This window comes from Lithobates pipiens, unplaced genomic scaffold (genome assembly GCF_037356315.1).
Source record: "Lithobates pipiens isolate NorthernLeopardFrog02 unplaced genomic scaffold, aLitPip1_a1.2 Scaffold_8, whole genome shotgun sequence".
Taxonomy (NCBI): Eukaryota; Metazoa; Chordata; class Amphibia; order Anura; family Ranidae; genus Lithobates; species Lithobates pipiens.
Window position 1 is genome coordinate 256,803,656 of NW_027507903.1, and position 72,089 is coordinate 256,875,744.

General features: G+C 40.9%; 1 protein-coding gene across 1 annotated transcript; it reads left to right on the plus strand.

The window, feature by feature from the left end:
- Positions 1–12,650: 12,650 nt before the first annotated feature.
- On the plus strand, positions 12,651–39,045 carry LUM (lumican). The gene is made up of 3 exons (XM_077470889.1): positions 12,651–12,804; positions 24,406–25,317; positions 36,497–39,045. Exons 2-3 carry the CDS (start codon positions 24,426–24,428, stop codon positions 36,646–36,648), a joined length of 1,044 nt encoding a protein of 347 aa, XP_077327015.1. The 5' UTR covers positions 12,651–12,804; positions 24,406–24,425; the 3' UTR covers positions 36,649–39,045.
- Positions 39,046–72,089: the final 33,044 nt, after the last annotated feature.

Genomic DNA, 72,089 nt, shown 5'->3' on the forward strand with positions numbered 1-72,089 from the left:
CATCTCCACCAGGATCTCTGGTGGCAGCTGCAAGAAAGGGGGGCTTCGTCACCCTGGCCTCATCCTCCATGGGGCCATCCACTGGCACAACTGGCCCCATCCACCCCGCACAGCCCAGCACACACTGGTACCTGCCTCGAGCTTGTATGCACAAAAGAGGGAGGCTCCTCCACCCGACCTCCTCCTCCATGGGTCCCTCCGACCTGCACACAAAAGAGCGGAAAGGGGCTCCTCCCCCGGATGTGCTTCTCCATGAGGCCCTCCAACCTGGCAGCTGACATCACCCCACCCCACACAGCGTCTGTCAGCGGGCCCCGACCTGCACACACGTGGGATCTGCCCACCTCTCCACCCTACCCTGCATCCTGGCAGCCGGTCCGCTCTCACGGCAGCAGCCTCTTTTAAGGATAGTCTGGCTTGTGACCTATGGTCCGGCCCGGGCCCCTTGGATGGACGGGTCCTTTACATGTGTACCGGCTGTACCCCCCCTGATGGCGGCCCTGGTTGTATGTCTGGGGTAATGATCCTGCTGCAAAATATCTTTAGGAGCAATCACATGCCTACCTGATGGTATGGCAAGATGGATAAGTATCTGCCTGTATTTTTCAGCATTGAGGACACCATTGATCAGACAACATTAAGGGCCGTAGATGCAGTGGTTGGCCAAGGAAACTTAATGCAGCAGATGAAAGACATGACATGCTTACTCTTTTTTTACATCAGAAGTTGTCCTACATTGCCACCAGCACAGAACTGGTGAAAACCAAGTACACCCATTTACTGTCCATAGAAGTCTGGCCAGAAGTGGTCTTAATGGAAGAATTGCAGCCAAAAAGCCATACCTCCAATGTGGAAACAAGGCTAAGTGGCTCAACTATACATAAAAACATAGGAACTGAGGTGCAGAAAAAATGGCAGCAGGTGCTTTGGACTGATGAGTCAAAATGTGAAATATTTGGCTGTAGCAGGAGGCAGTTTGTTTGCCAAAGGGCTGAAGAACTGTACAATAATGATAATAATAAAAAAATACAGAATAATGCTTACAGCCGTAAAACTAAAAATTTATTTTTCTTGGAATTATGGTTTTACTCATAACTCATCAATTCATGTTTCCTTCGTGGACAGACTCCCATGATTTGGCATCTGTTTTTTTTTGCTCTATTACCTCTGTACAACCTTGGAGATAGGGAGCCCTATTTGGAAACTAATGCCTAACCAATGGGCACAGCTTTACATCTCTGTGTATGTTAAAATCTGTGTGTCAATACAGATATAATGTAAATTGTTTGGCATGATTGATTTATGTTTTCTCTGTTTAATCACCAGTTATTTCACCACGCTTTTTCCTGAAGAAGCAGGAATGGCGAAACATGTTGATTTATAAGCGTGATGAAAGAAAATGTTTCCTATATTTGATGCATGACAAAATATGGTTGTACAAATGTTTTTAATCTATTTTCTGTAACCAAATAAACATTTCTGTTTTAAAGAACGTTTAGTATAAATTATCTGTCTATGCACCTAAAAAGACCCTCATCTCCTACTTTTGTTTTCACTGTACATTATTGAGTGTCTACAGGCCACAGTGAAGCAAGATGGATGTTCCTTTCAAGTTTGGGGCAGTATTTCTGCAAATAGATTTAGAGATTTGGTAAGGATCAGTGGCTCGTGAAGGGCTGGAAAGAGGTACAATAATGAGTATCTGCAGAAAGCAGTGGAGCACAGTGGAGGTTACTTGCAAGTTTGTAGCTGCTTTTCTACAAATAGAAATGGAGATTGGTGTCTCTCTGTCGGGGGGCGGAGCTATGATGTAGGAGACAGGCGTCTGCCCGAGCCGCCTGAGGGCCTCGCTCTGTCCCCCCTCCTCCATGCACCTCTGCACACCCGAGGCTGTGTTGCGTGCCATCTGAGCGGCTCGCCGTGTGGCTCTGCGACGCTGTACTGATCCGGGCTGGTCCTTCCGGCCAGCGCGGCTCCGGCGTACGGTAGCCGGCTTCCCACTCCAGCCTCAGCATACGTCAGCGGCGCACCGCCTTGGAAAACAGCGGTAGATTACTTCGGGACGCTGCCACACGCCAGGACGAGACCCGGGCTGCATCCCCCTATCAGAAGCGAAGATCCCTGCTTGAGCATACCGGAGCACAGAGAGCAGCTTGCAGATTCGGGGAGCTACGAAAGCGGTAAGGCAAGCAGCCTGACGGGGGTGCAGGGGGGTTTTGGCTGATTGGAGGGAGGCATGGACATTACGCTAGATAAGGGGATATACCCCTAGGTAAACTGGAGCCCACCCCACCTCCTCTCTTCCCTAATGAGTAAACTGATTTGAATGATGCCATCCTAAGGACAGTATCTCATTTGAAAATGCTGTTAGAACTGTTGCTATATTCTATGCTATCAGAGGAGAAGAAAAGGGAATAAAGGAAAATAAACAGAGAAGGAAAAAGGAACTGATAATTGAAGTTTGTTTCACCTTCCCCCCCCCCCCCCCCCCGGCTTTAAGGGACAGTCTCATATACACACATATATCCAAATAAAAACTGCAGGAGGAAATCTGCCATGCTTTTAATAGCAGGTGCTGGAGGAACCTATATGCTGTTGTAAGAGCCCCGGTTGCTGGCAAGTGGACTTACGCTCTCCTGATATTTGGAGGTTATTGGGGATCATATTTAACGGCCTAAAGAGTGTACATAACGGACATATCTTACAGATATTAGTAATTAACATTTGACCAACATAGAAAGGTGGATGTAATGTAACAGATAAAAAAATTTCATCAAACGCACTTTTTAATCAATATAATCTGTGGTTATTTGGAAGTGAATAACGCCTGAGGAGCCAAGACAGAGGACTTATCTGTTATTGAATAACAACTCCCCTCTCCCCCTCCCCCCTACCCCCCCTTTTTTTTTGGGGACATCTGTGTCTATGAAATTTAATTGGTCGGTATTGGCCACCACTAATCAAATGTAATAACATTGTGGTTGACGCTTTAGGGGCAGGCGGTCCTATGAAAGGGGGTTCTATAAAGTTTCATAAAGATTTATAGTGATATCTGAGTAGAGGGAAGGGAGATTAGTTCTGTCAGGATGAGAGGAAAAGCAGGTAAAACAAATAAACCAATAACCCCTGCTGCAAGTCCGGTTGGAATTCAAAAGTATATGGCCGCGAACACTAGTATAAGGATAGAAGAAGAGGTTGGTAGCCCCAGGATAGAAAAACCACTTTGCTCGGGACCAAGTAGACAGAAGGGGGAAGAGAGTAGGGGGGCAAAAAACCCCGTTATCAAGCCAACTGAGTTTAAAAAAAAAAATGGTGTAAATTTACAAAATAGTGATTTAAGCCAGAATGAACTTCAAGGAAAGGTGGGGTCAGCACATCTGGAGGCAGGAGAATGGGGTCTGGATGGACAAGGGGAAACCTCACAGCCCCCACAAATCAGAGAGATGCTCTCGGAGATGTTCACGAGAATGGAGGTCTCTCTAAGGGCAGATATCGCAACTATAAGGGGGGACATAGGCTTGGTCTTGGGGAGAGTGGAGGAGATAAAAAACAGAGTAGTGCAGGTAATGAGAAAAGTTAGAACACAGCCAGGGGTGATCTACGGGGACGTGGAACTGCAGATTTACTCCGATTTAGCGGGAGAGACGCTTGGAAGAAGGAGACGTTTGAAACTGCTAACGGAACTATTGAGAGCAGCCGATATCCCATATCAATGGGGATTTCTGGCATGCCTCATAGGGAAGAAAGAGGGACGATCTGCGGTTCTACATTTCCCGGAAGATCTTCAAGAGTTCTGTGAGCAGTTAGGAATACAACCTGCCCCACAGATAGAATGGGATAGTGAAGATGAGCTAGGGGGTGTGAGGAGCACGACTCAAAATAGTATGAGGCAGAAGGGGTCAAGCTCTTGGAGACGAAAGAATCCAATTACTTGAAGCTGAGATGATTTAGAATGATATGCCAGGAGGTGGGGGGTGTGGGGGGGGGGAGGAGGGAGGGTCGAGGGAGTTTCGGACGGACATGGGGGTGAGCCCCAGGGATACTATGGGGGAGAGGAGACCACAAATATTGGCCTACCAGACCCATAGGCTTAACAGGAAAGGGGGAGTCCTACCCAGTCTCACGAGACGTTTTGTTATAGGACAAGTGGGGAGGGGGGGCTTGTCTTTTTGGTGTTTTTTTTTGGGCTCTCACTCGGTCCTCCCATAGGGTTAGCAAGGATAGTTACCATTGGGTTCACTAGACGCTCCAAAAAGAGAGTGAGAATGGTCATTGGAAGAGAGGTATGGTGATAGTTAATGTTAATACCTATAATGTAAGGGGCTTAAATACAAAAAGGAAAAGATACAGGATAAAGGACGAGTTGCAACATATGGAAGCAAATATAGTATGCCTCCAAGAGACGCATATAACATGCACTTCTGGGGTTAGACTAAATTCGGTTAATTTCCCGGTATGGATTTATGGGGATTCCCCATCCTCGTAGTCTAGAGGGGTTGCAATAGGCTTTAGCAAAACAACGAGGTTTAACTTAGAGGAGCGACTAGTGGACCTGGAGGGACGATACCTGTGCTTAAAAGGAATGTTGTTTAACCTTAAATGTACAATTGTAAATATTTATGCCCCAAATGAGAATGCTGGTATATTTTTGAAGAAAGTATTGAACAAAATAGAAGATTTCAAAGAGGGGAAATTAATCCTTGCTGGGGATCTTAACTGGAGTGTGAACCCTAAAATGGATACCACAGCGGGAGGGCTCAGGGCATCTGAATACAAGCAGAGAATGTTTTTAAGGGCTTTAGCCTCATACCAGCTACAGGATACCTGGAGAGTACTTCATCCAAAGGATAGGGATTATACATGCTTCTCCTCGGTTCATGGTTCCTTCTCTCGAATAGATTACATTTTTTTGGAACACTCATTTCTGATGGCACTTAAGAAGGCGGAAATAAAAATAAGAACAGTGTCAGATCACGCGCCAGTTATGATCCAGCTGGAGATAGGGGAGGATCATGGACCAAGGATGAATTGGAGATTGAATGAATCACTGTTACAGGATAAGGACTCTGTAAGTAGGATTGAGAGGGAGATGGAACAATTTTTTAGATTAATAGGGATTGGAGCGGGGAAAAAGAGAGAGAGAGAGAGGAGGAAAACCCTATTGTACGAAGAAATCCAGAGATTGGAGCTGAGTAGTAGACCAAGGGGGCTCCATGATACTCAGCATTTAGTAATAAAAAAAAGAGAACTAGAAGACTGCCTAGAGCAGGACAGGAAGGCCGCCCACCATATCCTGGGAACAGAGCAGTATCAATGGGGAAATAAATCAGGTAAATGGTTGGCCAGGAGGGTGAAGGAAAAGAAAAGTAGAACCTTTATTCCAAAAGTGAGAAATGATATTATAGGGCCCTTTATAATATTCAACAACAGGACAGCATAGTGAATAGAGGACGGGAAGCAATAAAGGATTATTTGAAAGGGATAGATATTCCCAGGGCTAAACAAATAGAAATGGAAGCATTAGAAGCCCCAATAACAAAGGTGGAAGTTGAGTGGGCGATTAAAAATACAGCTAAGGGAGGTTGCCCTGGGCCAGATGGTTTCCCGATCTCATACTATAAGCAATTTCAAAAACAGCTGGTCCCAAAATTATGCGATTATTTCAATGCAGTGGGGAGAGGTGGAAAATTTCGAGAAGAGACATTGCTGGCACATGTGGTCCTGATCCTGAAAGAGGCAAAGGATCCGCTTGCAGTGGAAAGCTATAGGCCAATTTCCTTGCTAAATTCAGATATTAAACTCTTTGCAAAAATTATATCTGAACGATTAGGACCTCACGTGCCAGAGTGGATACAGCAGGATCAGGTTGGATTTATTCAAGGGAGAGAAGGGCGAGATAACGTAAATTAAAGACCATTACGTTAAGCCAGGAATATCATAAGGCAGGGGGCCCCCACGATACTCATGTCTATAGATGCTGAAAAGGCATTTGACAGGGTTAGCTGGGGGTTCCTATTTTAAGTGTTGGAACGATATGGATTAAGGGAGAGGATGAGAGGCTGGATAGAAGCTTTATATACCCACCCTAAAGCTAAAATAAGAATAAACAGGGCCCTGTCCTGCCCCCTTGAATTATGCAACGGGACAAGACAGGGCTGCCCGCTCTCCCCATTATTATTCATATTGTCACTAGAACCCCTCCTGACGGCTATTAGGAAGAATCAAAACATTCAGGGAATACGGGTTGAAGGGAGGGAGTATAGGGTTGCTGGTTTTGCAGACGATCTTCTGCTCTACATCTCTAGCCCTGAGACCTCTATACCGGCGACCATGGAAGAACTGTTAAAATTTGGGAAAGTTTCCAATTTTAAGGTTAACGCAACTAAATCTGAAATTTTCAATTTAAATATACCAGCAGAAGAGCAGAGAATCCTCCAAACTAAATTCCCTTTTAGGTGGTGTGGGAGGGAGCTAGTCTATTTGGGAATAAAGCTGACGGCAGAGATGGGTGACTTGTTTGAGGTCAACTACATCCCCCTACTAAATAAAATCAAACAGCATCTGGATAGGATCCAATATAAAGCTTTATCATGGATAGGGAGAATAAACGTAGTTAAAATGTTCATCGTACCAATGTTTACTTACACATGTCAAATGGTCCCCATACTATTACCACAGGGTTATTTAAATAAATTAAAAACTATGATTAAAAGATTCATATGGAAAAAAAAAGCGGCGAGGGTGGCTCTTAATACTCTGACAAGAAGTAAAGACAGAGGAGGATTAGCAATGCCCGATTTTAAAAGATACTATGAGGCTATAGTAATTTCACGAATCACAGATTGGACACATAATAAAAAGGAAACCCGACCCTCCCTCGATGAAGGAGTGGGTAGAGAGATTAGAAAAGATACGAAATATTGAAGAGACAATGTATAAATTGGATAATCTAGAAGGGAGATACCAGAATAAATGGCGACCCTGGATACAATTTGGAAAAACCGAAAGCTATTTGAAGATGCTCGAATGTTAGTAAAAAAGGAAGGAAAAAAAAAGGAAGGAAAAAAAGAATTCCCTGGGTAAGGATCGAGTGAGGGGGGGGGGGGATGAGGGATAAGGAAGACTATCTTTAAAGAAATGTTGTTGTATTTATTATTACGCTGAACGCTTACGCTGATATTTGTATACTTTGAAAAATTTGGAAAAAAAAGAAAAAAAAAAAAAAAGAAATGGAGATTGGTCAGGATCAATGGCATCATCAATGCTGAGAAATACAGGCAGATACTTATCCATCATACCATACCATCAAGGAGGTGTCTGATTGGCCCCAAATTTATTCTGCAGCAGGAGAACAACCCCAAACATGCAGCCAAAGTTATTAAGAACTATCTTCAGCATAAAGAAGAGCAATGAGTCCTCGAAATGATGATCTGCATTGATCTTCATTGAGTCTGTCTGGGATTACATGAAGAGACAGCAGGATTTAAGGCAGCCTACATCCACAGAAGACCTGTGGTTAGTTCCCCAAGATGTTTGGAACAACCTTCCTGCCGAGTTCCTTCAAAAACTGGGTGCAAGTGCACCAAGAAGAATTAAAGAATTGATATTGTTTTGAAAGCAAAGGGTTGTCACGCCAAATATTGATTTGATTTGGATCTCTTTTCTGTACATTTACTTTCTATTTTAAAAATACACTATTAACACTTCTATTTCTGAAAACATTCTTTGCAACTTTTTGCACAGTACTGTATATTTCATGTATTACAATAGTATATCTGAGCATGTCAGTGCAGCTGGTGGAGGAAGGGTTAGGTCCTCTGTTAAAATCTTGCTGTTGCCTGTGTCCTTGTAAGAGATTCTCATGAGAAACCTATAACTTTTGAATCCACACAGAAACAAAAGTTGAAGGTTAATCATTCAATGGGAGCAATGTTTCAGTGACAACTATCTACAGTAATATGGGAACTACTCTTATGCCGCGTACACACGGTTGGATTTTCCGACGGAAAATGTTCGATGGGAGCTTTTTGGCGATACTGACCGTGTGCAGGCTCCATCGGACATTTTCCATCGCAGTTTCCGACACACAAAATTTGAGATCTGGATCTCAAATTTTCCGACAACAAAAGCCGTCAGAAATTCCAATCGTGTGTATGCAATTCCGATGCACAAAGTTCCACGCATGCTCATAATCAAGCAAAAGAGCTGCACTGGCTATTGAACTTAAATTTTATCATCGTACATCGCCGCATATGTCTCATTGCACGCCGCTGCATTCTTGATGCTCGGAATTTCTGACAACATTGTGTGACCGTGTGTATGCAAGACATCCGTTGGAAAAAATCCCATGCATTTTGTTTTCGCAATGTCCAATCGTGTGTAGGGGCATAACTTTGGGGAGGAAGTGAAGGGAAATCCTCTCTGTGGAACTGTGGGTTAGCCTTTTTTTTACTATATCCAAAAGTAAATAAAGACTACTTCACATTTGGCCATGCTTATTCTTTGAAGCTCCTTATACAAACCAAAATTTTTAATGTCAATAGTGCCCCATTTTTTAATTTTTTTTTCTACCCTAAAGACAGCCCTGCTTAATTTTCTTTTTAGTAACATCCAGACATATAGGTAGCACTCTTGTATACTGATTTTGTTATGATGCTGCCATGCTTTTTAGTGATATTTTAATTGAATTTGGCAGCTGGAAACATAAAGCAAATTGGCTTTAAATACTATAAAACAGATTCTCGAATACCCAGGGAATTAATATGCCGGAAATGCTTGTATAATAGTAGGAGGAGAGTTATCAGATATTTATCTATGTTGCAATTTGCTATTGCAGTTGTTGCTAAATATGTAATGGACCGAAAAGCAACACTTACTTTTGTACTGATAAAGTAATGTCAAGTATGAGAATTGCCATACAAGTATCAACTTGCACGCAATGTCAGCTTGCCCCAGAAAGCTTCTAGTGCAATTCCTTGTAGCATGCAATTGCATGTTTTAGTTGTACAAATCATCTGTCTCTTTAACTATTATGCCTCCAGTATCAAAACAAGAAGTCGTCTTCATTCTGGGAAAAAAATAATGCTTTAAAATCTATTTCAAATTCAGCTATAGCTTATATCCAAAAGAACTCTTCCCACCATAACATATCATTATCATCAACAAAACAATGTAATTTAAGGCGTTTGGTTCTACACAATCGTTTGTTGATCACTTCTAAGTTATTTTATTTGGTTAACTTGTATGCTTGTAGGCTTTAGGCTTTGCTGGGGGCCATCATTTCTCTTAGTAGTGAATCTCACACTTCATCTTCCCTTGATGCTGTCTAGTACTTTGACCTAATACAGAGCTTAGCGGTCAGGAGCATTATCTGCAATGGAAATCAGCTTAAAATCAAAGTGTAGCCACACATTCTTGACAAGTTTCCATGGAAAGAACAGCAATCAGTACAAAAACTTATTAAAGTCAGACATTTGGAAGATGCAACATGTTAAGTGAAGGCACATGTATTGTATAGTAAAAAAAAAAAAAAATATATAGAACGTGTAAATAATTTTAAACAGCTATAAACAATATTTATTTAGCAATTATAGATTCACAAGTGCTGTAAGCAATTAATCATAAATGTTAAGTGTGCTTGGTGTCTGTAAGTGCATATTTAATGTATTTTTACAACAGCATACCTATTTTAGAACGTCTGCTTCATATTATCTGGCACTAATACAGTGGAGAAACAAATAATCTCCTCTCACTCCTTTTTCCAGGCAGTCTTTGCCTATAAAAAAAAAGTTTTAGCCATGCATATTGGCTCCTGCTGTTGGTGTAAACTAAGGAATGTGTATATAAAAAAGGTACAGTATTTGTTATGTGAAACTGCATGTACATTTGTTCTGCGGGATTGGGGGCAAAAAAATGTTGCCTTGCTTTTTTCTCTTTAGTTCAAATGTTCTTCAATAATACAGAACGGAATGAATCAGGAAAATACCACAATAGGCCACTAGATGGAGCTGATGATCATATAAATATAAATACTAATTTACTATAATTATCACCTCCATCTTGTGGCCATAAGGTGGTATTTTCCAGATTCACATTATTCTGTATGAATGAAAAACATTCAACCTGGAGAGAAAAAAAAACAAAAAAACATTTGATTTAGCCTAGAATTGCCCATTTGCACACAACACGCATGTACATGCAGGTTCATTGTATAAGTAATTCTACAAATTGTTTACAAATACACCAAGTGTACTAGAAAAAAGCCCTACTCTGTTCAGCATATACAAATGGTAGGAAGCGACTATAGAAACTATAAAAGTTTTTTTGCCTCTTCTCATCTTTTTGACTCCCCTTGTTATCTCCACCATAGGAGAGATGCAGGGTTTTTTTCTCAGATGATATGTGCAGAAACTCCCCCTTTTAAGTCACCCCATGTCTCAACCCCCCACCTCTGACTACCATCCCCCTGGTTCCACCCCCTACCCACCTCCCAGTATCACCGCCTTTAGGGAATACAGAACCAAGTTTTGTGTTTTTAAGTAATTTGTATGCAATTTGTTGATGATAAAATAAAGCAATAAAATAAATCCCCTGAAGTCAGCAACAATAGACTCCATCCCCGCAACAATAGACTCCATCCCTGCAACCATAGACCCCATCCCAGCCACATTAGATTACCCCAGCAATAACAGATGCACCCATCAACAATAGACCCCCCCCCTGAACAATAGATCCCCCCAGCAATGAGAGATCCCTCAGCAAAAATAGACCCCTCATACAACATTATACCCCCCCAGTAACAATGCCCCCCCTGTTATAGAATACCACCTTAGCAACAATAGATCCACCCCAGCAACAATATACCTAGCACCTAGCAATAACAACAGATCTTCCAGCAGCATGCAACAATATACCTCTACCTCAACAGTAGATCCCTCCTAGTAACAATTTATCCCTCAACAATATAAGACGCCCACTAACAACAATAGACCCCCAAGCAAAAATACAGCACCACCAGTTAAATAGATCCCCCAGCAGCCAGCATAATAGACCATCTAGCATCCCTTACCATTACATGCACTCAGTGCTGGAAGTGCCGGAACTGCTTTCCCCCCTTATTCCTGCTGAAAAAAAGCCTCGGAGAGATGTAGTGACTTTCTGTTGCAACATAAATACATAGCTATATAAGCATTCATGAGATCAAAACCTGAGTAATCAAAATTCAACACTAGTATAAAAAAATATTTTGGAAAGACTGTATAAAGCAAAACCCTTTTCATACTTGTTTGACTTGTCCTGCGACTTGGGACTGCATGAAAAGTCGTACCCCATGATTTCCAATGAGTACCATTCAAATCTGTGCGAGTTCAAGTTACAGTGACTTCAAAGTAGACCCTGCACTACTTTGGTCTGACTTTAATGCGACTTGAGGTCCAAAGATGCTTGCACAGCCATTGGTTTAAGTCGCGTCAAAGTCATGCGGCAAAGTCGTACCACTTTCAGGTCGTGTAAGTTTGAAAGGGGCCTTAGTGTGTGTGTGTGAACATGTGACCATAATGCATAATTCCACTAAATTGTGCCACTCATTTGTGATAAATGTTCTATTAGTTCAGCTTTTCAAAGCTATGACATCACCCTGCAATTCAATAGCATAAAGAAACTATGGATTTAATGTTTCTTATAATAATCAGTGATCAATTTATGCAATTTGTCAAATTAAGTAATAGTAGCTTTAGTTTGAGTAGGTCCTTATGTCATTTATGAAATGATGCACTCTTTGATCAGTAAGAATAGAAAGGAGCTACAGCTTGATAACCACACGATATTTTGCTTATACTCATTCCTTAGCGTTAATACTGAATCTTCCCTATATGTTTCCTAAAAATGACAAGCTCAGTAAATAATGGAACCAATCCTACCCTCATTTGTCATTCAGAAAGAATCTGTCACAAAAAGTGGTCTCAAATGAATCTGATGGAAGATAATATCCTCTGACTCCGCAGAAGTTCTAGGGCAGTAAAACTGAAACTACTCCGTATCACTGCAAGTGACGTCACTGCCCTTCAACTACTACATGGCTCATGAGTCAGGCAATGGCACCTTCCAAAGAAGAATTGGAGACACAAAAGATTTCCATTAGAAGAGAACTGTAGGAAACCAGAAAGTGATAATGACACAGAGCACGTGAAGGCTACATTAATGTCCCTTTCATACATAAGGAACCCATTATGTCAACAATATAATATTTCGGTTTATAGCATGCTTGAAGTGGATTATGCTTTACCAAAGAATGCAAAAGAAAAAAGATCTAAAATACATCAACGTTTCTTAGCTGAGAGTATTGCTAGACTGAGTTAAGGAGTGCTTCAAATGCCAGGTTCCTTAAATGTATTTTTACAGAGAAAACAGATAGTATCTTTCTTTGTTCTCTGTCTTTCATTGCTTTGCAATCCTTTGGATAGTAGATTACTATATACTTTATAAAACTCTCAGAAGTCTTTTTTTTTTAACTGTTTATTTCTTTGTTTGAAACGTGCAACAGATGGGCTGTACTTTGATAGCCTTCCACCTGCACTTACTCAGAGTAATAATTTTGCATGCCACACCACAAACTCACCATGATGACATAAGAGCTATGTGACTAGTTTTTTTTTTTTTTTTCTTCTCTCCTTTTCTTTTTGCTGTTCTGTATTACAGTGGTCCTGGCAGGCAGTTCTCTCCTGACACTGTTTACAGCACATGATATTTGATTCAGTCTCTCTTTTAATCTGCGTAGGGAATTAAAGAGAGCAGCATCAAACAGAGGTAAGCAACATTGTGGATCATGTTTACATTTGCATTGTAATGATAACAATATTTTTTTTTATAAATCTCTGCCAGTTCTTAAGGAATTCATACTGAGTTTATGTTCTGATGTTGTACTTTTTTTTTTCATTAATACTAAAGGTTTTGATAGGAATTTTAGAGACAGTGAGCACATTGTGGTTTAGTTTTACTACCATTACTTTTTTAATGAACATTCTATTTTTTTTTTCCAGTAATGTTTCCTTTCTATTAGCAGACTTTGGAAAATAAATTGAGTTTGATACAAATAACTGTGGATGTTCATTCCAGTACAGCAAGCATTTAAAAAGTCTGTGCATAAAAGAAATTGCAGGATTAAATACCCTGCTATAAAGACAAGCAAATACTTCAAATAGAATTCTTTAAAATCTGTTTTCTTAATTTTCCATCCACTGATTTATTTTTATTTTTTAAAGATCATTGGGCAGATACAGTTTTATTATATTTTAGAGGTTTTATATACTTGTATTATTACATTTCTTGCAGAAAGAATGTGCAAATATAATGTGCATTTTATTGCAGATAATAGAAAAACATGCCAACACCTAGTTTTCTCCATGTGGTTAACACTTGATTGTCTCAGTATTGTTATTCTGAGCCTTTAGAAATTAAAACACACAGTTTAGCACTAGTTTTAGAAACATATTTAAAGAGTTAAATTCCATAATATCAGTAACAATTTGAAAAAAGCACTTTTGAATCCTGCCTTTCAAACTGTTATATACCCTCATTTAAATTTGATTATACGCATGTTTTTTTTTATGCAATATTTTTTTAAATGTGAAAAAGTCATGTTTATTGAGATTTTTGTGGAACACACATATATGTGTGCCCTGTATGTACACAGGTGAATCACTTATTGGCTTACTCTTAAATCTATCTTAGCTTTGAGTATTTATTAATTCAATTGATCAGTTATACAATTGCAAAACAAACATTTTATGAATCAGCTTCTAGACTAAAGTAGAAAATTCAGACAAAGGAATATACAACTAGAACATTTATTGATTGACCATGCATTAAATACACAGATACTTTAGAAACAAACTCCCCATTTTAATTTTGAGTAAACTTTGCTAGTGTGTCACAAAAGTTGATGCTCCCCGTTATTTTCAAGACAGTAAGTCACCTGCAAAAGAATTCTTCTTCTTGGAGTACCAACCCTTGAAAATCTCCAAGGACTACACCCACAAAGTGGGATGTCTTAGACTACAGCTGCTTTCAATTTGCTACGTGACACATCATTCAGCAACGTATTTTTTTATATTTTATACAGGGTTTTTCAACCTATGCAATGTTTTTTCTGTATATAAAATGGACCTTAAATCAACAGCATTTCCACAATATGATCTTAGCTGTCTTATTTGCCATACTAATTGAAAAAATATAGCTGTACTTCTGAAAGCTTTGTTTAGCGAATGTGTCATAAGATTTTGTTTTTATTTTAGAAAAAACTACAAAGACTCCATGATTCTCAATGTTTGTTGTTGGCTAGTACCAGTGTACTTATACAAATTCTACAAAGGGGTTTATTTACTAAAGGCAAATAGACTGTGCACTTTACAAAGTGCAGTTGCACTCTGCAAGTGCAGCTGCTCCAGAGCTTAGTAAATGAGGTAAAGCTTCACTTTGTAATGAATATCCAATCACGTTAAAGGAAAATTTAAAAAACAGCATTTTTACTATCACATAATTGAATGAGGAAAGTCAGCAGAGCTTCTGCTTATTTACTAAGCTCTGATGAAATTGCTCTTGCAGAATGCAAATGCACTTTGTAAAGTGCACAGTCTATTTGTCTTTAGTAAATCAACGCCAAAGAGTAAAGGGACATCTTTCTTGTTAGAGATTACAGTATAAAGAGAACCTTTGGTGAATAAAACAGCAAAATGAATAATAATTGTATCTGTTGGTGTGACAAACGTTTCCTTTTGAACTATGCAATTACATTTTTTGCCAATAGATAGGTGCATGTACAGACCTCTCTTTTCACTATTTGAAATCATGTCATCAATCTAAAGGCCAGTTAAGCTATTTGCATATCAACACTTTGTAGATTGGTGTGTTCATAGTCTAGATAATTAGTATTTTCCTTGCTTTTTTGTATCAAGTAGATATTTTTAGATTCAGATTTTATTTTAAGATTAAGATTTTAATTTAAAAATACCACCCCCCAATCCACACACACACACACGCCAAGTCCAATTCACTGCAGTACCTCCAATGGAACAAACGTTGAAGGCCTTTAAAAGTCAAGTTGCTGTTTTAATTCTCATCAGGAGAACTATCATAAGGGTTAGTAAACCAAAGAAAGAGCTGAGACCTCTGCTTTTAGTATCTCAAGTCTGTACACCTTATACAGTCACTATGATGGGCCTTATTTTACCCAATGCATTTTATTCATTAATTATTATCAAATTGTGACAAAGTGGAGTGCATAAACCTCTACATGAGCAGAAATTGGATCAGGAGATATGGCAGGGAGATCTCCCTGATGGAATCCTCAAGAGATATAGGCAGTTATCAAGTTCCCCTGGACCAGCAGATTACAGGTATAACTGAAAAATCCCTTTTAGTTGTCCATTTAACAAAAAAGTAAACAGTTTCTTTTTAATACCATTATAATATTTGGTATGAACATATTATACCTTACAGTATGTTTTAGCTTAATCACTTGTACAATAAAGAACCCTTTGTGCTTTGGACAGACCTTGGGACAAAAAGTTAAATTATACTGGCCAGTATCTGCCAAAATCATGGCAACATTTTATTGTTTTCCAAATTGAGCATACCTAATTTTACAAAAAAATTTCATCATAGGTTAACTTCTTAACAGTCTCCAAAGTCTACAAATGACTACTATGATGCCAAAATCTGGACATTTGGAAATTTTGGTTGTTGCGATACAAGTAGTTTACCTTGAGTCTATACTATGTATTAGAACATGGCCTTTCTTCCGAAGATGTTGCTTTTGCAGCTGCCACTGGACATTGAATAGTACTACTTAGTATGCTAAGTTTTGATGGATTTCTTTGAGTTACTTGCCTTTGCACATATTTATTATATTGTGCACTGCCTTACTAAATAGGAATTAGGTGTGATGGTCAGTGAACTAATAATTAGAGCTGTCTATGTTCAGGCAGCAACTTGTACAAAATAGAAGTGCAAGTGCAGTTGCTTCAGAGCTTACTAAATGAGGTAAAGTTGAATTTGCAAAGAATACCCAATCACGTGGATGGAAAAAAAGGGCATTTTGCTTGAACATGATTGGATGATGAAAGCCAGCAGAGCTTCTGCTCATTTACTAAGCTCCTGGAACAACTGATCTTTGCAAAGTGTACAGTCTGTGTGCCTTTAGTAAATCAACCCCATAGTGCCATGTAACCACATAGGTCACCATTAGAGGTGAACATTTCTGAAAAACAAATCTTAACAATTCTCCCATTCTGCTTTCTTGCCCATTCCATCCAAAAGTAGAGAAGGGTTGTCTTCAACTCACACATTTTCCAATTATGAGAGATCATTGGAAGTTTTGTTAGTGTGATATTCTAGAAATATTCTCCTCTTTTGAGCTTCCATGCTTATCCTAACCCTAAGACACCAATAGAAAGGTGTTAAGATTAAAAAATTAGGAAAAAGTATGTATAGCAAAGCAGTGTGGCAAATTATAATGAATTTATTTTATATTTTTTAATTGGGTGCCAAGTACACAACAAGGTATTATGGGCCTTAAAATATAAAATATGGAGGACTATCAGCCCCGTGGACCAGTCAGAGAAGGGCAAAAAGAGAAATATATTTTTTAGAGGTTTTTTTGACAACCACATTACCTGTAAAGCATCTAAATGTTGGGCACTACCAACTTGGCAGAGATGTCAGTAACCAGAGGAGAAGTGATTTTCTTAAAACAAAATAAAACAGGGTGCAACTATACCTCAATACATTTAATTCATTTAGACAAAACAGAGGAGCTCACTAATTTTTAAAAAGGGTAAATTTAATGATTTTTTTCTCAACAGATGTATTACTTTGTTACAGAATAATGTTCAGGGAAAAAAAAGAAAAGTTATAAAATTATTATTTCTTTTCCAGCAGCACAAAGTATTTTTCTATTTTAGCAAAAAATATATTTTCCCTGCAGGCTAAAGTGAATGCTTTTTATTTTTAAAATGTTTCTTTTTTTGGGTGGAAACAGTAATGTGCAAAACCTTGTAGCCCATTAGTTGCCCAGTAGCCATTGGGCATTTTTTTCTGTTGCTTTTTTTACTTAGCAGTAAAATGTTGTGCCTTGGAGGTGGCATGTCCAAAATTGACTGAGACACTGCCAAAATGCATTTTTTTTTACTGTATTTTATATAGGTTCATGGATCTTTAGAAGTATTCTCTGTTTTTTTTTTCACTTGCAACTTAATTTCCATCTCTTCTTTTGACCTTAGCTAACAGGTCCTAAAATTGACCTTGCCTCACACTTGCTGCGACTGTGTATGGCCATCAGTATATCGAAATGAGAAGTTAAAACGTGGAAGAAATCATAGTAGGAATTAATGACAGCTAGCAGCATTGGTTACTTAGCAGTAAATATAATCAATACAATATTGCAATAGATTGTAGCTGCACTGAAGATGATGCTGAAGAAAAAAAAATCACTGTATCCCATAGTAGTAATGACTCCAAGCAGCACCGTTGATCTTTGGAGGTCCAGGAACAGTGAATAACTAGATGCATTTTAATGCAGGGAACTATGTGTACAGCAGAACCTTTTTCTATGGGGTTGTGTCTGATGACACACCCATTTTTCACTGAAAGAAAACCACTGGAAGCTCTTCATGGCAGCATGGGAGAGTTCACTTAAAGTTTGCAAAACTCCACCTACAGAACATAAGCTCAATTTGGGGTAATTCTTGAACCTGGAAAAAATTACCTCAACTATAGTTCTCAGTATGAAAGAAGTTGTGTATGCTTCTAATCTGATCCCAATAACTGTTTTCTGTGCCTGTTTGAAATAAATAACAGGACCTGATCAGCTCCTCATGTACATCTATAAATGAGGCTAAGAAAGCTCTGGTAAACTTTGGATTGGTGATATGTAAATCAGCTCTGCATGATTATATTTTATAAGCTATTTTACACTTTATTCTTGGTTCTTTAGACTTAACAGGAGGTGTATTTAAATTTTTCGAATGTGAAGGAAATCCCCTTATACAGCTGGGAACAAGCATTCCCATTTCAATTTGTTTTCTATACCTGTTCTGGTATGGAAACTCAACATGTTGGTTTTACCTTCACTTTCATTCCTTGTGACACTCTTGATCAGGACGGTTAGAGAGCATATCTCTCCCTGATGAGAACACAGAAACCATAAAGGGGAGTTAAGTTCTTACTACTCTGTCCAGATCTGAAAAAGTTGTGCCTTTTATTACACTTGAGTGTTTTAATTACACTGATATGCTGCTAAAAGACTCATGTGTCATCTAAAAAGATTATAAATATTTTACAGATAAAGAGTGTTGGAGAGGGGTGTGACAAACCAGCCATTCCATGATCACTGTGGTCTTGAGCAAGACTGTTGAGCTCAGTTCATTACAACCCTTAAGTTATTATTATTATTAATATTATACAGAATTTATATACTGCCAACATTCTGTGCAAAGCTTTACAATATAAAGGGAGATAAGCAGAGCCCTGCTCTTGCGAGCTTAAAATCTAATAGGGAAGGGCTGGTGGAAACAAGAGGTAGTAACTGTGAGTGATGAACTGATAAGGGAAGTAGAAGATTTGTTTGTTAGTTGAAGGCAGGAGAGGCCTCAATGAAGAGATGAGATTACAGAGAACGCCTAAAAGTGTACAGAGTAGGGAATAACCAGACAGATTGGAGTAGTGAGTTCCAGAGGATGGGAGAGGCTCTGAGAAGTCCCGGAGATGAGCATGGGAGGAGGAGACAAGGGAGCTAGAGAGCAGGAGGTCTTGGGAGGAGCAGAGAAGCTGGTTTGGGTGATATTTGAAGACAAGATTGGTGATGTAGCTTGGGGCAAACGGCTTTTATGTTATTGTAATGCTTTTAATTTCATTTGTTGGGCAATGGGAAGCCAGTGGAGCGACTGGCAGAGAGAGATGTCGGACAAAGAATGGTTGGTAAGGTGGATGAGTCTGGCAGCAGAATTCATGATAGACTGAAGAGGGGATAGCTTGCAGAGAAGTCAGCCAATGAGGAGGGAGTTACAATAGTGAGCGATATATAGGGAGGGAATAAGTTGCTTACTGGTTTCAACGGGTAAAAGGGGATGTATTTTGGACATGTTATGGAAGTGAAGTCTAGCAACCTGGCATGAGGGGAAGGACTCATGGTTTTTTATTGATCTTGGGGAAGTCAGGGGAGGGGACATGGGCCAGAGGAAAAATTATGAGCTTAGTTTTAGAAAGATTAAGTTTGAGGAAGTGGTGTGACATCCATGCTGATAAGTCATTTAACAAGTTAGTAATGCAGTAATGCAATAGAGATGGAAGCCATGTGAGTTTATCAATTGACCAAGGGGGAGGTGTAAATGGAGGAGAGCATGGGCCCAAGGACAGAAGAAGTGGAAAGGAGGAAACAGAGTTATAGTTAACATTGGGGGAGTGTTGTGATAGGTAGGAGGAGAGCCAGGAGAGAGCAGAGTCTTGAAGGCCAAGAGAGTGGAGTTTTTTGAGGGATGGTCAACAGTATCAAAGGCTGCAGAGAAGTCTAGAAGTATTAGTAAGTAGTAGTGGCTATTGGTTTTAGTAGATAGTAGATCATTAGTGAATTTCAGTAGGGCAGTTTCAGTGGAGTATAGTAAGCGAAAGCAGGACTGTAAGGGATCAAGAAGTTTATCGGTGAGGAAGGAGCTCAGACAATTGTAGACTAAGCATTCTAAACGTTTTGATGCAAACGGGAGCAAGGAGATGGGTCATAAAGCGTTTGTTAACCCGAACAAAATTTATCCTATTCCCTTAAAGCATGAATAGCAGCACAGTGCTTGTGCTGTGTATTTCTACCCCCTGTATCACCTGAAATACCTGGCTGATCCTGCCAGTTTTTCCCCTCTCCTCTGTACACTGACCATTATATATCAGGGCTGCTGAGCCACACAGTGATCAGAGTGCATGCCTCCATAATACGCTGCTATCTGCAGCTCTCTTCTGTCTCCCTCTGTCCTGCTCCCCCCTCCCTGCCTGTCATCTCTCACTAGCACTGCTCTGCTTCTCTCCCCATTGCCTCAAAACAAACTGATCATTATATCATCCCCTCTGCCACATAAAATGCTGTGTCCTGGTGCCTGTGCTTTATTAAAAAATATGCAGATTTCTTACTGTTTTAACAGTGTCTTCCAGTGATCACATGACTACAGGCTCTCTGCTCCTCTCCTCCCAGCCTTCCTGGCTGACAACAGCAGGGGAATCTTGCCCCCCCCCCCCCCCCCCCGCTGGAGCTTTCACACAAGTCATGTGGTCCTTGGATAACACTGTTAAAACAGGTAGAAATCAGCTTTTTGTTATAAAACACAGGCACTAGGGCACGGCTTTTTATGTGACAGAGAGGATGATATAATGATCAGTTAGTGTCTTAACAACCACTTTCACAAGATTTGAGTGAGAGAGCATAGGATAGAAGAAGAGGGTGACCGTAGTAGTTGTGAGGGAACAGGATCCAGGTGACAGGTGGTAAGGTAGGCTTCTGAGAAAACTTTAGCAACCTCTTCGGCAGTAGCAAGGCCAAAAGAGGAAAGTGTTCAGCATGGTTTTGTACAGGGTATGTCAAGTGGGATAGATGTCTGTGCAGTGGAGATGCCCCCACGAAATGCATCAAACTTTTTAAAGTGATTGGCAATCTTGTGAGCAGTGAGTGAGTTACTGGGTTGAGATGGTGGTGGAGAAAGTAGAGGTAGAGTTAAAAGACTACACTAGAGAAGAGACGACAAGGACTAGAGGACAGAATATTAATGAGTGTGACAAATAGGCTTGTTTGGTAGCATGTAGGGAGGAATTGTATTTTAAGAAGACAGGTTTATATAGGGTGAATGCTTACTGGGATTTGGTTTTACACCACAATCACTTCAGTGCGTGGCTATGTCTCTTAAGATTTCTGTTTCTATGATTGCAAGAAGGTTAAGGGAGTGGGATTCAAAAAGGTCATACATGCAGACAGAGTGGCCATTTCAGAGGGCACATGAGAGGGGGTGATTTTTGGGAGCAGGGGGTCGAGATTAGACTGAGTAGATTGTGGCTAATGCTGATGGAAGGATGGTGCTGGGTGTGGGGGGAGATACTGGAGGGCCAGGTTTAGGGGAGATATCCCCAGAGGTTAGGAGAAGAAGGAGGGTGAGGAAAGTAAGATCAGTGTGGGATGTGTATGAAAGCACATAATTCCCTGTCATAGTGTTTTGGTCAGCAGGTGGGTTAACTAGTATTAGCAGGAGGTGATGAGAACAGTAGTAGGGAGACTGTAGAAGCGAGGGTGATATGTACAAGTTTTGGAGTGGAGAAGAGGGCAAAAGAAGTGTTAATTTGAAAGCAGAGAATACTAGTATGAGAAGGCAGAGTATCTCTCTACATCCCTTCAAATGGACTGGCCCTTACCTTTTAATTCCGCTTTTTTTGCTTATTTACAACTAAATCATCCATAATTTAATTCATCCTGGTTAGAGTTATGTTTCATTGCAACAATGTTAAACAGTAGATACATACTCCTGATTGGGGACATAAATTTAATATATTGCAGCTTACCAATTCTTAAAATGTGTTGGTTGAGTTTTTTATTTTATTTTACTACGCCTTTTTTTCCTTTACTTGGTGATCCAGCTACTAACACACTTCCTATTTAGGAGAGGGTAGCTCTACGCTGTGGAGAAGCAACAAAGATGCAACTATGTTAAATGAAAATATAGATGAACTTGACTGACAAATTACAGCTAACACCTATTTTTCAGCAGTTACAGCAACAGTTTTTTTGTCCTTTTTGAATAATGGTATGTTTCATCCCTCTACCTGCCAATCTTGCTGTGCTGGACAGCTTGGTCTGTTAAAGGATGTTGAAGAATAACAGACTTACTGGCTGGATCACTAGGTGAGAAAAAGATTTAATAAAGCCTAAAAAGAGAAAATCATTTCAGCCACAACGTTTATGGATTGATAATCTGCAATATAATACATTTTTTTGGTTTTGGGTTTAGATATTCTTTAGTGTATGTAATTCAGATGTTACTAAAATGAAACATATCATCCTAACATAATCACTGATTAAAAGGTGCTTGTCTTTTTTACTTATTAGACTACAATGTGATTCTTAAACTGTAAAATAACAAGAGTGATCATTAACAGATGGCATATATATATATATATATATATATATATATATATATATATATATATATATATATATATATATATATATATATATATATATTTATTTATTTCAGTAATTCAATTCAAAAAGTCAAACTCATATATTTTATATAGATGTGTTAAAGTGTTACTAAACCCACAACAGTAAAATCTATCTGTATATGCAGCATAGCATGCTTGTTATACTCACTGTGGAACTTAAGGGGTTAATCCTCTGCATTGTGTAAAAGGCTGTTTTATCCTGTATGCATAGATCCTTCCCTCCTGCACTGTCTAACTGGGGAAAGCCAGCTAACACAGTCAGAGTAGCCAACCTGCACATGTTCAGTTGTGTCTTTTATGCTGGAGAGAATAATCACTAGTTCTCAGAGCTAGCCAGGTCACATGATATTGACATCACACCTGTGGGCATGTATTCAGGCTGAAGGGGAAATCTCTTCCTACCTGAACTTTCATCACTGGAGAAACTGTGCAGTTTATCACTGACCGTGATATAAAGATCAGCCAAAAAGGTATATAGTGGCAATATTTTAATATAAAAATGAGATTTAGAAGCTGTGGGTACGGGGGGGGGGGGGGGCAGATTAACTATTTTCATATTACTGGGTTTAGTAACACTTTAAACATGGAGTGATATATTTCAAACATTTCTTTCTTTTAATTTTGATGATTATGGCTTACAGCTAGTGAAAATGTGAAATTCAGTAGCTCAGAAAATTTGAATATTACATAAGACCAATAAAAAAAGGATTTTTAATACAGAAATGTTGGCTTACTGAAATGTATGTCCATATACAGTATAGCATGCACTCAATACTTGGTTAGGCTAATTTTCCATGAAATTACTGCATCAATGTGGCGTGGCAAGGAGGCAATCAGCCTGTGGTACTGCTGAGGTGTTATGAAAGCCAAGATTGCTCTGATGGTGGCCTTCAGCTTGTCTGCATTGTTGGGTCTGGTGTCTTTTCCTCTTTACAATACCCCACAGATTCTCTATGGGGTGGAGGTCAGGCTAGTTTGCTGGCCAAACAAGTAGAGTGATACCATGATCATTAAACCAGGTATTGGTACTTTTGACAGCGTGGGCAGGTGCCAAGTCCTGCTGGAAAATGAAATCAGCATCTCCATAAAGCTGGTCAGCAAGGGGAAGCATTATGTGCTCTAGAATTTCCTGCTAGAGGGCTGTGCTGACTTTGGACTTGATAAAACACAATGGACTAATACCAGCAGATGACATAGCTCCCTACATCATCACTGACTGTGGAAACTTCACACTGGACCTAATGCAACTTGGATTCTGTGCCTCTCAACTCTTCCTCCAGACTCTGGGACCTTGATTTCCAAATTAAATATGAAATCGTCCACAGTCTGTGAGGAATTAGGGAGCCATGTAATTTGCTGGTGTTGGTCCACCGTGTTTTATCAAGTCCAAGTCCAAAGTCAGCGCAGCCCTCTAGCAGAAATTCTAGGGGGGTGCTGACCAGCTTAGTAGAGATGCTAATTTCATTTTGCAGCAGGACTTGGTATCTACCCACACTGCCAAAAGTACCAGTACCTGGTAAAATTGATCATGGTATTACTGTTCTTGATTGGCCAGCAAACTTGCCTGACCTAGACCCCATAGAGAATCTGTGGGGCATTGTCAAGAGGAAGATGAGAAACACCAGACGCAACAATGCAGACTCGCTGAAAGCCGCTATCAAAGCAACCTGGGCTTCCATAACACCTCAGCAGTGCCACAGACTGATCGCCTCATTGATCCAGAAATTCATGCAAAAGGAGCCTGACTATGCATTGAGTGCATGCTATACTGTACATGGACATACATTTCAGTAAGTCAACATTTCTGTATTAAAAAGTCCTTTTTTTATTGATCTTATGTAATATTCAAATTTCCTGGGATAATTAATTTAGGGTTTTCACTAGCTGTAAGCCATAATCATCAAAATTAAAAGAAAGAAATGCTTGAAATATATCACTCTGTGTGTAACGCTTCAATATAAAATATACGAGTTTCACTTTTTGAATTTAATTACTGAAATAAATTAACTTTTTGATGATATGCTAATTTTGTGAGATGCGCCTGTATGATATTCCCCTCATATTCTCATATGTGTCCCATTTTGCCTGAAACAATTGCCTAACATACATATGCAAGTTTTAGTGTTTACTAATTCAAATATATGTTTCTTTTATTTTTCTCAGGTGCAGCATAAATAGCAACAATGCACCTACAATTCATTCCTATATTAGGGCTGCTTCTTATGGGCAGTGTACTGTCCCAATATTATGGTTATGATTATGGTTCACCAGATGATTACTATTCAAGCTTAGCTATGGGACCTTCTACTGCTAACTGTGCCCCAGAATGTAATTGTCCGGCAAACTACCCATCAGCAATGTATTGTGACAATCTTAAATTAAAGAAAATTCCTATGGTCCCTTCCGGCATTCAATATTTGTACCTACAGAACAATATGATTGAGGGCATAGATAGTGATGCATTTCAAAATGTGACCGATCTGAAATGGCTGATTCTAGACCACAATCACCTGACCAATGCAAATATTAAGAAAAATGCATTCTCTAAACTGAAGGAGCTACAGAAACTTTATATAAGCTTCAACAATCTCACTGAACTTGTGGGGCCACTACCAAAGACCATGGATGATCTGCGTGTAACCAACAACAAGCTCAATAAGATTACCCCTAACATTTTAGAGGGTTTAGAGAACCTTACTGTTGTACATCTGCAACACAACAAACTGAAAGAAGATTCAATTTCTGGTGCATTTAAAGGTTTAAAATCACTTGTGTACCTTGATCTAAGCTATAATGAGCTCACAAAGGTACCTATGGGACTTCCACCAAGCCTAAGCATGCTTTATTTTGACAATAATAAAATCGGCAATATTCCTGATGAATATTTCCAAGGTTTCAAGGGGCTGCAATATCTTCGCCTGTCTAACAATCAGCTTAAAGATGCCGGTGTACCTGGAAATGCTTTCAATATCTCAACCCTTCTTGAGCTAGACCTTTCATTTAATTCACTTTCAACCATTCCAGCAGTAAATGAAGGCCTGGAAAACCTCTACCTGCAAGTCAACAAAATCCAGAGTGAGTTGATAAATATATATTTAGTTATGTTTTTAACATGAAAACATATACAGAATATTTAAATAGTAAAATCAATGGAAATCAAAGAAGGTAAAATGCATTTGTAATACAATTGTATTATATATTTCTGAACGTGAAGATTTATGGATACCCTGAATTAGCTCATTCTTTTACTGGTCGACTATTTTTTATGTTTCAAATTGCAGTAACATTAAGGCCACTTTCACACTGAGGCAAAGCTAACAAAAGAGCCTGCAAAGTGTCTGTAAAGCATCTCTCCTATCTCTCCTGTCACTCCCTCGGGCTTTCACACTGGAGCGGTGCGCTTACGGTATGTTAAAAAAGTCCTGTAAGCAGCATCTTTGAGGTGCTTTAGGAGCAGTGTATGCACCATTCCTAAAGCTCCCCTGCCCACTGAAATCATTGGGCAGCACCACTGAAGTGTCTGCAAATCGATTCGGCAGCGGTGCTTTGCAAGCACTTTTAACCCTATTTCGGCTGCTAGTGGGGGTTAAAAGCTCCCCGCTAGCATCCGAAAAGCATTGCTTAAATGACGGCGTCCCCAACACCCCAGTGTGAAAGTGCCCTAATAGCTTAAATTGCCAGTTAAAAATGGCAGAGTAATGTTTTTATTCTCCTGATAGAAGGATGTAAGAGAATTTTGGTGTTGCTTGCTGTAAGCAGAGTAGTTCAAGTAATTAGAAAAAAAAGGTTTCATGCCAAACGTGCCAGAAGTGAGGAGGTTGATTCTGCAAAATAAACAAAGGTTTAGAATACTATGTTTCTTATCAACTGTTCCTAAATGTATTTAATGTTATAAATATTATATGCTGGCTCAGACAGAGGACAGCTGGCATCATCTTAGCTACAACCTCAGCTATTTCTACCTTCCTTCACACAGCATACATAGCCATGTTAACACAAAAGACCATTTTAAAGATGTGACGATAGGCATTTCCAATTTAGTAGGTAGACATGCTTCCTTCACACCAATAGGCTAAACTGGATGTTCACATAAGGTGCCAAAATGTTTAATGTTGGAGATGTATAAAAAGACAAGAACTGACATAGCTAGCTCATTCAGACTCAGGCCTAGCCATGGTAGGTGTACTGAATTTATGAAAACTAACAGGAGCTAATCACATTTCTGTGTACTGCTGCATAATCCTTACAATGATGTGATTGGTTACTATGAATTACAGCAATATACCTTTTTTGCTAATGCAGTGGTACCCCCGTAGGGGCTGCTGAGTGATGTGGCCCACCTGTCACCCTGCCCAGCCTGGCATTCACTTCCCAGTCACTTTTGAGACAATGAGCAGTCCATGTGATTGTTTTGTATTTTTATTGAGGGATTTGAACTTGAATAGGGATAGCCCAGCAGAACAAGCAATTGTTTGACTGTATATCAATCAGTTGGGAAAACTATATACACTTGGCTTACTCCAGTCTCCTCCAGCACATCTCTTGCTTGCAGACTGTTACTCTCTCTCTCTCTCCAGCACACTTAACTCCAGGCACAGCTAGCACATGGTTAGGCCCAACTCTGACTCAGTCAGGCCTCAGCAACTGCCTTTTATAGGCAGGGACTGCCGTTCCTTCTAATATAGCAAAAAATAGAAATAGGAAGTCTTTAGTGCTGGCTCTCCTATGGTGGCCTACTGACTACTCCAAGTAAGCTCTCTTCAGGCCCAGCCGGCCCTCCTGGCTGCAGCTACCTGACTCCACTGCCCATGACATCACAGTCCTTACTGCTGGCTCTGCACCCAGCCCAGACTGCACACTTCCAGTCCTCTCAGGTGTGCCTCCCCAGTCCTCTCGACTGTGCCTGTCAGTCACCATACCTACTGGCCACACACACTGGAGGTTCCCTCCTGAAGACTTGCCTGACAGTACTAGCTCCTGCTGTCCTCTCTGACTCCTCTCTGTGCCACCTGTCCAGATCTTTCATGTGTTCTTAAAGGGATCCTTCCTGCACCTAAAACCCAGGCCCAAGACTGGGGGGGGGGGCTCGTAGGGCACCCTCGTAGGCTCTAGCAGCCTAGCACTCCATCCTCAGTTCCTCCACCTGACAACTCCTTCCCAGCTGGGCTGACCCTTGGTATATCAAGGAGGCCTGCCCCCTGCCAATCCAAAAATGTGGATTGGTCAGGGCTCCCTGAGACACCTCAGACAGCTCCTCATCTCTTCCCCTCCTCTTTTCTAGAATCCTCTTGAAGCCAGAGGGAGGTAACCGAAAAGTGATGCTATCTGTGAGTCACATGCCTGCTCTGAGCCACACCCAGCCCACACAGATCAAAACAAACAGTCCTAGCTTCTAGCTAGGCATGCCTAAATTTACCTGTACTCCCCAAAACTCTACCTCTAGCACCTACCTAGGTAGAGGGTGCTACATTAACCACTTAGGGACCAAGCCTCTTTCTGAGATTTGTTTTTTACAAGTTAAAAACATTTTTTTGCTATAAAATTACTTAGAACCCCCAAACATTATACATTTTTCTTCTAACACCCTAGAGAATAAAATGGCGGTCATTGCAATACTTTCTGTCACATCTTATTTGTGCAGCGGTCTTACAAGCACACTTTTTTTTTATTAAAAAAATAAGACAACAGTAGAGTCAGCACATTTTTTTTTTATATTGTGAAAGATAATGTTACGTCGAAAAAATTGATACCCAACATGTCACGCTTCAAAACTGTGCCCGCTCGTGGAATGGTAACAAATTTTTACCCTTGAAAATCTCCATGGCAACGGTTAGAAAATTCTACAGGTTGCATTTTTTGAAGTGACAGAGGAGGTCTAGAGCTAGAATTATTGCTCTTGCTCTACCGATTGTGGCGATACCTCACTTGTGTGGTTTGAATACCATTTTCATATGTGGGCACTACTCACGTATGTGTTCGCTTCTGCACGCAAGCTTGTCGGGACGGGGCCCTTTAAAAACATTTTTTTTCTTATTTATTTTACCTTTGATTTTTGATTTTTACACAGTGAGCTGGTCCGGAGGTGGTCAATAATAAGAGGGTTAGAAGAGAGTTGCTTATTGTACCTGTTTTAGCATTTTGTATTACTTGAAGTCAAACTTTTTTTTCGTTTTGGGTATTACTATTAGGTTTTCATTGCTGTATGTATCCCTGTTAGGTTTTCAACCTCTCTTTTTGTCCTGGTGATCATTCAATATGAGGTGTTTTTTTTCTTGCTGGTGGTGTTATTCTAATATTCCATTGATGGTAGTAAAAAGATTTTGCAATTATGCCTCTTTACAATGACATTGCTCACAAAAACGCTACATTGCTTGAACAAAAGTCTCACAGCCTGCAATTTCATCTCTGGGTCCAATCTAATACACATTGATTTATAAAGCATCAAGAGTGTTTCATTTATGTCAGTCTCACTCTTGCATTCCTCTACTAAGAAAAAAAAGTCTCCTTTTGACACATTTAAAATTCCATTTCATACATACTGACAGTTGATGATGTTAAACTCCTTTTCACTGCACTGGTATAACATACAGTGATGATAAGTATTGTTTATGATATGTCTCTTTCCTATCGGCATGTTCCTTCTCAGCACATTGCCCTTGTCTCTTCCAGGCCGAATGCTTCAGAAAAATCCTTTTAAGCATGTATAAAGAAATGTGTAGCTCTATTGATCTTTGTATTTTATATTTGCAAGGAGTTCAGCTTTTACAGTTTTGAGAACCAATGCTACAATATAAGGAATTTTGGGAACAAAGACATGGCCTGTAGTGGGTGAATGATGTGGCTTTTTTCTGCTAGGAATTGAATTACATGATGTATTAGGTAATAGATAAAGGTTGTAGTAGTGACAGTCGTAGTGTTATTTGCATTATTTTTGCAATAAAAAAGCTTGTGCAAAAGGGAAAATAATGTATCACAAACTACTTACTGCCAATTGAAGTAGACCTCTACTTAGGGCTTCATTTGCTAAGGGCAAAGTCACTGTTCATTTTGGAAGGGAAATTGCACTTGTAATGGGGTTTTTTCCAGAGCTTATGGTGGCCAAAGATGGATTGAAATTCCACCAGTTCAGCAGGGACCAGCCACATTTAGATTCAGTGTGGCCACTGCAGTTGAATTGAAGCCAATCTACCAATCAACTCTTCAACCACCCTATCAGATAAAAAACAATCAATGGGGGAATTGGCTCTGGGTTTATTTTGTTCAGCCTACTATCTGAACAAAGAAAACTGTACCATGTATGGCCACCTTTAGTGAATGAGCGGAAGCTCTGTTGACATCTATCATGTAATCATGTGCAAGCAACACAAATGCTGCTTTTCCTTGCACATGATTGGATGTTCTTTGCAAAGTGATATTTTGCAGAATTCACTAAGTACTAGAGACATTTTTTTTGCAAAGTGAACAGTTCTTTGATAATGCAATCCCTTAAAATCTAAAGTGTACAAATCATTCATTAGCACAGTGTAATAAGACAAAGAAATTAGTAAAAAGAGTACCTTTAGCACATATATTCCAAAGAAGGAGAGCACTTTGGCATATGACAGTGCCTAGGCACATTCTGTTCTTTAAGAACAAATAAGGAGCATAGTAGGACTCAACATAGATATATCCCAGTCACTTGTACCTCTAAAAAATAGATTAAATTAACAGTGTGATCAGGGGGCAGGGTCTAGGAACACTTGTTCATTGAATGTGGAGACTTCCTCACAGACACACATCACTGTGAAATAAATAGAAAAATATAGACTAAACAGCAGCAGCAAGTGCTTTATCGGTCACAACAGGCCCATTTCAAACAAGGACTTGGCTATGTGTCTAGACATGTAGTACTTATTTAGGTCCCAATTATGTAAAAACAAAAGTAAAAGCTGCAATTCCAAATTACTGCTATTAATAAACATTTCCTACTCCCCACAATATTAACTTACTGTATCTAAAGCAGATAATATGCTTCCTGTAGTTTTCCCTATATTGCTTAAATTGTAACTATATATGCTCACAAATTGTGATAATCACTAGTTAGTAATATTGTGCAGGGTAGTATAACTGTTAGTCGGTGGAGGGATGGGGGCACCTGGGTACTAAAAAGAAACGAAACTCTAGAAACTGATCCCAAAAAAGGCAAGCCAAGGACAAAGAATTAGTCACTAATGTTGCCTGTGGTTTCCTTGCAGCTAATCTTTTCTGACCCATCTCTTTGTGGAGGCAGCCATCTTGACAGAGGCACCAAATCTTCCCCTGGATCACCAGAAAATAGCAGTCAGAGACAACGATGCTTTAAATGCTAATTTCAGATATACAGCTATAAATCTGTATGCAATGGTGTATCTAGGCACCACACATATCAGGTGGACTGAGTTTCCTCCATACTTAGGCAGTGTACTGCTTAGGCACAATTATATTGATTGTAAACGATCACCTTGTAAAACAACCCATTCAGTTTAAAATTTAAATGAAAGGCAAAACATTTGTGTATAGATATGAAAAAAACATAATAAATAGCTTTTTTCTATTTATTCTAAGTGTTCACATTCCCTCTGTTTCCTCTGTTCTCTGAGCTGGGGGGGGGGGGGGGGGAGCAGCAGCACACTGAGCAGTGAATGGCTGTGCTGTGGGGTGGGGAGGGGTGTAGTCAAGTCAGATCATTGGAGGAGAGCACACTGAGTTCCCAGCATAGCTCACAATCAAATATTTGGAAGTTACATCAAATAAACCTAAGTTTATTATACAGTAGCATATTCAAGAATAACAATAGTGAGAAAAGTTTTAAAGTTTAAAGCTTTTAATCAGCATATGTGAAAGGATTGTCTGGATAGATTTCAGTTATATGTGAGGTTGAATTGTCTTGATTGTTCCGAATTCTCTTTCTGGATTGTTCATGATCTAAATTAAGAATTCAATCTAGAAGACATGGAACCCCCTTGTTATGGCTGCAACACGTTAGTTAACTTCAGAACTCAAGGCAGAGATTTTAACTTTAGGGTTCACCATAAATTTTAGCATCTTCCAGCTGAAATTAGGGTTTTTATGAGCTTTAAACCCTTACCTATGTACGGTGCCTTGAAAAAGTATTCATACCCCTTGAAATTTTCCACATTTCGTTATAACCAACAACTTAAATGTATTTTATTGGTATTTTATGTGATAGACCAACACAAAGTGGCGCATAATTGTGAAATGGAAGGAAAATGATACATGGTTTTCAAAACTTTTTACAAATAAATATCTTAAAAGTGTGGCGTACATTTGTATTCAGCCCCCTTGAGTCAATATTTTGTAGAACCACCTTTCGCTGCAATTACAGCTGCAAGTTTTTTTGGGGATGTCTCTACCAGCTTTGCACATCTAGAGAGTTACATTTTTGCTCATTCTTCTTTGCAAAATAGCTCAAGCTCTGTCAGATTGGATGGAGAGCACCTAAGAACAGCAAGTTCAAGTCTTGCCATAGATTCTCAATTGGATTTACATCTGGACTTTGACTGGGCCATTCTAAGACATAATTATGCTTTGATCTAAACTATTCCATTGGTTTAGGGTATCCCCGCGCTGTCGTCAAGGGCCTAAACTATTTAAAAGGGTAGGTTGCAGCAAACTACCGACAGGGGTATGAACCCTAACCCCCAGATAATAAAAGTGAAAATCAAACAGATGGTGTTGCGCTACCTGAACTAGATATAAATATAAATATAAAGAGCCTAGTACTGGAAAAATTAAAATCTAACTATAAATCAACTAACCTAAAATAAAAGTTAAGGTGTCTTGTGCTAGTGTATTCTAAAACTTGAATTCCAGAAATCATATGTTTATATATCAACATAAGTAACTAAGCAAAAGGAAAAAATATTCCATAAAGTGCAAATGTTAAAACGTGCAATTCGTAATGCATGAACAAATGATAAAATACAGTCTATAGTGAAATTAGATAAAGTGCCAGTGATAATTAGTTCCGTAATCTTCTTGAAAGTAAAAAAGTTATTAAATATATATATAAGACAGTCTATATAAAAGCTGCAATAGGTGCTCAGTGACTTGTTCAGTGCTTCTCAAAAAAGAAAAATAGGTGCCAGCAATCGTGTTGTAATTTCTGTGTCTCCAGTATACACGGCACACTAGGTGAAATGGCCCCTTACCTTACTGCTGTAAGGTAAACAGCAAATCAAGCAGCAAAAACAGGGGTGCAGGGATTCTATCCCAATTCCTAGCAGGTGGATCTTGGTCCCCTCAGGTAGGTATTTTTCCTCTCAGATAGTTTCCATATAGATCTTTAGCTTCAGTATAGCTCCCAGAGGTCTCATAGGAAAGATAGAGGTACACTCGGATGGTGAAGTACGTTCGTAAAATTTATTGTAACGAAATATAAAAAGAGGTACTCACAAACATACGATAAAATACAGCATTAAAAACGGACGAGCAATCCGCTCGTGTATGCGAACGTCACTTCCGGTATCCTCGTTCCGACGCGTATCGTCACTGGTCACGTGACTTCATCAGGGATTTTAGGTTAGTTGATTTATAGTTAGATTTTAATTTTTCCAGTACTAGGCTCTTTATATTTAAACTATTCCATTGTAGCTCTGGCTGTATGTTTAGGGTCATTGTCCTGCTGGAAGGTAAACCTCCGCCCCTAGTTCCAAGTCTTTTGCAGACTAAAACAGGTTTTCTTCTAAGATTGCATTGTATTTGGCTCCATCCATCTTCCCATCAACTCTGAACCATCTTCCCATCAACTCTGAACAGCTTACCTGTACCTGCTGAAGAAAAGCATCCCCACAACATGCTTGTGCTGCTATCACTATATTTCATGGTGGGGATGGTGTGTTCAGGGTGATGTGCCGTGTTAGTTTTCTGCCACACATAGCGTTTTACTTTTGTGCCAAAAAGTTACATTTTGGTTTCATCTGACCAGAGCACCTTCTTCCACATGCTTGCTGTGTCTCCCAAATGGCTTCTCGCAAACTGCAAATAGGCCTTCTTTCAACGATGGCTTTCTTCTTGCCACTCTTCCATAAAGGCCAGATTTTTGGAGTGTACGACTAAAAGTTGCCCTGTGGACAAATTGTCCCACCTGAGCTGTGGATCTCTGCAGCTCCTCCAGAGTTCCCATGGGCCTCTTGACTGCTTCTCTGATTAATGCTTTCCTTTACCAGCCTGTCATTTTAGATAGATGACCATGGGGGTTATTTACTAAAGGCAAATCCACTTTGCACTACAAGTGCACTGCAAGTGCGCTTAAAAGTGCAGCCCCTGTAGATCTGAAAGGGACATGCAAGGAAAATAAAATACAGCATTTTTGCTTGTACACGATTAGGTGATAAAGTCAGCAGAGCTTCCCCTCAGATCTACAACGATCTACAGCGACTGCACTTACAAGTGGATTTGTACTTTCGTACTTTAGTAAATAAACCCCCATGCCTTGGTAGGTTTGCAGTTGTGCCATATTCTTTCCGTTTTCGGATGATGGGTTGAACAGTGCTCCGTGAGGTGTTCAAAGCTTGGAATATTTTAACCTAACACTGCTTTAAAATTTGAAAGCCATTTATCATTTACCTTCCACTTCAGAATTATGTGCCACTTTGTGTTGATCTATCATATAAAATCCCAAAAAAATACATTCATGTTTTTGGTTGTAATATGACAAAATTTGGAAAATTTCAAGGGTTATGAATACTTTTTCAAGGCACTGTAAGTTGTACCTGTTTATTTGAAGCCATATGTCCTGTACATCCTTGTAAAATGCAGAGATGAAAAGGATTTTTCACAAACTCACAAAGCAGGGCAGGAGAGGGAGCTACAGTTACACACTGTACAAGAGCTTTGAGATCTGATTAGAGGGAAGGAACACACCCTCATCACACAGCACACAGGAACAGAGCTGTGGCGGTCAATCACAAGCTGTCAATCACAAGCTGTGTGCTGGAGATCTCTCCCCGTCAGCGTTTTAGCTCTAATACCCCGTAAACACCAGCGGATTTTCAGTCGGAAAAAGCTTGGATGGTTTTTCAGACAGAATTCCGCTTGGCTTGCACACACACTGTCACACAAAAGTTCTCTGAACTTTCGACCGCCAAGAACGCGGTGACGAACAAAACTACATCGAGCCAAGAAAATGTTCAAAATTAGAAAAGTTCAATGCTTCCGAGCATGTGTCAAGTTGTTTCCGAGCATGCGTAGGAATTTTGCGTGTGGGAATTTCTACAGACGATCGGAATTTCCCATCTGAACTTTTTCCGTCGGAAAAATAGAGAACCTGCTCTCAAACTTTTGCTGGTGGAGCATACACATGGTCGAAATATCTGACCAAAAGCTCTCATCAGATTTTTGCTGGTGGGATTTCCGATCGTGTGTATGGGGCTTAAGTGTCAGGGAAACCTATCAGGTGTGACTCATGCTGATAACAGAGGAATTAGACAGCAGTGAGAAATAAGTCCTAGTGTTTTGGAGAGAGGCAAGTAAACACTATAGAAATATGTGCTTTGTTCAGATTGCATGTCTGAGGCTTACAACCACTTTAATTTTACACTGTTTGATAAAATACTTTTGTGTTTCTGAATATTTTTCAAAGGCACGTGCTCTGTGGGAATGATTCAGTAAAGTGTTTGTGACATTTTTCTGGTGTTATGGTCATTTTAGAACGTTTTGCAGCAAATTCATGAAAGCCATTGCAACACTTTTCTTGTGATTTCCAACAAACGCAGGTAGTGCTTATGCACAATACTTTTACATTATGGCATTGAAGCTGTGACACACTCTGCTATATTGGTGGTATGAAAAGTATAGGTAAATTAGGCCTCTTACATTTTGGCCTAATCAGTACCAGACATGTAAATATTGTGCTATAGACAAAATTCTGCAACAGATTCATATATGCCTTACCAACAGTTACGTTATTGCTTTGTAAGTTGCACTGTTTGTTGCACAGATGGGAGAACGATTTATAATAAATCTCTATGACACTCTCTTTGACTTCCAGGCTGTGTGGCTGTAAAACATGCAACATCATTTACACCAACATAGAAGAGGTCTTATTTATCCCCACGTTTATTAAAAAAAAGTGCTATTTCTTGATGAATTTGTCACAGTAGTACCAGAATGTAAAAAGTGAGATCTGAATTTGTTGCACGCATCAGAAATAGCAAGACAATGGTTGCATGGCTTTTGTAACAATACCAGAAAAGTTTTGTTAATGCTTTATTGACTCATTCCTATTGATTGGGTATTCGGAGACATTGACGGGCAATAATTCTAATATAGTTACATAGTTACATAGTTAGTAAGGTTGAATAAAGACACCAGTCCATCCAGTTCAACCTGGGTGAGTGTCTACAATTGTCCCTATCAATGTACATTGCACACTCACATCAGTCCCTACCCTCAAGGAGCCTACAATCCAAGGTCCCCATTCATATACTAGGGCCAATTTTGTACAGAAGCCAATTAATCTACCTGTATGTCTTTGGAGTCCATATATTTTTAATATATTTTTTTTCTTTTTTTTTATTGAGCTATTCGTGTGAACCAAGCCTAAAGCATGAGAAACAAAACAAAAAAATCATAAACAAAGTGAAATGATTATATAATGTATAAATGCTAATAAGGTACCAAACACTATATTAAATACTTAGTATTATTTATTGTAACTGTTGTTCTTATGTCTTAATCTATTTAGTCAATGTTGAAAGCTCTGTGTTGTACAAATGATGTGCACCAGAACTCTAGTCTAATCTAGTATCAGCATAGGAAAGCAAGTGTAGACAGGGTCAAATCTAGATGTTGGTGGAGGGTGTGCATAGCCAGCACAACAGAACCGAGGCATTGAACAAGGCCTTCAAAGAGGCTAAGGTTGGTGTGGTAGATTTCTTCCAGTGTAAAATGACAAGCATGTATTTTTAATTAATGTTCTGTCTTTGTTTTGTGGTAAGGAGAGACAGAACACTGCCCTGTGAATTTTGTCTACATGGAATTCTGGAAATCTGTCAGACTCAAGGACTTCAGAGTTTTTGCAAGGGGGCTAAATATGTAGAAGGGGCTATATATGTAAAGTACACTAAAATGTCAGTAGAATATAGATTTATTTTGCTTTGATGCTTTGGTAACCAGTCCAATTAGTTAAATTAGAATGAAATTGAACATGATAATATCACATCACATAACAGCAGCACTATACATTCTAATACTTTTCCTTTCCTCATTACAGAACTAACCGTAAGCAGCTTTTGTAAAGTCATCGGCCCACTGGACTACTCCAGGATCAGACACCTGCGCTTGGATGGAAACAACATTACCCGATCTGAAATCCCCAATGAGATTCACAACTGCCTCCGCTTAGCTGCAGATATTGAGCTGTAAAATGAAAAAAATTTGCTTAAGCAGTGGTTCTCAAGCTGATGATTCATTCTTTTGTTCATTCCCTCATTCAGGTTAATGAAAGCCATTAAAATATACAAAAACATAAATCCTTACTCTTTTGTGTCAGATTAAATTCATGTGGTCCAACTGTAAAGATTTGAGGCAAAGGTAAAAGATTATTCTACATAAAGTGAATTTTTAATTAATCTATAGCATATGATGAAAATATGAAAAAAAAATTATTAAAAACCCCTTGATGGGGAAAGAAACCCTCTTAAAAATGTAAAAATAATTCATAAATACTATATTGTAAGGTACAGTAAATGTATTTGGTTTGATTTTTAAAAGTGCTGGCATTTTTCTCTATCTTTACAAACTGGTCCAGTGAAAATATTTTACATTTTTCTAGCGCCACATTTTATAACCGTGCTGCACATCTATGTTACATTTGCAAAACATTTAAAATGCAATAGATAGAGATATAAATATTAATCTTACAGAATTGTGTGTGATTATAAGTTAATGGAATTATTTCTCAAAGATGTCAGCTGGTGTAAAGAACTGATGTAGCTCTCCACTAGGCTGTCATTGGGAAAACATCAACTCAAACATGCTGAATTGTAGTTTGTTACATAAGTCATATAGTACTACTACTACTACTACTACATGAAGCATAGTTCCCAAATGTATGTATGGACTGTAACACACAGATTCTGTATGTTTTTTTTATTTTAGTAAAAAATGTAGTGTGTATGAATTAAGCCTTTGGACTCCTCTTTTCTGTTAAATACAATCATGTGATGTCAAAAACACAAGTGTTCTCAGGTATTGGAGTCCAGTAACAAGATAAGGGGAGAGTGGTATATTTCACATATTTATAACATTCTTTAACAGAGGCAAAATGACAAAATTTCCTTAAAGCTGAACTCCAGGCAAACACCTGAATAGGCAACTGAAATACAAATATCTGAGTGGTATTACCTGCCAAAAGACTTGTACAGGCTCACACTTCTAGGCTGGTGACTTGTCTTTTCTTTGCTTCAGTTAAGCAAAACATAGGTCACATACCTGCCCTCATTCTGTGACTGAACAGTGAAAGAGCAGCAACAGACCGATGAGGTCACCTTCCTGCTCTCTTCTGCTGTCAACATGTTCCATATTCACACATATGAAGGAGGACTCCTCATTGGCCTCAAACACTGCCCCTCCCTTCCCAGTCCGAGTGCTGCTGTAAAGGATAGTGCAAGAGGCTGTTATCAAGTCTAATTAAGGTATATTTAACAGTTGCATTTAATATATATTAAATGATTTATTTTTTAAATACTCAATTGCATTTGTGCATGTGTTTTTAATATCTGCCTGGTGTTCAGCTTTAAATGTATGTGTGGACCTAACATCAGCCACATTAGATATGCTATTCCAGGAATATTACATTGTTGTATTAGACTTAACTTTTACATTTGCATTTAGATTTTTAATGCCTTTTGCTTTAATGGATTTTGTTCCCCTGTGATAATGACTAGCATAACGTTACATCCATCTGACACTACACATTAATGTATCTGATCCCTGATCTTGAAGTCTCTGTTGCCTAAAATCTGGGCACTTATCAAATTTTTTAGTTGGGATAAAGGCATTATATTCTCTGTAATTATAACAGTTCATATGATACTTTTTCCAATATACAGCATTTAACGTGATTCCGTTATCCTAAAATATGCATAAATGGCAGGTATAGTATTTGTCTGACAACATGAAATTCAACATAACTTTACTTACTTTCACTTTTTCAGAGTTGCTCTTGCATATTCCAGGCACTTTGAAAAAACCATGGGTTTGCTATATGCTAATCCCAGTTTACAGCCCAAGTCCAAATTGTGGAATACCTCTATTTGCTGATGTAGAGCTAAACCTGTCATTAGCATACATTACATTCCTGGGTTTGACATTCCAAGTGCTAAAAAGGAAAAGCTTTAAAGCCAATTAAAATTATGGACAGATACCTTGATTTTCTACTGTATGGCAAATACCTTAACTGTAGACTTCAATGTGACATGTTTACTTTTCAAATCTCCTCGACTATTGTGCCCGTGAAAAGCCAAATCCCCTTCCTATCTTAAAATAGCATTCTTCAGTTATCAACTAGATGTCCAAACTAGCAGATGAAAGTTGGATACCAGATGCCAAGGGGTAAAAAAAATTAAATAATCATGCAGCTGAACAGAAAAAGCCTTCTAGGAATGCATGGGCATCTACTGGGGTCAGAAATGGGATCCAGTTTACAAAATGAAAAGTTATACATTTTCTTGAAGCATGATATGCAGTATCAAAAGTAACCTGTTGTAAGGACTGGTCTATTTGAGCAATAAAAGCAATAAAACTTTTTGTTATAATGTTCTTTTTGCACCAAAGATATTAATTTATCAACTGCATTTACTTTTTATTATTTTCAGATTATGTTGCCTCTTTTGCATGGTGTTGCAGAAAAAAAAACGAATCTAATAAATAACTGAAAGAACTCAGCTTAGGCACTGCTGACCAAATAAAATAAAGAAATAGGAATGTTTTAAACATCTTCCTATAAGGATACAGGGTATGCATACTAACCCTTAGTACTAATGAGTAGCATGACTTTAATAGTCACAATGTTTTTTTTTTTCCCTAAAACTATAACTACGTGCAAGGATAACCATAAATACAAACACACATTGGGGATTATTTACTAAAGGAAAATCCACTTTGCACTGCAAGTGCACTTGAAAGTAAAGTCGCTGTAGATCCGAGGGGGACATGCAGGGAAAATAAAAAACAGCATTATAGCTTGCACATGATTGGATGATAAAATCAGCAGAGCTTCCACTCATTTCAGATCTACCCCTTAGAGTCAGAGTGACTGCACTTCCAAGTGCACTTTCAAGTGAACTTGCAGTGCCAATTGGATTTGCCTTTCGTAAATAACCCCCATTGTTCAAAATTCAGTAAGCACCATAGACTGTGCATATTGAATAGTTTTTTAAATGTTCTCTGTTATTCCTAGTCACACTTAAAGGCTATTAAACCTACATTTCAATTAGAATAACAAAAGAAAAACATTCTGTTATTGCAAAAATTTATTGATCCTACACTTATTTGTTTTTCTAGCCCAAAATATCATGAAAGGACAGCCTTTACTAGGCCTTATTCAATGTGACCCTAGTTTATCCTTAAGCCTGATATACACTACTCGTTTTTTTCTCATTCAACCCAGCAGATAGCTCTGATCGGAGCTGCTGTACTAAAAATCTGATGTTAGTACAACGATCTCCCCTGCTATGCTATTGTGTTCTGACATGGGGACGGCCCCCCAACCAGAACACCCTGGTCAGCTGATCGGGAGCCAATCGGCAGAACTTTTTTCGGTTATGACCCTTCAAAAGAAGTCTGCCGCATTGGCTGACTGTTATCAGTCCGGCTGCCATACACATGGGTCATATGTCAGCCTGTTTACATTGAACCAGCCAACATGTGTACTAGGCTTTAGACCCCATCCAACAGTATCTGTGCATAGTGGCTGTTATAAGCTCTTTATTGCACAATCTCTCCTGCTACAGTAATTCCTAAATAGCAGATGTAACATCTATGAGGCCTGCGTAGATACAATGACATCATTCCTTTTTTCTAAAATGGTGGAAACATTGTGTTTTCTATTGCCTGACAGCACAGCCCAAAAAATCTAGCCAATACTAGAAAGTTGTGGCATGAGTTCTTACAACAACCTCTATGCACAGGTACTGATAGATGTGTTGGCACAAGAAATAGCAATGCTAACTTTAACTTCTTTAGTTTTGTTGTCAAATCATGCAATAAATATACCAGTAGTAACGGTGCTTCCTGAATTTTGGTTATTGTAAATTCTGTACATTTTTCATAATTACCCCTTTTTCTGTGATATTAAAATTGTAAATTATAATAAAAAAGCTGTCAATTTAAAAATATGCTATAAAGCTTATAATTTCTATAACAAATAACACTTTAAATGTAATTTTTTATTCCAACATGTAACAGTGACTGTTTTAACCTAATTGATCTGCTTTTAATGTTTTCAGTCCTGTTTCTTAATGTGAATATTAAACATCATTTTTAATTAAGCATAAAAAGATTTTACATTTTGTTTTGAATGTGTATTTGGTTATAGTACCTATTTAAATGATGTTTATTTTAACACATAAATAAAATAAAAAAATAAAGTAACAGCTTTTACTTAAAATAATCTTTAAAATGGACTTTTGTGAAAAGTGAAATATTACCTTGGGGTACATTATAATATAACACCAGATTTTTCCAGCCTGCTCCAGGTTCCAGCTTGAGACTGGCCAGCATTTCTGGTGATACTTTCTTCCTTTAATATTGGCCAGTGACCCCCAAGGTCTGTGACATCAATTTTCTTAACTAATGAATGTGAAAAAGCGCTAGCTGCTTTTTAAAGCAAAACTGTTAAAATTAATATTTTGCAGTTGTTGATGGCCAGTCTGGAAGCTGGTTAACAAGAGATTAGTCCTCGTATCATTTATTCACTTCATTTAGTTATTTATGCATTTGTTTTATGTATTTTGCTCCATGGCTTTAGGCTGATGAGAACCCATTTAGATAATTTATTTGTCTAACCAAGCAGTTCTAAAGTTGGCTTTGGGGATGCTAAAGTACGTTGAGCTTTTATTCTTTTTTTTTTTTTTGAAACACATTACTTCGAGTGGATTTCCAAGAGCATATCTTTGATGTACCATAAAGGCCTGAGCAGCACCGAATTCAAAGCCATCTGAATGTGCCATGAGCATTTCAGGGATTAATTTAACAATACAAAAATTGCATTTTTCAATATCACTATTTACTCATTTTCTTTCAACACATCCTCGCCAGCACCAAAATGAAAAAAGCTCCTAGTAACTGGCTAGTTGCATTTTTGGAGCCTGAAATCTAGGGCATGCACATTCTGACCCTACTTCTTTAATAGGAAGCCTGGTCCTGATTTATATCACCTTTTCAAAAAAGGTGGAGCCAGGCTATGAAGCAAGGAAGCTGGGTAAATATTTGCATACTAGTGAACCTCTGGACTGAAGATGCCAAAAGTGCTGATAAGGAACTGCCCTGATAAGCAGAACCTTGGAGGTGCTTGCTATGTGTTGCTATTAGAGGTTTAGGCTTTTTTTTTTCACTCCAGGGTTCCTTTAGTAAAATTTTAAAAGATGCATGCCCACCAACTTGATTATAAGCAGTTTTGGTCTAGAGAAGACAACCCTCTGCTCATCGATAGTCAAGTTCCTGCTGATACAACTAAATGCTGGGCTGTTTAGATGGGCAAAGCTCCAACACATGAGGGTATAGCCATGCTTTCCTGCTTCACTATGCACATCCTTCTATTGGCAGTAATTGAATACTGACCTGCCTCAATGGCTAATTGGAAGGTGCAAAAGGCAGTTAGGGACAGACACAAGGATGCTACAAGGAAGTGCTGAAGCATTGCACATTGTTCAAACACAATGCAGGTAAGTGAAAGCACCCCCTTAAGTGACAGCAGGCCCAGAGTGAGGGTTGTGAGAGCAAAACACAGCTAAATTTGCAAATACATTCACACTTTTATCATTTAGACTTGTATTGTGCCAATGGTTGTACAAGATAGTACAATAAGTAGCATGTGAGAATATTTTGGTTTTCTGGACTTTCTGAACTCTGGTCACAAAAACTTACATTTAATTTCATTCCTCAAAAGACAAAATTTTATATAAGTCAGCTTTGTGTATATCAAATGTCCTTGCAAACCTAGTAATTACCTTGTGAAAGCAGCAGTGACATCTTTACTGTTCTGCACAGTGCCTGTAGATCAGCCCCAACAGATCCTCCCATTGCAGAAAAACTACAGGGTAATGCCGCACAAGATGAGAAAGCAGCAGGAACCAGTCTTCATAACAGAAAAACTCCTGCAAGTTAATTAATGCTAGATTACTGCACAGAAATGGAAAAAATACACAAAGGACACCAAGATTCAAGTAAGACTATGCATGCCTTTTGAATTTAAACAATATTTGTTTCAGCTTTAAAGTAGCATAATGCCTTTTTTTTTTGCACATGCAGTCCCAAGTATAACATCTTGGCTGGATATGTTTGCTTTGCAAGATGGTGGTGGCTTTCTAGTGCAAGCCCAATCTCACAATCATGCTGTCTGTGTTTATTGTCACAATATAGCGCTCCCACCTGTGCATGTATCCACAATGTCTACACAGCAAATCCAAAAAAAAACTATAGAGGATCTCACAGGTCTTGCAGTGAAGATAGATCAAATCAACAGCATTTTAAACTTTCACTTTAACTGGTTTGTTTGGGCCAAGCTGGCCCAAATAAACTATTTTCTACACTACCAGGTGTACCCACTGGGCATGTTGTATAAATTGTATGTAGCTGCAGCCATTAAAAATGGCCTTTTATAAATATCTAGATACTTTTTTATTTATTTATTTAATTTTACTTGCTAGGTTGCTTTAAGGGCCGGTTCACACTGCGACGCGAGGCGAGGCGACACGGCTCGCCTCGCCTCGCTCCCGCAAGTCGCCCCCATACAGTGCTATGGAACCGTTCTGAGAGGAGCGACTCGAGTCGCTCCGACTCAGAAAAAAGGTTCCTGTACTACTTCGGGGCGACTTCGGGGGCGACTTGCATTGACTTCTATGCAGAAGTCCTCTGCAAGTCACCGCTGACCCCCCCTGCAAGTCGCGGCGAGGAAGTCGGAGACGCCTCGCCGCGGCTCGCAGTGTGAACCGGCCCTAAAGGGGTTGTAAAGGTAAAAGTTTTTTCACCTTAATGCATTCTATGCATTAAGGTGAAAAAACAACAGACAATGCCGCGCCCCCATCCCCCCATTTTACATACCTGACCCCTCGAAAGTCCCGTGCTCGCCTCCGACATCCTCTTCGCCGCTCACCCTGGCCGTTGGTTGGCTAAAGTGGATGGATTGAAAGCAGCGCAGCCATTGGCTCGCACTGCTGTCAATGACGCGGCGCACTGGGGGCGGTGTTTGGCTACGGCCCCCAGCTGTATCACGGGAGCGCGCATGAAGTTGTGGAATCCTTGCGGGAGGGAGCTGAGACAACCGCCGAGAGACCCCAGAAGAGCAGGTTCGGGGCCACTCTGTGCAAAATGAGCTGCACAGTGGAGGAAAGTATAACATGTTTGCTATTTTTTATTTATTTTTTTATTTGCCTTTAGTGATCCTTTAACTGAAATCACAAGCAGTTCAAAACTAACCACTTTGAAACAAATCAGATCTTGCATCTGAACAGTATTTATAAACACTATGCCCGATGGTCCACATTTTGACAGCAGCAGCTATTTCAGCTGCTGTATTTACACAGCAACCCCTGCTAAAATTTTGGTAGGTGGATATTTGCTGGTAAAGTGTAAGGGGAAAGTGGCAGCAGAGCAAAAGGATAGGGCATACTAAATATGCCCTGTGTACGTTGATTCATTTTTTTCAGGTGTGTGTAGTATTCCCCCTTTTCACAATTGGCTATCACACCAGGCATATATGTTTGTACTCTCTATGCTGAAGGACAGAGAGCTTGTACATACATACCCTGCATTATACAGTGAGTGTCACAAGAGGGATGGCCCAATCTCACAACTGTAAAGCAAATGCCTAGTCCTCGTGGTTGCTTGGCGTTCTTTAGGATACTAAGGTGCTCATTTACCAAAGTCTGTAAGTCTGTAGTCAATGTCTGTAATGAATTTCTGGAGCCTATAAATGTTTACTAACTTGTGTTCTTGTGCATGTTTAATGAAGATGAATGGAAGAAAAGCAGCTTAATACACAGCATACCTATGCTTTCTTTCCTGACAAATGATTTGTGATTCTCAGTATGCTGTCTTGTGATCTATGCGCCCCTGCCTGACAAAACAACCAAGCCTTGCATTTCCTGAGACCATTTTAAAGACTGATTACAGCTGAGCCTAGGAGCCACCTTCGTCAGGGGGACGATTCATTAGCATTATAAGAAGGATTAGGGATTAGGATTTCTGGGTATTACAGGAGGCAAACATAACAAGAGATTGTGGTACATTTTACAGTGGTACAGCAGTGGGCAATATCAGTAAGTCACACCACACTAAACACATGTGAATTTCACAGGAATGTGATGCGGTTCCTGTGCAATTAATACTCAGTTCACAGTGTAAACCGAGGCTTAATGAAACATTGTGTATCACATTTCATATGGTTTTGTATTTTTCTTTCCTAGATTTTTCTTGTAGCAACTTTTCAATAAAGAATTTATTCTTTTTGGCAATAATAAAAAAAAAAGATACTTTTACTTGATTTTGGCTGTAGTTAAAAGTATGAAGATTGCATTCTGCTCCATGTGTTATGTTCCACTGAATGAAAACAAGTACAAAGACTATAAACTACAGCCAGCATTAATTGTTGCTTCGCTATATTCATGATCTGCTGTGTAGGGAACTGTAAAATCAGGGCACGTTACCAGCTAGATGATGCATTACATAAATTCAATTACCTACAGTATATATATATATATATATATATATATATATATATATATATATATATATATATATATATATTAATATTGCATCTGTGGCTGGCATCAATAGTGGGTTCTTAGCCAAAACTATTCAAATTCACGCCACCATGTGCACTGTAAGGAACCAGAAAATGCCAGTTTTAGCATAAAATACAATGTGTTCTTTGGTGGTAGTGGAAAAGCTACAGTATAATATGTATGATCCACAAAAAAAGTCAGCTTTAACAGTCAAAATCTGTAGGTGTGTGTGTAAACAGTTGTGGATCTCCTGGTAGCTCTATCCAGTTGAAGTCAGGCTTTCACTAAAGAGTATATTCAAAATGTTGCTCATTTGATGATTGGAATGCTCTTGCTTGGTGAGCCAGGACCATCCACCTAAATACTCAAGATATCATGTGTATTTTTCACTGTATGTGGGTGGACTATCTATCCATCTTTTCTTTCTGCTGTACTGTGGCAAAGGGAATAATAGCATAAAACTGGAAATAAAACAAAACCTCCTATTATTTAAGTATTAACATCATGTTGGGGGATTGCTCTGAATAGCAAAATAGCAAAGCTATACAAAAGTTATCTCTTTTTACCACAAAGCCCATGAGATCATAATGACAGATGATTTGTGTTATTTCATGATATATAGGGCATTTTTCCCAGTCTTTTTGATCTTCAGACATGCTTTTTTTTCTATAAATGTAAGGTTTAAGAATTACCAGTACACAAAACAATGCTTTACAGACAATTTTAAAGCCGCAAATGTAACTTTAAGCTCTAAAGGAAAGTCTTATAACCTCATACATACTGTGGTTATTCTGACATACAAGGAAACTTATTTTTTTCTATTTTGAGAATAAGAGAGTATAGACAGCTTTTCCAGGCATAAGTTACTTGTGGTGAACATACTGACCCTTTAGAGTTACTGAAGGAATTTGCTTTGTGTGATCAGTGCTTTACCCCATGTTAATACAGTTGGTGTAATATTATACTCAACTTCATCGCAAAGTATGATGTCTGGGAAAATATTGAAAGGAAAGGAGCGCCAAAAAGCTTGAATCAATCCAGTATAAAATCATATTTCACTACAATAACATGCTATCATTATTTTAATATTCTACAGACTACTCCAGGGACCCCCTGGGATACCCAGGTCAACAAGAACTACCTCTAAAGGTTTGACTCTGACTCCTAAATTCTATCTTCTTTGAGGTCAAAGCTCCACCACGAACACATATCTGCATACCTAGAAAATGTCATGGAAATGCAAACTGGAAGCTGCTTTAGGGAATCACCATCCTCTCCAGAACTTATTGTCTGCCCTGGTGCAGCTAGAGGTTACAGCAACTGTTGTAGGGAAAGCTAGCTGCTTCTGTTACAGTGGACATGAATATAAAACTTCAAATTTGTATGTCTCAAAGAGATTAATGAGCATGGCCTAACATGACAAAGCTATGAGTAGAAATAACAGTTACCTATATCATATAATTCCTGACTAGAAGCAGTAGAGAACATACCTATATGTGACAGTGTCTATCCACCCTCTATTCTTCTAGTCTCACAGGTGTCAGGATTTGATATTATTGAGGGCATACCCCACCCACTCCTGTTTCTGATTAATAGTTATTGTTAATAAGGGGCCGGGTCTTGAACATGGCAGCCCCACAGTATTGTGGAATGGATGTAGCATAACCCTAGACAAAAGGGCAGCTATAGAATGCCTACTGTAAGTGCTACATCCTTCACAAATGAATTCCACGCTGTTTGAAAGCTAAGGTTGCCTGAGTCTAGACGGTCTATAAAAATATGCCATTCAAATGTCTTAAACATTGTCACAGGCACCACAAATAATTTCTGTATTGATTTTAATATAAATATCATCTATATCGTCAGCTCCGTCTAGTGACCATAATGCATTTTCCTAATAACCTGAATAAGCCCCCCCCCCCCCCCCCCAAAAAAAAAAAATATACAAGATGACCACTAGTTGGCACAGGTGACTTAAAACTGAGTAGAAATTTGAGTTTTCTTTCAGTGTCTTTCCAGTTGCACAGCCACTCTAGGCTTATCCCACATTCCTTTAAATACTCCTTGGTAAACAAGTGTGAGTAAAAGGGAATGCTGTTCAGACTCATCTGTGCTGTGTAAATAAAGTGGAGAAGGAAAAATGTATGACTAGTCTGCCATAATGAGCAAATATGCTTAGATGCTTGTGCATTGTATTTATTGGTGTCTGTGGAATCCTTTCCCAGTGACCCTTTTCACATTACCGTATTTCTTGTTCTTAGGCAACAGTGATATAAAATGTGAGTGACTTTGACCCTATTGGAGTTATAGACATAAATGACAGCTCAGCAGTTCTAAACGTTCTGTACACTACTTAAAACAAATACAAAAAATGTCTGGCATTCAAACATTGGCCTTTAAAGGAAAGTAGAGTACATTTTCAATAAGCACATATTTACACATACGTTATTATTGCAGTAAAAGCCATTTTAGTAAAGCAATTTTTATACTTGCTCTTCCATATTTTTGTTATTGTAGTAAATATATTGATTATTAGCCACTAGAGGGCGGAATCACTCAATTTACAATCATAACCACATAAAAATACATTTACTATTAAGCACCTCAATTCTAGGTACTGTAAACAATAAACTGTGCTTCACCATAAACAAATTGTATTAAACCATTATAACACTTTAAAAACACTGTGTGATGGGTCCTGGCATATATCTAAGTAATAGAATAAACGGTAACAACGATCCCCAATGATTTAAACTGTTATATTCTCCTATAGAAATACAGTGTTTAAGGTTATACCAAGCACCTTGTCCACAAAATAATCATTCATCTACTGTGATAAAGCATCCTTATAGAGCTCCTCTTACAGATAGAGAATATTCAGTACAAAGCTTAGACCATCCAATAAATAATATTTTCTTCACAATTAGTTACATCTCAAGGAGAAGCTGAATACTAGTAATGTCTTCAGAGGCAAAACTTTATTCTTAGAGGTTCCTCTATGATCCTGCCCTTTAAGTGAAATGTGTAAAAGGGGTAGTTCTTGAGGCAGGATCATAAGCTGAAGCATGCATTGGGAAACACCGGACAAGGCGTTAGCATTTTATTAGCCTTTTTGCAGTACATGAAGAAAAAAAAAAGCGAAAAAAGCTGTTAGTAGCATTTTAGTAGCAGTTAGGTACGTTTAGGAGCATTTAGGAGCATTCAGCGTTTTTTTTCTGCTGGTAAAATGCTCCAAAAAACTCTACCAAAACATTTTTCTTTTGCTCCTAGACTCTGTAGCAAAAAAAAATTAATAGCCTAAAGTAATGTACATGGACACATATAATAAGACTTCTAGGATTTAGCTTCTAGGAGCAAAAATAAAAATGCTAATAAAAGCTTCTAAAGCCCCATACGCACTATACGATTTTCTGCGGATTATTTTCCTTCAGATTTACCAAAACCATATAATATGAGGTCAAACCTTAGGAGTTTCAATTTGTATGCAATCAGGCAGGCCCTTGCACTACAGGGTTTTGGTAAATCTGAAGACAAAAATCAGCAGAAAATCTGATAGTGTGTATGGGGCTTTAGAGCTTTAAAAAAATGCTAGTGTGCATGGAGCCTAAACATTTTTTCAGTTTACCAGGTTAGAGTTATAGAGGAGGTCTAGCGCTATAATTATTGCTGTCGCTCTAATGTTTGTGGCGATACTTCACATGTGGTGCGAATACCTTTTACATAGGCATGCACGACTTGTGTATGCATTCCTTATTGCACTTGAGTAGGGAGGGATGGTCGATGTCCCCTCTTGCCGCTTCTGAAAGCATTCCAGCAGCTCATGATCCGCTCAGGATGCTCTCATGGAAAAGCCAGCTGCTGGTTGAAAAAGAAAATACGGTAAACCACTTCAATGTTGCAACGTATATATTTGTAATGCCGTTTTGAAGTGGTTAGCGACAGTGACCTCTCCCCCCTTCTCATGAAAGGCCTAAGGTGGTCACTCCTTAGAAACTCCTGTCCCCCAAGTACCCCAGAGCCTATGAAATGTTAAATGTAAAACACTACCACACTGTTTGCCGCTGGTATGCCATGAGCCATACTGGGCCATAGACTCTGGAGGCTCTTCAGGGACAATCAGGCTGAGAGGTTTCTTCCCCCATGCCAGTTTGTGTCAGGCCAGAGGTAGCCCACTGGTGAGCCACTATGAGGCTGGAGTATACACTGCGTCATGTAATAGCCTGGGTACTTGAAGCACGGCATAAGGAGAAAGAGCAACACTTCCTATTGCCTCAGGACCAGTAAGATACTTTGCATACTGCTTCCATCCATGTGAGTAGGGATGAGCCAGTGCTCATTTGTTCTAAAAGTAACTGAACACATGGGGCATTCATCTGAAATTCGAGCGCCGCTGAATGCCCCATAAGGCACTCTGAGATTGTAGTACATTGCTGTATGATGATTGGTCAAAACATGCACCTGACCTGCATGCTTTGGCCAAACACAGCACGCTCTCAGCAGGGTGCATTTGGCCAATCATGGCTCAGGAGGACTAAGTCCGCGCCCCAAACTATATAAGGCTGTTTACATAGTGTGTAGTGTTGTTGGTGTGGATAGAGAAATAGCTATATATATATATATATATATATATATATATATATATATATATATTTATGGTCGAAGTCCTATGTCCGATACATATCTGAGCAATACAAGTCTACGATAAGATACCCTATATGAAATGGACCTGAAAGTGTGCCCTGGTCTAATGGACGGTATACCAAAATAAGGGGGCATACCCAGTGATTAGAAATAAATGAGTTTAAAGAGAAATGTTTTGAGAAATGCCTTAAAAAAGGGGATTGGAGGGTGGGTATTGCGCACAGGAAACCGACAAAGACCACAGGCGAGTGGGCTGGTTAAATACCCCCGGGCTCCTCCCATAAATTCAGGCCACCATACTGGCCTTCTTACTTATGGTCGAAGCCCTATGTCCGATACGTATCTGAGCAATACAAGTCTATGATAAAATACCCTATATGAAATGGACCTGAAAGTGTGCCCTGGTCTAATGGACGGTATACCAAAATAAGGGGGCAAAAACACTTAGGTAGGGGTAAGAGATATTTATTGTTTTCAGCTTTATCTTACTGAGCCAGTTGGGAGAATGCCCGAGACATTTCTACCTGTGGGTTAGGGATGTATCGAGAGAAGCAGGCCGATTTCCACCTGCCCAATCTTTTGATGACGTGCCGGGATGCAGATGAAGCTGCTCCGATGCGGAAGGAATGACCGGAGTACTCACCGGGATTGAGGAGCAAATTGCGGAGAAGAACCCTTACATGCTTGATGAACTGGTGGTTCGTTAGTGGTTTGACCGGGAAGGGCAACAGAGGACAAGAGTCCGGGAGCTTCGGTAGAAGAGAGAGCAACTGTGAAAGTACAGCGACCGGGCACCAGGCGTTGTTGGTTTTGTAGAGGTGGATATCTACGCCGGTGCCTGCTTGCTGAGTCTTGGTAACCGGGAGGTGGAGAATGAAGTGGTCCTGGTGACGGATCAGATGACGTCTGCGAAGGACTGGACTGCGTGTGTTGTTATGGGTGAATTCGCTGGGTCGTAGAAAGCCGTAGTAGGCTAGATAAATGGCCGCCTGTATGACCATACTGGGGAGAACACCGAAGGGGTAGCTGATAAGCATGTTGGACATGTCCCTGAAGATGGAACTGGTGATGGGGAGCCGCTTGACCTTGTGTGGTGGTTGCTGTTTCTGAATTCCACGCAGGACGGCTCGGATAGCGTGAGATGAGAAGATGGACGGTTTGGTAGGATCCTGTAATGAGAGGTAGTGCTGTATGCCAGCTAAGTATAACCGGATGGTGTTGAAGGACAAGGCCAGTTGACTATGGCAGTACGAGGTGAAGGCTAGTATATGCCTGGCATCAGTTGGGGTGCCTACTGAGAAGGCAACCAGAAATGTATTGAACGCTTTCCAGGCTACCTGGTAGGCTTTCAAAGTGTTGTCTGCGAGTGATTGGTTGATGAGCCGAGTGGCTCCGTGTAGATGCGGCTCTAGTCCAGGGTCAACTGAGACCAGTGTGGGATAGGCGCTGACACCGTATCTGCTCCGGGAACCTGCCGGAAGAAGGACAGGAAATTAAAACGGGACAGTGCGTCAGCGGCAAGGTTGTGCTTTCCAGGGATAAACGTGCAGTACACATTAAACTGATGTCGCAGAGACAGCTGCACCAGCCTGCGAAGGAAGGACATCACGGAGAGAGACTTAGACCTGCCTTTGTTGATAATTTCGGCCGTGGCCTGGTTATCGGTGGTAAAACCTATGGTTTGTCCTGTCCAGGTATGACCCCAGGGCTGGGCGGCTGCTACAATGGGGTAGAGCTCGAAAAGGGATGAAGACTGACTAAATCCAGGGATCAAGAGAATTTGAGAAGGCCAGGGTCCGGCGAACCAATGGTGGCCAAAAATAGCCGCAAATCCTGTGGAGGCTGCGGCATCTGTTACTACCTGTGGTGAGAGAGGGGAGATGGACGGGATGAACAGGGAGATACCGTTCCAGGAGGACAAGAACTCGTCCCACATTGCTAAGTCTGCTACAGCTGCGACATCCAGGCTAAGGACCTGGTCCGGGTCTTGTGCCTGAGAAAGGCAGACCAACAGGCGCGAGATAAAGGAGCGACCTTGTGGGATAATTCGCATGGCAAAGTTCAGCATGCCTAGTAGCGCCTGTAGCTGCCTCTTTGTACATCCTCTGGTGCAGGTGAATTCGTGGAGGACTGCCCTGATGCGGGTCAGTTTGTCGTAGGGCAGGCTGGCCTGCATGGCGCTGGTGTCGAGATTGACTCAGAGGAAGGTGATAAATTGTGCGGGCCCGTCAACCTTATGTTCGGCGATGGGGACGTTGAGATTCCCAAAGACGGTCCTTAACTTACCAAGGTCCCTTGGAGGTACGCCTGGCTGTTCAATCAATAGAAAGTCATCCAGGTAATGGATAACTTGCTGACAAGAGGCCTTGTGCCGAAGGATCCAAGCAAGAGCCTGTGCGAACGTGTCGAACAGCCAGGCGCTGCTCTTGTAGCCAAATGTTAACTTAGTAGCGAAATAATATTGATCTCTCCATTTAATGCCGTGCCAGCACCAGAGGGATGGGTGCAGTTTGAAGGCATCGGATATGTCGGCTTTGGACAGCCACGCACCTGTGCCTACTTCAAGGATGGCCTGGATTGCCATGTCCACGGAGGCATATTTTAATGAAAATTCTTCTGAAGGAATCAGGGAATTTAGACTGGGAATGTGGGAAGAACGAGGTGCAGACAGGTCGTACACCAAACGATTTTTATTAGAAAACTTGCCCTTGACAAGTCCAATAGGGCTAACTCTCCACATATTGAAGGGGGGCTGTGTGAAGGGGCCTATGACGAAGCCTCGTTCCACCTCGGTATGCAGCAACTGATCAATGGCCTGCTCGTCGGAAGCTGCTGAGCGGAGGTTTCCGCACTCGTAGGTTGTGTGGGGCCTGGAGATGAGGCCGGTATGGAAGCCTGTAGTGAAGCCACTGATGAGGAAAGTGGCTAGTGAAGGAGTGGGGTGCATGGAGAGGTAGAAGCCCAGGCATAGGACGTCTATGCGGCTCAGTCATGAGCCCTTGCGAGTTTTAACCTCACACAGATTTCTGGGGTGCGCTCTGTGACATATGACACAGACGTGCAATAGGCGGCACTGGCTAAAATTACATGAGCCGTAGTTATAATTATTACAAATGGCCGCACCCCCCATGGTTCGGACCGAACGCTCAAACTTGTCCACTTGTGTTTTCGGTGTAGGGCCTGATGGGCCTTGGCCTGTGCCGGAGGTGGAGGGGAACTCTACCGGGCGGCTAGCCGTGACGTTGGCGCACCAGGGGGCGGTATGGGTGGAGGACTGGCAGATGGCACACAGAGGTGAACGAAGGCCGGCGAAATGCCGGCAGAACAATTCGGTGTCCATCAGGCTCCAGTCCGTGGGTGATTGGAACTGTGCCAGTTTAGCGGCTACTTTGGCGGAAAAGGAGCGATGGTAATCATAGAAGGCGAAGCCTCCGTATTTGTAACCTAGGTCCACCACTGTGTGGAGGTACAAGTCCAGCTCTTCCCTTCTGGCGGGGGATGCTGAACAAATGACGTCCCGAAGCATCCCAAATGCTAGGGCAAACTCTGGGATGGAAAGTTTGCAGTTCAGCCTGGGATCCTTGGCTTTGAGGACTACAGAGACATCTCCCCATGTGTAGGCCTTGTTCTCAGCAAGGTCGTGGACTGAGATAAGCAGGGAGGCAAGGTTAATATCCTTGCCGTCCAAGATGTCCTTCCTTATGCCGGCCCGCACCAGATGTGCTGGGTCGACAGTGGTAGCGGGACTGTAACTGGAACAGGGGCGGCTGTGGCTGGGTGAGCCTCTAGAAGCGTCACTCTGGTCTGGACGTCCGTGACTGTGTTGTTTAAGGACGACACCATTGAGTGCAGCTGAGAAATAGCCGCTGAGATTGACTGAAGAGAAGCCTGAGGTGGGGTACTGGGCCCGGCTGTAGCCGGAGGGGTGGAGAGGAGCCTGAAAAGCTCTGCCTTCCTAGCGGTAGCGGGGAAGGGAATGCCCTTGCGTCTCAGCTCTGCCGTCAGCCTGGCGATAGTCCAACCCCTGTAGGACTGTACGCTGTCGCTCACTGAAGGCGGGCGAGGAGACAAGGGGGCGGTAAAGTCTTCGCTGCCGACTTGGGACATGGCTCCAGGTGAATCGTGCCCTAGGAGTGATGTCATATCTCTCTGGGGACGAAGGATGGACGACCGGAACCTATATAGGGTGACATAAGTCAAGACTGTTTCTCTATTTTATCAAGTGAATCCACCTGTTGCTGAGTGCCAAGGCGGGAGCGAATGCGTATATATATATATATATATATTGTCACAGCCTTCATATATATATATATATATAAGTATGCCAGCATGGTTGCTGTCGCATTTTTACGCCTTCCTCTCTCTCTCTTTTTTTTTTTTTTTTTTTTACCTGGGAAGATAACGTCCAAGCTGGTGCAGGGTGGACCTACTGAACTTGACTGACCTGGAGAGAGAAATAACAGATGACAAACTGGTGAGGCGCCTAACAAGTAAACTGAAGAGTGACGCGAACGGTTGGCTAATACGAGTGAGGTGCACCGGTGAGTAGACAGTTTCGTCGTAATTCCTTTCATTATCACCACCATTTGTTCTTCATTTTCCCCCCTTTTTTTTTTGCTGTCCCAATCCGACGTATCATTTGCATGAAGGATGGGATGACCTGTGTCCAAATGAGGGAGCGTAAATAAGTGCTGGATTTGTGACCGTACAATAAGGCAACCTGTGGAGAAAGTGAAATGTGGCCGTTCCCTCTGGGGCACGCCAAACCGAATCGATGCATCACGGATGCTACTGGATTCGAGTCGGAGCGCTGTAAGTGACAGTAAAATGAAGTATGATTGCCATGACAGAGGCACGAAATGGTCGTGTCGCAAGTGCGACTGACAACAAAGCGGACTCTGGAGCATGTACTGAAATGTGGGCAATAACCTGGGGCGAACCGGAACGAATCGGTGCATGCGAAGGTGCGACTGGATTCAAACCGGAGCGCGGAGCGTGACAGTGAAATGAAATGAACAACTTCTGTCATGACAGAGGACAGACATGGCTCCATGACAGAGGACTGGATCGGCCGGCCCCGAACTGAGACTGGAACCGAACCGGTCTCTGGAGCATGCACTGAAATGAGGCTGAAAAAATACCTGGGGCCGTCCGGACGAATCGATGCACAGGGATGCAACCGGATTCGAACCGAACGCACTACGTGACAATGAAATGTTTCCCATGATAGAGCTATGAATCGGAGAGGACGCAGCCTGCGACCGTCAACGAGCGGGCTCTAGAGCATGTACTGAAATGAGGCCAACGCAACTGGGACACGTCGATCTAACCTGTGCGTTTGAGAAATGCGACTGGTTTCGATTCGGAACGTAATAGGTGACAGTGAAATGATTCCCATGACAGAGACCTGGATCGATTAGCAACGAGCGGGCTCTGGAGCATGTACCGAAATGAGGCCGAACAACTGGGGCACACCGGAACGAATTGGCGCATTTGCGACTGGATTCGAATCGGAGCGCAGTGAGTGACAGAAATGAGTGAAATGATGAAATGACCTACGTGAGCCAGCTGTGGCAGAGGTACGAATCGTTGTGCCGTGTGATGCGACTGGCAACGATTTGTCTGTGGAACACGGTGATGAGGCAGACAACACAACAAGTTACGAAAACAGTGCAGTTTTTTCTTCGAGCAATTCCTACCGAAATGAGGCCCGTGAAATGAAGGGCGCTGCGAAAATGGTGCGTTTTGAGTGATAAACGACCCGGTTTCGTAACGAATGACTCGAGATATTTCAAGTTTTAACAATACTCAAAAATAAAAATGTTTCTTAGTAAAGGAAGGTCAATCGAGACCCTTACCTGCGGCAGTCGAGCCAGAGACGTTCTACAAAACACGAACGGGAACGAAAACCACAAGACTTCTAGTAGAGAGAAGTTATCCGAACGGCAACGAAACTCGAGTAGTCGGCCTAGTGACGTAGTATTGCGCACAGGAAACTGACAAAGACCACAGGCGAGTGGGCTGGTTAAATACCCCCCGGGCTCCTCCCATAAATTCAGGCCACCATACTGGCCTTCTTACATATATATATTAATATACTGCCTGCACTGACTGACTATAGAGTAAACACTGAATACAAAGTCTATGCTAAATGCAGAGTATATATGTCTGTATATATTTATATCTAATGCACTATCACTAACTGAATAACCTGCCTGCTTAATCTAATCTAATGTAATCTTAATCGAATCTAAATACCATATATATATATATATATATATATATATATATATATATATATATATATATATATATATATATAGTCTCGTATCTATCTATCTATCTATATATCTATCTATATATCTATATATATAATCATTATGGTGGTCCCCGACCTTACCATGACAACTGGAGAGGGGAGGATTTTGAGTATGGGGTGGAGACTCGCAATCGTTTCTTTCCCCTATGTGACAGAGGGTCCCATCAATCAAAGCTCACAAAACTATACACAGAAAGTGAGGGAATATGGAGATTCAAGAGTAGATCCCCCCAGACCCACAATGAATAATCAGGTCCAGCAGAATTGGGGTTTTCCCAAGGCAAATCAGGGCGTAAAAAGGGGAATAGAAAACAAAGAGGAACCAGAGGGGGGAGGAGAGCACAATCAAAAAAAACTAAGGAAATAAATGGGAACGGTATCTTTAATCTCAGTTCTCAGACCCTCACTAAAGCTGAAACAGCTCTTCTCAACAAAGGTTTAAAGTATGCACCCCCTAAGAAATTAAATAAGTTTCAAACTTACATGGACATACATAAGTATGTCCGTACCATCAACATAAAGAGACATTTTATGCTTACTTCAATTAGACAGCATGATGGTGTGCAACAGGAATATATACACACAGGTTTCTCTAATGCATCTACGTTTAACTGGTGCATTGGTCTCTTTTGTTAGAGTTTTTAGGGATGTCCTTCTACGAGATTTGGAGTCCATTAAAATTTGAAATATAAAAATGGAAAAAAATTTGGAGGAGGGTTTGGATTCATTGTGTAAGAATAAAAATTTGGTAATACATCCAGCGGATAAGGGGGGGGGGAATAGTAGTTTTGGACCGTAAGGATTACCTGGCAGAGATGCATAATATAGTAGACGATAGTGATACTTATGCGATCCTTCCAGGTAACCCGGTAATTCAGTATAAAAAAACGTTGCAAACACTGGTTGATAGGGGCTCTCGTTTGGGTATATTGAACGAAAAGGAAAAGACCTTTCTAATTCCTAAGGCAGCACGGGCCCCAGTCTTGTACTATCTCCCTAAAATTTATAAAAGTCTTACTTGCCCCCCGGGCAGTCCGATTGTGAGTGGTATTGACTCCATCACGGCCCGGGTGGGCAAGTATATTGACTTTTTCCTTCAACCCCTGGTACAGTGTATGCCATCATACATTAAGGATACCAGACATATAATCAATTTACTGTCAGGACTAAAAGTGGGTGCTTCCACTCTCTTAGTAACAGCAGACGTGTCTTCTTTGTACACTATAATCCCGCATGCTATGGGAATTTCTGCAGTAAAATACTTTCTGGATGTTTTTGCTACTATACCTAAGTTGCAACAATCATTCATTATAGATCTTTTGGAATATGCGGCCAATCATAATTATTTTCGGTTTGAACAAAATTACTACCGACAGATCCGTGGTGTGGCTATGGGGGCGAAGTATGCCCCCAGCCTCGCCAATCTGTTTCTGGCAAAATGGGAGGAGGACGTCGTCTATAAGGACAAGAGTCCTTACCTGTCCTTTTGGGCTAGGTACATAGACGACGTCCTCCTCCTATGGGATGGGACTGTTTTGGAATTGGAAGATTTTTTTTATTTATTTAAACGATAATGAGAGAGGTATCAAATTCACATATGAGGCGAGCCAAGATCAGATAAATTTCCTTGATTTAACGATCAATAAGAGTGGTGACACACTTAAGACCGTTTCTTTCTTCAAAAAGACAGATAGGAATGCGTTTATACCTAGGGGGAGTTGCCATCATGATGTATAGTTGGACTCAGTTCCAAAGAGTCAATTTTTGAGAATGAGGTGAAACTGCACCGATCTGGCCAATTATAAGCTACAGGCAGATATAATAAAGAAAAGGTTAATAGAGAAGGGATATGAGGTTCGAGCCTTTAAATCAGATAATGCAACAAATAGGAGAAATCGATCGCTCTATTCTATTACACGAAGGCACCAATAATAATAAGAAAAGGAGGGAGAGACCGGTTATTTTATTACTACATTCTCTACTCAACATTATCTTATCAAAAAACTGCTCCAAAAGCATTGGCACCTGTTGGGTAACGACAGGATTATTAAAACCTTCCTACCAGTTAAACCACAGGTGGTCTTTAGGGGAGTACCTTCGCTTCGAGATAAAATAGCGCCGAATGTGCCTACTAAAAAGATATCTTTTTCCTAAATATGTCAGGATACCATCAGTGTCGTAAATGTCAAATTTGCGCACTGAATAAGAACAGGCAGAGAAAAACAGAATCTTTTATTTCCACAAGTACATCTAGGGAACATACAATTGAACCGTTCATTACGTGTAGTTCCACAGGAGTTGTATATCTTTTACAATGCCCCTGTGGGTTTCAATATATAGGTAGGACTAAGCGCACCATGCAGGTGCTCTTAGGTGAACATATAACCAATATACGAAATGGATTTAGATTTCATTCGGTGTCAAAACCCTATGCTATCCATCACAATCGTAACCCGGCTAATACACTGTTCTTGGGAATAGATAAGTACAGTGCTCACTGGAGGGGAAGCTCTCTGGTGAGGGAATTATCCAAGTTGGAGATGACTTGGATACATAGGGTACGTTGCTATGCCCCGTATGGCCTTAATGTGGAGGTAGTAGCTAGATGGTATGTGATGAGATGAAATATTGTGAACCCACTGTGAGTTTCTGTCCAGGTAAAGACCAGGTAAGGTTAATTGACTTAGGGGGTAGGGTTACTGGTTCCTTCCATATCCTATTCTCCATTTTTTTCATTATTTTTTATCTGTTAATTTTATACAATTTTTGCAGTGTACATCTTTGGGGGTATGAAGTGCACCATCATCATCAAAACAAATAGACATTTTTTGGTGCTATTTGTGAGGTAAATTTGGGTGGAGATTCTCATAAGCAGCCCAATTAGAAAATAAGATCAAAAATTTTTTCGTTATATCAAGTGAGATCTTTTGGAAGTAAACATGGTATATACACATATCACGTGAGATCTTCGGAGATATGTATAATATTGGCTGGTAGTCCTATAGATACAAATAACAATATAAAACATTTTTTTTTCTTTTTACATTTTTCTTTTAATTTTTTTTAAATATTTTTTATATATTTTTTATACTCTTTATATAATATATATATTTCTTTGTTATATATTATGTATATATTTTTTTCTATATTTCATTACTTTTAAATCTAGTTTTCCCCCTTCCTAAATACTAACTGATACTGGATATGTTGACTGCCGAGTTATTACATATGTATAGTAGCTTGTTCAGTATGAGGGAATACTTACCCAGATTTAATATGGCCTTTTTAGATTCAATATGGTCTTTTTAGATAGGAAGGGAAGGATTCCGGAAGAGATCCTTCACATTGTAGTTGTTTATATGCTGTGGGAGTGACATAACATCCGCCCACGCAATGGGGAAGTTCGCCCTTATCAAACATGGCCATCAGAAGCTCAGAGTGGGGCGGAACTAATTGTATGTAGTGCTATTTATGGCGGTGAGTCAGTACGCCGCCCGTGCCCCTGGAAGACGTTATCTCTAACGAAACTGCGTAGGGAGGAGCGGCGTGCTGACGTCACCGCGATCTATGCTGAACCTGGAAGCGACGGGCAGCGTTGTATGAAGCCGGCCGGCAAATCTTTTTACTGAAAACAAATTATTTTCATATTTGATGTAAGTGCAAGTCTTTTTATTTTATTAAAATTTTCGACTATATCACACTATGGCGATTCCTCTTGTTTATGCATGTGCTGGGCAATGAGCGGTGTGGCTGTAGGAACATTCCATCCACTTGAACAGAGCGCTTAAAGAGATACATCCTCCATGCAGTCCATGTTCAGAGGGAGTGATTTAATAGTGGCGACATTTGATCTCTGAGATGGGATCAGTATAGCTGGTAAGTGTCAGTATTGTTGGTGGTGGAAAGCCTTTCTCTGCAACTCTGATGACACTTCTTTTCATTGGTGCGGTGTGACAAAACACAGTGGAGATGATAAGCAGAATTACTGTTGACTGGGAAATGGACTAATATTTGAACATTTATATACAGATTCCTTTGTCTGCATTTTTGGATTCAATTTTTTTGATTTATTTATTTGTTTCACACATTGGTTTGAATCATTATAGCGCAGCTTTTTTGGAAAAATTGGTATTTGTAATTGTGGGTATCTCATTCTTAAGTTGCTGCTGCCTTTATTGTATTTATTATATATATTCACTAATTTTTGTCACATATTTTTTCACTTTAAAAAAATAATTTTTTCAGTATCTGTATTGAGGAATAGCGCTGTATTATATGGGTTTTATATATATATATATATATATATATATATATACTCTGCATCCAGTGTAGCCTATATCTACAGCACATTCTGTTGTATACTGTTTTTATACATTTCAGGCAGTGTATTAATATTTATATACAGTCTAGTATACAGTGGGGATTGAAAGTTTGGGCACCCCAGGTAAAAATGTGTATTAATGTGCCAAGGAAAGATGTAAAAATCTCCAAATGGCATCAAATTACAGATTAGACATTCTTATAATATGTCAAAAAAGATTTTATTTCCATCATTTACAAACTTTCAAAATTACAGAAAACAAAAAAAATGGCGTCTGCAAAAGTTTGGGCACCCTGCAGAATTTATAGCATGCACTTCCCCCTTTGCAAAGCTGAGACCTGCCAGTGTCATGAATTGTTCTCAATCATCGTCTGGGAAGACCAGATGATGTCAATCTCAAAGGTTTTAAATGGCCAGACTCATCTGACCTTGCCCCAACAATCAGCACCATGGGTTCTTCTAAGCAGTTGTCTAGAAAACTGAAACTAAAAATAGTTGACGCTCACAAAGCTGGAGAAGGCTATAAGAAGATAGCAAAGCGTTTTCAGATGTCAATATCCTCTGTTCGGAATGTAATTAAAAATGGCAGTCATCAGGAACAGTGGAAGTTAAAGCAAGAGCTGGAAGACCAAGAAAAATATCAGACAGAACAGCTCGCAGGATTGTGAGAAAAGAAATTCAAAACCCACGTTTGACTGCACAATCCCTCCAGAAAGATCTGGCAGACATTGAAGTTGTGGTACACTATTCCACTATAAAGAGATACTTGTACAAATATGGTCTTCATGGAAGAGTCATCAGAAGAAAACCTCTTCTACGTCCTCACCACAAAAATCAGCGTTTGAACTTTGCAAATGAACATATAGACAAGCCTGAGGCATTTTGGAAACAAGTTCTGTGGACTGATGAGGTTAAAATAGAACTTTTTGGCCGGAATGAGCAAAGGTACGTTTGGAGAAAAAAGGGCACAGAATTTAATGAAAAGAACCTCTGTCCAACTGTTAAGCATGGGCGTGAATCAAACATGCTTTGGGGTTGTATTGCAGCCAGTGGCACAGGGAACATTTCACGAGTAGAAGGAAAAATGGATTCAATAAAATGTCAGCAAATTTTGGATGGTAACTTGATGGCATCTGTGAAAAAGCTGAAGTTAAAGAGAGGATGGCTTCTACAAATGGATAATGATCCTAAACACACCTCAAAATCCATGGGGGATTACATCAAGAGGTGTAAACTGAAGGTTTTGCCATGGCCTTCACAATCTCCTGACCTCAACATTATTGAAAATCTATGGATAGACCTTAAAAGAGCAGTGCGTGACAGACAGCCCAGAAATCTCAAAGAACTGGAACACTTTTGTAAGGAAGAATGGGCAAAGGTACCTCAAACAAGAATTGAAAGACTCTTGGCTGGCTACAAAAAGCATTTACAAGCTGTGATACTTGCTAAAGGGGGCAATACAAGATATTAACTCTGCATGGTGCCCAAACTTTTGCAGATGCCATTTTTTTGTTTTCTGTAATTTTGAAAGTGTAAATGATGGAAATAAAATCTAACTTTTTTTTAAGAATGTCTAATCTGTAATTTGATGCCATTTGGAGATTTTTCCATCTTTCCTTGGCTTCGTTATGCACATTAATACACATTTTTACCTGGGGTGCCCTGTCAGAGAAGTTACCTGGTTGGTCGCGGTGCTGGCCGTGCTGGTGTGCATCGATGTGCGACGGTGCGTGCTGGCGCACATGTTCCTGTGCGCGCTGTGGTGCACGCCCCTGCGGGTGCTGGTGCGCGCCGGTGTGCGCCTGTGCACGCTCCTGTTAGCGCCGGTGCACGCTGTTGTGTGCACTCCTGGTGGCACTGGTGTGCGTGCTGGCGCTCACGGGTGCACGTGCGATTATGCGCGCGCCTGTGCGCATTGATGCGTGCACGTGCACTGTGTTTGGCGCCAATCGGCCTATTTAGGTCTGCCACATACTCCACTCAAGTGCTGCCTGATCTTCAGCTCCCCCGGTCCCTGCTCCGTTGCCTGTATCTGCATTCCTGTATCTCCGATCTCCTGACGACCCGGCTTGCTCTTGGACACCCCTGATCTCCGCCTGCACCTGACCTTGGCCTGTTCTGACCTCACTCCTGCCTGTTCCTATTGTACCATTGCTGCCCGCCTGTTGCCGAATCCTGTCTGTACACGGACCCGCCTGCTCAGCCCCTGCTCCGCACCCCAATTGCCTGTGTTCCAGCCTACTCACCTGCTGCTTCGGGGTTTCTCCTGCTTCCAGCTCCTGGGCCCCCATCATAGGCTCTCATACCACTCCGCACTTCCAGCCACCTGTCTACTCTACCAGGGGTTGTAAGTCGGACACGTACGGGAGACCACCCTCTGCCCAAGCGGACTCACTGGTCTGGTAAGTGGAAGTCTGACATGCCCAAACTTTCGATCCCCACTGTATATATATATATATATATATATATATATATATATATATATATATATATACTCTGCATTCAGTGTGGCCTATATATACAGTGCATTTGGTGGTGTATAGTTTTCATATACACCTCAGTCGCTGTTTACAGTACAGTACAGTATAAAATACAGTGTAGTGTGGTGTCCGGAAGGCCACCATGGAGAGGCACACAGGCCACTAAAAGATGGCAAGCAGCCTCTGTATCTACAGTCAACAGTGGTGGTCATGGACATGGTGCGTCCTCTGCAGGTGGCCGTGGGGCACGCTTGTCCTTTTTTTCTGCTGCTGGTCATGTTATTGAGATACAACATGCAGAAGAGACGGTGGAGTAAATAACGAAGCCGTCCTCATCCTCTTTCACACAGGCTCAGAGTAGTTTGCCTTCCGACGCAGCTGCCAAAGCGGCCTATTCCACTTGCTCCTTGTCCACAGTCCCTCCTTCCAAAGCCCCACTATTATACACAGAAGAGTCCCAGAATTATTTTGCCACAGTGTCGGTTATATGCTGCTGGAGGATTTGCATAGATTTGAAGGGGAGTAATGTGAGCCTAGAGAGAGGGGGTGCCACAGAAGGACAAGAAACTGGCTGTCATGTCCCCCCAGCTGTAGCATACTGCATGCTTGCTCCAGTGATGAGGAGGAAGGAGATGATGAGGTCACTGACTGTACTTGGGTGCCTGAGAGAAGAGAGGGGGAGTAGGAGAAGGAGGAGAAGGAGGCACAACTCCAAAGAGGCAGGATTTCCTCTAGGGCAGCTTAAGGGCAACCACACTATTGCATTACACCACAGAGTTCTGCAGGTGCAGGGCACTGCGGACTCCCTGCTGACTTTTAAAAGTTCCTTTGTGTGGGCCTTTTTTGACAGGTGTGCAGCAGATCGCACCATTCAAGAGGATCAATCATAGCCAGAACAGCAGCCACTTGGACACCACATGCTTGACCAGACATATGACGACCTGCCGTGCAGTCCGTTGGCAACAGCACTTGAAAGACCCATATCATAGAAAAAGGTAGACTTCTCCTTGCTCCTCATCTGGGATCTCTAACCCTACTATACCTCCAGTCCTCTCAAAAACCTGCACTGAGAGAAATTAAGGTATAGCAATAGGTGTCCCAAGTGCTTGCAGCCAATCTGCTAGCAGTACACCACTGTTTATTTTAGCAGGCAAATTTCCCTACCACAGTTGCTGAACTGTAAAAAGTAATTTGGTCGCAGCCATCCACATGCTCAGCATCTAAATGCTACCTTGGCCAAATTGCTAGCACTGCAAATGCTGCCTTTTCAGCTGGTAGACTCTGCCCCCTTTTGTGAATTTGTGGAATGTGCTGTACCTCAGTGGCAGGTTCAAAAATGCCATTTCTTTTCACAGAACACCATTACGGCTCTCTACTGGCAAGTGGAAGGCAATGTTTTGGCCTCATTGGAGTGTGCCGCTACTCATAATTTTTTTTGGTTTGATGGCCAATTTTTCTGCCAGGATAGAGGTGTCGCTAAATTTGCCCCTAGTTTGGCGAACCTCTTCATGGCACAATGGGAGGAGAATGTTATCTGTGCCCAACCAAGACCGGAAGTGGTCTTGTGGGCTTGTTACATAGATGACATCCTCCTCCTATTGGATAATGATGAGTCAGAACTTTCTGACGTCATGTGCACACTCAATGGGAACAATAGAGGTATTCATCTTAATTATGAGGCCAGTCTTGAGAAAATCAACTTTTTAGACCTTACTATTTCTGTCAGTGGAGATAGTTTTGTTACATCAACTTATTTCAAATGCACTGACAGACATTCCTATATCCCCACTGATATTTGCCACCATGCCTCGTGGTTGAGGTCTGAGTCAATATTTAAGATTGAAACGTAACTGCACTGAACAGGGGGTTTTCCTGGCTCAGGCAGTTACTCTTACTCATAGATTTGTGGAAAAAGGATACTCTTTAAAGTCCTTAACATACACTCTGGATTATGTTAAGCAGGTGGATAGGGCCGACCTTTTAAAGGAGAGGCCCCCATGTCATGAGAGAGCTAATGCCTTTAAAAACCCTTTCATCACTAACTTTTCAACTCAGCATCAAAACATAAAACATATAGTTTTTAAACACTGGCATATCTTAAAAAAATGATAGGATATTAAATAATCTTTTGCCAGCCAGGCCTCAGGTTGTATTTAGAGGTGCTCCTTCTTTAAGGGATAAATTAGCTCCAAATGTCCTAAATCCCCCTTTTATTAAATCTAGTTCTTACGGGCAACTATCAGTGTAGGAAGTGTCAAGTTTATTCTTTAAATGGGTGTAAAGCTAAGAGAACCACTGTGGACTGCAGTATGTGGGCAGGACCAAACGTCCCCTTCAAGTGCGTTTGAACGAACACATTGGCAACATCTGGAGAGGATTTACCAAACATTGTAAACATACTAAACACTATCTTACGGCTCATAATAGAGACATGAGGAACACTGTTTTCTTAGGGATCAATAAATATAATCCACATTGGAGGGGTAGGTCCCTTGTCAGAAGCATCTCTAGATCTGAGATGTCTTGGGTCCATAAGATCAAGTGCTATACACCTTTTGGTCTTAATGTTGATGTAGATATTAATTATTTTATGGACAATTCTTAAGGATTTGTATATTACTTTTTCTCCTTTTTCCCTTAATGTACACATTCCATATGGATTTTATGTGATTATTTATTATTCTATTATGTGAACTTGATGGCTGTTATTGGGTCAATCTGGCACCCAATTGATTATTGGTGCCCATTGTTATATTCTGATATCTAATTGAATATTGGTGCCCATTACCACATAATATCTGACATATTTTATTGGGTTGTTAATCTGTTAACTTCATCCTTACAGGTTGCATGTTTTGATTTGCAGAGGAGGTCTAGTGCTAGAATTATTGCTCTTACTCTAATGATCGCGGTGATACCTCACATGTGTGGTTTGAACACACTCACGTATGCGCTCGCTTCTGTACGCAAGCCCAGAGGGAGGGGGCTCATTTAAAGCGGAGGTCCACCCTAAAGTGAAACCCTCCCACCCTCCGGCGCCACAATTGGCACCTTTCAGGGGGGAGGGGGGTGCAGATACCTGTACAGTACAGGTATCTGTACCCACTTCCGGGATAGCTCTCTGCGGAAAGGGGCGTATATTATGCCCCTTTTCGCAAGTGCCCGCCCCTTCCCGCAAGTGCCCCGCTGCCTGCTGGGAAAACACACAGATCCCAGAGGCAGCGGGGACCATCCTTATTGCGCAGCGCGGCTCGCGCATGCGCAGTAGGGAACCGGGAAATGAAGCCGAAAGGCTCCATTTCCTGATTCCCATACCCAAGATGGCGGCGGCAGCACCCGAGATATGATCTACAGATCGGCTTTGGGTGCCGACATCGCGGGCGCGCTGGACAGGTAAGTGTCACTATTTTAAAAGTCAGCAGCTGCAGTATTTGTAGCTGCTGGCTTTAAAAAAAAAAAAAAAAAACGCGGAGTCCCGGTGGACTCCTGCTTTAAAGAAAAATGTTTTTCTTATTTAGTTTACCTTTTATTTTACACTGTACTTTTGGGAAAAAAATTGTGTCACTTTTATTCCTACTACAAGGAATGTAAACATCCCTTGTAATAGAAAAAAAGCATGACAGGAACTCTTAAATATGAGATCTGGGTTCAAAAAGATCTCAGATCTCATATTTACACTAAAATGCAATAAAAAAATAAATAATGAAATGTCATTTGAAAAAAAAAATGCCCCTATAAGAGCTCTAGTCGAAACTGACGTTTTGACGTCGCTTCCGCCCTGCAATGGTATGAAGACAGGTGGGGCCATCTTCCCCTCACTCATCTTCATGCCTAACAGGAGGAAGAACCCCATCGCCTCCGCCACTATCGACGGCTCCCATAAGTGGCGGAGGGCACTGGAGCACAGTGGAAGGGGGGGCACCAGAGCCTGGCAGGAGGGGGCCCCTCTCCCACCTCTGATTAAAGTAATCTTGCAGTGAATCCACTGCAGAGACCACTTTTATATTGAAGTGGATCGCCCACTGAAGAGGAGGATACCGGGGTTATGGCAGCTAGCTGCTGCCATAACAATAATATTCCTCTTCAAAGTAGTGACATAAAACGACTGTGGGCGATCTATAAGTGTTTAATATTTATACCAGACCCAAAGGTCCTGGTAAGGGACGGGTGGTGGTTGTGGGGGTCTGCAGCCAAGGGGCTTATTAGGATCTGGCAGCCCCCTTCAACAAGAGAGCCCCCATATCAGATACCACCGCCCATCTTGGTACACCCTGCACTCAGCCAGAGTAAGCCAGCAGCGGACATCTTGTTACATCCAGCCCATATAGTTAAGGCTGGGTGTAACAAGATGGCCTCTGCTGCTTTTATGTGGCCGAGTGCAAGGAGTACCAAGATGGGCGTCACAGGCAGCCGTTCCTCATGGCATTTCACTGCCTGCCCATCAGTGCCCATAAATGCCACCTATCAGTGCCCAATGCCCATAAGTGCCACATATCAGTGCCAACCACATGTCAGTGCCATCTATCAGTGCCAGCCATCTGTCAGTGCCACCTATCAATGCCATCTATAAGTGCCAGCCATCTATCAGTGCGAGCCAGCTGTCCGTGCTGTCTATCAGTGTCAGCCACCTGTCAATGCCACCTGTCAGTGCCAGCCACCTGTCAGTGTCAGCCACCTGTCAGTGCCAGCCATCAGTGCCAGCCATCAGTCAGTGCTCATCAGTGCTGCATATCAGAGCCACCTATCAGTGCCCGCCAATGCTGCATATCAGTGCCACCTAATCTGTATTGTGCTTTGAAAACTGTCACATGACAATAAAAAAGTATCAGTAATCGGTATCGGTGAGTATTTGAAAAAAGTATCAGTACTTGTACTCTGTCTTAAAAAAGTGGCATTGGGACAACCCACATTTTCAGGGATTTCCTAAAGGCAGCCAGAGTAGGGGATAGCTGGACAGATTGAGGTTGAGTGTTCCAGAGGATGGGGGAGGCTCTGAAGAAGTCCTGAATATGAACATGGGAGGAGGAGACAAGGTAGCTTAAGAGCAGAAGGTCTTGAGAGGAGCATAGAGGACAGTTTTGGTGATATTTGGAGAGAAGATTGGTGATGTAGATCGGGGCAAAGTTGTGAATGGCTTTGTATGTTATTGTTAGTATTTTGAAATTAATTCACTGGGCAATTGGAAACAAGTAAAAGGATTGGCAGAGAGAGGTGGCAGACACTGAGTAGTTGGTAAGGTAGATTAGTCTGGCACATACAATTCATGATAGACTGAAGAGGGGATAGCTTATGGAGAGGTATGCCTATGATAAGGGAGTTGCAATATTTAAGGCAAGAGATAATAAGGAAGTGAATGAGCAGCTTGGTGGTTTCACTAGTTAAAAAGTGGCAAATTTTTGAGATGTTACAGAGGTGAAGTCTACAAGCTTTTGACAGCAAGTGGATTTAGGTGAAAGGACAAGTCAGAGTCTAGTATTACACCTTGTACCCTGGCGTTGGGAGAGTGACTGATTGCATTATTGATCTTGATGGAAAAATCATGGAGGCGGCCATGGGCAAGGGGGAAAGAATCAGCTTGGTTTTAGAGAGATTTTGTTTAAAGAAGTGCTGTGACATCTATGCTGAAATGTCAGTTAGTAAGTTAGTAATGTGAGAGGAGACTGAAGGAATGAGGTGAGAGTTGGGTGTCATCGGTGTAGATGTGGTATTGGAAGCCATGTGATGTTATCAAGTAACCATTGGAGGAGGTGTTGATAATGAAGAGAAGGGGTCCAAGAACAGAGCCTTGGGGGAGCCCTATGGAAAGAGGTAGTGGAGAGCAGGAGACAGATTTAAATGTAACACTGAAGGAGCAGCGCTGTGTAGGAGGAGAACCAGGATAGAGCAGAATCTTGGAGGCCAAGGCAGTGGAGTTTATTGAGAAGGAGCTGATGGCCAACAGCATCAAAGGCCACAGAGAGGGCTAGTAGTAAGAGTATGGACTAATGGCCAAATTGTTTTTAGCGGTTATTAAATCATTAGTGAGTTTTAGTAGGGCAGCTTCTTTGGAGTGATGTGAGCAAAAGCCAGACTGTAAGGGGTCAAGGAGGTTGGAGGAAAGTCGATTCAGGTGACTTATTTTAAGTTTGATAGAAGCCAATTTGTAAGTATTGCTAATTAGAGATGGGCTGAAATGACCACCTGTTCAGTTTGTGACAGAACTTTTGAACATCGCAAAAATTTGGAGCTGAATAATGAGCCCCATTGAAGTCTGGAAAAATCAAAAGTGCCCATTTTAAGGGCTTAGATGCAGGTTATTGGGCATACAAAAGAGTATGGGGGTCTGAGTATTGCCCTGGGGGACATATATCAATGAAAAGTTTTAAAAAACATTTTTAATTAAGCAGTTAAAGTGAAATAATAAAAATGAAAAGGTCCTTTAAATATAGTGCCTGGGGGGTCCCCTTAGTCTGCCTATAAAGTGGCGAATCTGTATTGTGTATATAACCTGCTGCAGCAAACATTACTTTTATAAAGGCCAAAAAATGACATTTTCTCTGCAAGCTTTCTCTATTTTATAAACAACAGCTTGGGGCGCCAATCTATATGATGAGGCCACAATTTAGTGCACTCGGAACAAGATTCAAGGTTTTTCTTTTTGGTGTCTGTTTTACAAATTGGGCTTTGGGTGTTGCTGGTCCCTTCACCCTGTAACCCTATAGAGGTACTCGTGATGAAAGTAAGAATTGGCCTTGTTCTCAAAAATTTAAATGATAGGCACCTTCAAACAGTTACAAAAAAATTGGTCCTTTGGTGTTAATTGTGCCCATGAATCTTCACGATCAAATCAACACCCACACAGCTAGGCAGCCTAGACAGTCTAACACTTAATTGGCAACTTCAGCATAAGGGACTTGATAGCTGCTGCTAATCCAGGAATGATTCATTTTGATAAATGTCAGCTGGTCAACGGAGTCTGTGGACAAACTTGCTCTTTTATCTGTTACAAAACCTCCGGCAGCACTGAATGTCCATTCGGAAAGCATGCTGGATGCAGGGCAGCCAAGCAGCTCAGTTGCATACTGGGCAAGTTCTGGTCAGTGGTCTATTCTCATGACCCCGTAACCCAGTGGATCATCAACTGAAAAGCTCTCCATTTCTGTTTTTGCCCCTAGATAATCTCCCTCCATATGATGCAGATGCTGCCAATGGGATGTGGAAGTTGACAGCCCTGGGCGTGAGGGCTACATTTTTTTTAAATGCATCGCTGAGGCAGCCCTCTTCTCCATTTCTCCTCTCTTGACCAACAGAAGACTAGCCTTTCCATGTGACTATAACCTAGCAGTCTGAAAGGCATTACATAAACTCCTCTTTAAGATGTCCTCAGGATATTGCATCCACTGCTCCCTCTTTCAGGGTGCATTCTGAAACTTTCCCCTGGATGTGACAGACCTAGTTAAATAGCCCGCCTGGCGCCAACAGGCGCACTCCTGCGCGCACGCGTACACGCGCACTCCCGCGCGCACACGCACACACATGAACGCTCGGCGGAAGGTCCAGACTGATTCCCACTGGCAGGATCTTCCTGACAGAGGGAGCCTATGCACCGCAAGTTTGTGGAGGCATGAGAAGTAGAGTCCTCTGGGTCACTGAGGAATACACTATCTGGAACTGCCTCCTCCCAACCATGTAATACTCCCAAGGGTTCTGGAGACAGAAAACAACCTCTAAAGGTTTCCTTCCTTCCACTGCTCTGCCACGAGTGCTCTGTCCAAAATTCCAAGCAGAGTCTGCTACAGCAGGAATACAAGAGGGATTGTGCCACTGATGCATTGTCACAGCTCACCATCCTTGTCGCCTCCTCAAACGGTGACAGTACAGTGCATGCATTCTTTATCAGCAACCATTGACGTGAGTAGGGATGAGCCGAGCACCCCCCTGTTCGGTTCGCACCAGAACCTGCGAACAGACCTAAACTTCGTGTGAACTTTAGAACCCTATTAAAGTCTATGGGACTCGAACGTTCACAATCTAAAGTGCTCATTTTAAAGGGTAATATGCAGGTTACTGTCCTAAAAAGTGTTTGGGGACCCGGGTCCTGCCCCAGGGGACATGGATCAATGCAAAAAAAAGTTTTAAAAACTGCAGTTTTTTCAGGAGCAGTGATTTTAATAATGATTAAAGTGAAACAATAAAAGTGTAATATTCCTTTAAATTTCGTAGCTGGGGGGTATCTATAGTATGCCTGTGAAGGGGCGCATGTTTCTGGTGCTTAGAACTGTCCCTGCACAAAGTGTCATTTGTGCAGGAAAAAAAGTCTTTTAAAATCACTTGCGGCTAAATTGTCGGGTCTCCGTAATACAGAGAACACTCAATGAGTGTTCTCTGTATTAGCCGACAATTCATTCATTCATTGATTAAAAAAAATAAAAATTAAAAAAATTAAAAAAAAAGCGTGGGGGTTCCCCTAAATTCAATTACCAGGCCCTTCAGGTCTGACATGGATATTAAGGGGAACCCCGTGTCAAATTAAAAAAAAAAATTGACGTGGGGGTCCCCCCAAATATCCATACCAGACCCTTCAGGTCTGATATGGATATTAAGGGGAACCCCGCATCAAATGAAAAAAAAAAATTGACGTGAGGGTCCCCCTAAAAATCCATATCAGACCCTTTATCCGAGCACGCAACCTGGCAGGCCGCAGGAAAAGAGGGGGGGACGAGAGAGCGGCCCCCCTCCCTCCTGAACCGTACCAGGCCACATACCCTCAACATTGGGAGGATGCTTTGGGTGTCTGTGACCCCTCAAAGCACCTTGTCCCCATGTTGATAAGGACAAGGGCCTCATCCTCACAACCCTGGCCGTTGGTTGTGAGGGTCTGCGGGCGGGGGGCTTATCAGAATCTGGAAGCCCCCTTTAACAAGGGGACCCCCAGATCCCGGCCCCCCCCTGTTTGAAATGGTAAGGGGGTACAAAGGTACCCCTACCATTTCACAAAGAAAGTGTCAAAATGGTTAAATAAGACAAACACACTTTTGAAAAATTCCTTTATTAAAAATGAAAAAAATAAAAAAAAGATTCCAGCGGTGCTAATCCACTCTTGCTATCCAGCGACGGAT

Excerpts from the sequence above, each read along its gene's own strand:
- LUM (XM_077470889.1), top strand. The coding sequence starts at position 24,426 with ATGCACCTACAATTCATTCCTATATTAGGGCTGCTTCTTATGGGCAGT. Across the intron at positions 25,318-36,496 it reads GCAAGTCAACAAAATCCAGA|AACTAACCGTAAGCAGCTTT; the intron begins GTGAGTTGATAA and ends TCCTCATTACAG.